We start from the raw sequence: 72089 nt of genomic DNA, 5'->3' as shown, positions 1-72089 counted from the left end.
AGGCCCTGAGGCAGAATTGCTCAGCTAAGTTGATCTTGAATTTCTGTCCCATGGATACAGATATGTTTATTGTTATTTTAACCCATAAACTTTGAGGTAACTAATTACACAGCAATAGATCAGTGATACTGCAAGGATCTTGGGGGAAGGCCATTCCTTTGAATGGATAAACGAATAAATTCACTTATATATTTGATAAATTATGTACTCTGGTCCAGAGCTTTGATGATGGTTTGGACACTTGTCCTGAGTAATCAACTGAAATTAGAGATTATTAGACTGAAACAGTGGTTTGGGAAAATGGCATAGCCTTAAGAGTGGTTTAAAGACAAGTGGTACCTGGGTGGCTCAGTTGGTTAAGCGTCCAAGTCCTGATTTTGGCTCAGGCGATGATCTCACAGTTCATGAGATGGAGCCCTACATCAGGCTCTGCGCTGGCAGTATGGAGCCTGCTTGGGATTTTCTCTCTTTCTCTCTCTCTCAAAATAAATAAACATTAAAAAAAAAAAAAAGAGTGGTTGAAAGACCATAATTCCATTCCACAGGGCAGTAAATCCTGTTCACTTCATACCTCTTCATTTTCCTCTGAACACTGCTTTTTCTTCCAGTTCTTTCCAAGAGACATGGCTCTTCCTCTCTTCCCTATCTTATCCCTTCTTGATCAACCACTAGTCTTCTGTTTCAGAGTCCTGGTTTCCCACCACCTTTTTCCAAATTATTGTATCCCCATGGTTCCAATCTCAATTAGACCCCAATTAGAGGAAGTTTTTAAAAATACACCAAAAGAAATATTAGGATAATGAACTTTTATGTACCCATCATTAAGCATAAACAATTATAAGTTCATGACCATCTGTTTCATCCATCTATATTACTTGTGGCCCTTCCCTAGATTATTTTGAAGCAAATACCAGACATTTCATCTGTAATTGATTTAAGCATATAGCATTATCACACTTAAAATCAACAATTCTTTAATATCTTTAAAGATCCAATCAATATTTACATTTTTTTGACTGTCTTGCAAGTTTTAAAAACAATTTGTTTGTATCAAGATCCAAATAAAGTCATACCATGAATCTGATTTCTACATCTCTTTACATATATAGGTTTCCCTTCCCTCTCTTCTCTCTTTTTTATCTTTCTTTTCTTTTTGTAAAAGAAACCAGATTGTTTATCTTGCAGGTATATCCACAGTCTGGAATTTGTTAATTGCATTTCCATGTATTTGTATTTCTTAAACTGATAGTTAAATATAGAAGCTTGATCAGATTCAGATTTTTGTTTTGTTGTAAAGATCTACTTGAGAGGTGGTGGTGTATATTTCTAACAGAAGGTGCACAACTTGTCTCCAGATAGCCACTGAGGATAATTGCCCAGACTTTAATTAATTAAGAAGCAAAGGAGTAACATTTACATTCTATTTTTCCTTCAAATGTCTAATAGGGTGAAGCAGTGAAAACCATGCTTGTTTGAAGAGGGTATAAAACAAGAATATGAAGCTCATGTGCCTGATTTTTTTTAACGTCTCATTTTGAGAGAGAGTGAGGGAGGTAGGGGCAGTGAGAGAGGGAGGGCAGAGGATCTGAAGTGGGCTCTGCGCTGACAGCAAAGAGCCCGATGCGGGGCTCAAACTCACGAACCGTGAGATCATGACTTGAGCCGAAGTCAGATGCTTAAACTACGAGCCACCCAGGTGCCTGTCATGCACCCAGGTGCTGATTTTAATGCTTATACTTTGAGCACATTTTTTGGCTGCCTCTGTCCACTAAGCTTTAGATGTTAAGCTGTCACTGTACCACTCATACTAATGGTTTATCTTCCTTCAATATGCTCACTCCTTCAACAAGAATGGAAATTAGTTCCATTTTTATCCTTGACCTTGAAATGTCTGATGCTACCCCCATAAATTTGGGTCTGGTTGAATCTCTGCCCCACAACTCAGTAGCTATATTATATTGGGCAGCTATCCCGATCCTGAGTTGCCTCGAGCTAATAAAGTGTGGCTGAGAAGCCTCTTCAGAGACTTTTGTAAGGCCTGAATGGGATAAGCGAATGCAATGATGCTTATCAAATACTTCACACGGTGCCCGGCTCCATAAATGGTCAATATTATCACTGCGCATTAGAAATGAAATGCACTCAAGCGATTAAACCCATTAAATGTATGAGGGCCCAGAATAAAGAATCCCTTTGCTTTACCCTTGAGTGGGCCACTGGGAACATTACCAATGATTCAGAATGTGCTAGTTTTAAATTAAATACCACATCTCTGCAAGAGCTCGCCATATGTGGGGTGTGTGTGTGCTGAAGCTGCCGCATCTAAGTGGGAGGAGCAAGCAGCTCCCTGAAGGAAGGCCATGGAATAACCAGAAGAAGCAGAAGCAGCTGGAATGGGAAAAGGCTGATAAAAGCTGCCTTACCTGGCTTACCTCTGAGAGAGGGCCAGCTCAGAAGCCACAAAGTTCTATTAGTACAAAGTCCGTTCCCTAGAGAATCATCCCTAATTTAACTGTAAAGGTGACATTGATTTTGTGAACATTCGTACTGTGGTAGGTGCTTTGCTGAGATTGTTTTATTTAATCCCCCGCTAACAACCCCATAAGGAAGTACTGAATGTGGTAGAGCCCAGACTGGAACCCAGAGAGTCTGATGTCAGAGACCATTCTTGTCTCAGTGTCTATAAATGTTGATGAGCTACTGTATAAAATGTACCTTCATCTCCCCAAAGCACTTTAATTTTACAACTCTCTGGATGTGGAATGCAGGGATTTCAGGTGTCAGCATATGCTGAATGCTTTTTGAGGCAGGGGAGGTTAAGTGGGACAGGAGAGTGGCTTGCTTTGCAGCTGCCCTGCAGGCCCACTGTGGCTCCCAATTCCCTTCCCTTTCCCCCTGCTCCAGCCAACAACAGAGAAACTATGGTGTTTTGCAAACTCTTGACATATTTCATTTACAAATTTTCCCATTTGACAAAAATAGCAGGGTTTCCATATGGGATAAAATCAGAAAATTAAGATGTTAGCAAGACAATTCAATGTAGGAAAACTTCAGAAAACCGGAGTGTTTTGGGGTGTTCAGTGTGGCAAACTAGTGAAGCGCCCACCCTTCACTAGTCCCTGTTTGAACACATACCAGTGATGATGACAATTGAGTAAAGGGATGTTTGAACTCTTTTCAGTCTGTGGTGATTATGGTGGCTGGTGGCTTAGTACAGTTTAGGAAGAGTCCCGGGAATATTGTGGAGATAAAAACCTTCATGGGCTCTAAAATATTGGGAGCCTCAGGAGAGTGAAACTGCAGGGTTGGGGAGCACACTCTCAAGGTCTGCTGGAGTGCAGCCTTGCCACCCCCCTCCCAGGTATATTCCCACAAAGAGCATGACCTCCAAAGGGTAGGAAATACCCACACTTCTGGGGAAGCCAAAACACGGGTGGATAGGTGATTAAGGACTGAACAGAAGAAGGCAGCACCCCAGCAGGAGGAACACAGAGCAAAGTGAGCCCAGAGTCCCCAGCAAGGAGAGCAAGAGACACCCGGCCAGTTACTCAGACCCCACCCAAAGTTGTGGGACTGACAGCTCCAGAGCCTCTGGGTGGCAGAAAGGAGCTTGAGTCTGTTTGATTTATATACCAGTCAGTTCTCCCGATGTCCCCTTACCTATCTAATAGCATCATGACCATCTCCCCAACCCCAGCAAAACACTGGAAGCTTCTTTTCTGAAAAGAGTTCTAGTCTTTGGCCCAGAAGACACTAGATCTAATTGAAGGTTGAAGTGCCATCTGGTGAAGGTAGCCACCCAGCTCACTGCCCCCACTTCCTTCTGCCACCTGCAGGCAGAAGGCTGGGGGTCAGCCTAGTAGGGACTGAGGGGCCCCAGAAACTGACTCCACCAGTGCGCCAACTGAGGGATCAAATGAGATCATACCACATGGACCAGAATTTCTATCAGCTTCAGTCCCTCAACATAATTCTGGGCAGTTCTTGAGTAGTAGTAGGGAGACCCTCTGCCTGCCTTGTCCCTTGAACACAGCTAGATAAGTTTCAAATCATTATGAACACCCAAGAAGTCAATCTGAATGCTGAGAGGACAAATTGCACAACTAGAGGGAGAAAAAAAAAGGCCACATTGTGGAAGGTAGGAGGTGCAGAGAAAAGATTTGGGGAGAAAAGAATCACGGATGCTGTGGAGGGGAGGGAGACCTCATTAGAGACAGAGGAGAGAGAGGAGAGACAGAGAGAGAGAGGGAAGGAGAGAGGGAGGGAGAGTGAGAGAGCAATGTGCAGGGGATTGTACAAGAAAAACCATTGGCTAGGAAGGAGAGGGGCTGATTATCATGAGTTTTTAATAACCAGTGGAGCTCGAAGACTAAAGTTTTAGAAGTGGAGCCAGAATGGAGCCCAGTGTGTGTAGCGGGGCTCCTATGGAGAAGGAGGGCAGAGGCCCGGGAGTAGAGAGGGTGGGCTGAGGAGCTCTTGGGTCATACTGGGAAAGACAGTTTCCGTTCTTGGAGTGCATTGGGGAGAGGTAACGCTGCCTCTCCAGGGACAAAAGAGCTGGTGGACACAATTACATTCATTAACATAGGAACTGAGACACCTGCTGAGGGCAGTTAACCTGGACACTGGCTTTTTGCTGCACCTTAAATTCCAAGCCCCTGCACGTCGGTGCAACTGCCCTTCTGAGACAAACTGGCACCAGCACCAGCATGGTGAGATCCTACCCAGAGGATCAGTGTGGGTTGGTACCATTCCAGGTCCCTAAAATTTGGAGTTTTGAAACTCAGCTGGTGTACCTGAGATAAAACACAGGTGAACTGTGCTGCCAGGCAGGCAGACACAGACACGGTGAAGGCAAGGCTCTGAGGGATGCCTGGGATACATGACGGGAGATTGTTTGCTCTTCTGTGAGGGCTTCCTGGAAAGTGGTGGACGTGAACTCCCCTCTCCAGGGATGAGGGAGCTGAATGATGCCATAGTTACCTCTACCCACCAGCACAGACCAACTTTAGTGAGCAGCACAGCACCCACAGTGGAGGCTTGAGCCTCTTATAACAAGCCCTCCTCCCCTGCCCCGCACTCTGCAGGTGCTTCTTTACTAGGGAAAGTATGCCTGAAAACCAGAGCAGTGGGCCCCTTCCCAAGAAGACCAGCACAACCCCTCCAACCCCCACACAAGTCTACTGATCATAGAGTGCACTATGTTCTCATATGTGCTCATGGTTCTGCTCTAGTGGAAGTAGGATCTAGCCTCTTTTAATAAGCAGATCAAAGCACGACTAGTGAAAAATTCACCACACATGGGATAAAGCCCAAAAAATCCCCATTGCAGGCAAGAAGAAATTCTACAGAGGACTGACCTGTGGGAAAGAGCAGCCAAAATGCAACACCAGAGTGCACACAGTATATACCAGAACACTTCCTGAAGCAACAGGCCTTGGACAGTATATGACCTCTTCTTCATAAAGCCATTACTCTGAGAAGTAAGAAACACAACAGGCTTTCCTAACACATGGAAGAATACAGAAACCTAGACAAAATGCCAAGATGGAGGAATTTATCCCAAAAGAACAAGTAAAGGTCATGGCCAGGGATCTAATCAAAACAGATATAAGTAATATGCCTGATCCAGAATTTAAAACAACAATCATAAGGATACTATCTGGGCTTGAGTAAAGCACAGAAGATGCCAGAGAGTCCCTTACCACAGGGATAAAAGGACTAAAAACTAGTCGGGCCAAAATAAAAATAAATGATATAACTGAGGCACAAACCTGATGGATGTAATGACCACAAGGAGGGAAGAAGCAGAGGAGCGAATAAGTGATATAGAAGATAAAATTATGGAAAACAGTGAACTTGAAAAGAAGAGGGAAAGAAAAATCTTGGGTCGTGAATTCAGACTTGGGGAACTCAATGACTTCATAAAGTGTAATAACATTCATATCATAAGAGTGCCAGAAGAAGAAGAGAGGGGAAAAGGGGCAGAAGGCTTATTTGAGCAAATTATAGCTGAAAACTTCCCTAATCTGGGGAAGGAAATAGACATCCAAATCCAGGAGGTACAGAGAACTTCCATCAAAATAAAGAAAAACAGGCCAACACCAAGACATGTTGTAGTAAAATTTGCAAAATATAGAGATAAGAGAAAAATCCTAAAAGCAGCAAGGGAAAAGAAATCCCTAATTTACAAGAAAAGACAACTAAGGTTAGCAGTAGAAATCTCCACAAAAACTTGGCAGGCCAGAAAGGAGTGGCATGATATATTCAATGTGCTGAATGAGAAAAATACGCAGCCAAGATTACTCTATCCAGCAAGGCTGTCATTCAGAATAGAAGGAGAGATAGAGTTTCCCAGGCAAACAAAAACTAAAGGAGTTTGTGAACACTAAACCAGCCCTACAAAAAATATTAAAGGGGACTCTTTGAGTAGGAAAGATAGACCAAAAGTGACAAAGACTAGAAAGAAACAGAGAAAATCTCCAGCAACATGCCTTTACAGGTAATACAATGACACTAAATTCATATCTATCAATAATCATTCTGAACATAAATGGACTAAATGCTAATCAAGAGATATAGAGTATCATAATGAATAAAAAAAACAATACTCGGGGTATCTGGGTGGCTTAGTCAGTTAAGCTTCAGACTTCAGCTCAGGTCATGATCTCACGGTTCATGATTTTGAGCCCCACAGTGGGCTCTGTGCTGACAGCTTGGAGCCTGGAGCTTGCTTTGGATACTGTGTCTTCCTCTCTCTCTGCCCCTCACCCACTCTCTCTCTCTTTCTCTCACTCTCTCTCTTTCTCTCTCTCTCTCAAAAATAAACATTATAAATTTTTTTAATGTTAGAAAAAACAATACCCATCTATATACTGCCTTCATGAGACTCATTTCAGACCTAAAGACACCTGAACCATTTATCATGCTAATGGACATCAAAAGACAGCTGGAGTAGCCACACTTAATATTAGACAAACTAGACTTTAAAACAGAGGCTGTAACAAGAGTTGGAGAAGGGCACTATGCCATAATAAGGGGTCTACTCAACAAGATCTAATAATTGTAAATATTTATGCCTCAACTTGGGAATAGCCAAATATATAAATTAATAACAGGCTTAAAGAAACTCATTGATAATAATACAATAATAATAGGGGACTTTAACACTCCACATACATGAATGGACAGATCACCTAAGCAGAAAATCAACAAGTAAACAATGGCTTTGAATGACACACTGGACTAGAATGGACTTAACAGATATATTCAGAACATTTCATCCTAAAGCAGCAGAATACACATTCTTGAGTGCACATTGAACATTCTCCAGAATAGATCACATACTGGGTCACAAATCAGGCCTCAGCAAAAAGACTGGGATCATACTATGCATATTTTAAGACCACAATGCTATGATACAGGAAGTCAACCACAAGAATAAATTTGGAAAGACCACAAATACATGGGGGTTAAAGAACATCCTACTAAATAATGAATGGGTTAACCAGGAAAGTAAGGAAAAAAAAATACAAGGAAGGAAAGAAAAACAAAAACGTGACAGTCCAAAACCTTTGGGATGCAGAAAATGCAGTCATGAGAGAGAAGTATATTGCAATATAGGTCTACTCCAAGGGGAAAGAAAAATCTCAAAAATGGGACCTAACCTTACACCTAAAGGAGCTAGAAAAAGAACAACAAATGAAGCCTAAAGCCAGAAGAAGGGAAATGATAAAAATTAAGGCAGAAGTAAATGATACAGAAACAAATAAACAAAACCCCAGTAGAACAAGTCAATGAAACTAGGAGTTGGTTCTTTGAAAGAATTAATAAAATTGATAAACCCTTGGTCAGACTTATCAAAAATAGAAAGGGCCCAAATAAATAAAATCATAATGAGAATGAATCAATCAATCATTCAACCAACACCAAAGAAATACAAACAGAATATTATAAAAAAATTCTATGGCAAAACATTGGGCAATCTGGAAGAAATGGATAAATTCCTTGAAACATATAAACCACCAAAACTGAAACAGGAAGAAATAGAAAATTTCAACAGACCGGTAACCAGCAAAGAAACTGAATCAGTAATCAAAAATCTCCCGACAACTCTGGGCAGTTTTTTGCAGCACACACCAGGGAACCCTAAAATAGGAAAGGTAAAAACTAAAGCCAACAAATAGGAAAAAGCAATTCAGATAGACTAAACTAAAAAGCCAGCTGAACAGGGCTAGAGAAAAATTCCCAGCCCACTGACCGGACTCACCTATGTTCATGAGCCTGTGGACTGGTGATGCCATCAGGGCATATTTGCACACGGTGAGTCAGGACCTGAGGAACCAGCAGAAGGAGCCAGAGGATGTGTCTTGAAGTGTGGGGTCCCCAGAGCAGTAGCATCGGTGTCGCCCTGGGACTTGTCAGAAAACAAACTCTCAGGCCCCTCCCCAGACCTAGTGAATCAGACACTAGCCCAGCAGTCTGTATCTGAACCGGTCCTCCAAGCGTTTTCTGAGCATGTCGAAGTTTGGGAACCACTCATTCCTTCTGCCACCCTCCGGGGAAATAATTCCTTTTCTTTTCTCTCCTCAAATCCCAACACTGCCGCCTCCTCCATATTCACTAAGCAGATGTTGCCTGGCTTCCTACTTCACCGAGAAAACTGAAGAAATCAGAAGAGAATTTGCACAGCTGCCACCACCCCCCATTCGCCCACCAGCGTCTGTGCTGTCTGTTGACCATAGCGCGGGGTCTGAGCCACTGTCCACAGCTGACCCACACTCAGGCACTGCCTCCCACCTCCTCTGCCTCTTAAAGACATCACTCTAGTGCTGCCTCTTGTCTGTTGTAGGTCTCTTTTTATTGTGTGTGTGTGTGTTTTTTTAACCTGTCCACAGGTTCACACCCATCAATTTACAAACATGCTATTATTTTTTGAACTTAAAAAAAAAAGTTTTAGGGACACCTCGGTGGCTCAGTTGGTTGAGCGTCTGACTCCTATTTTTGGCTCAGGTCATGATCTCAGGATCATGGGAGTGAGCCCCGCATCAGGTTCCATGCTGAGCGTGGAGCCTGCCTAAGATTCTCTTTCTCTCCTTCTGCCCCACTCCCCTGCTTGTGTGGACTTTCTCTCAAAAACATAAAAAAATAAATAAAAAGTTTTTACTTGATCTTCTCTCTCTCATCAACTATGGCTCCATTTCTTTCCTCTCTTTTGCAACAAAACTGCTTTAAAGGATTGCCTATATTCTTGACATATTCACCAATGACCTCTCAGCTACTGAATCTAATGGTCAATTCTTGGTCTTTCTCTTACTTATCAGAAGTATCTGGGTCAGCTATTCACATCCTTCTGCATACATATCCGTTCTCCTCCCCAGCTTCCCGGAAAACATGCTCCCTACCCCAGTGACTGCTTCTCTCCCTCTTTGGCTGGTTCTTTCTCTTCTCCCAACTTCTTAGTGCTGGTGTGGCTCAAAGCTCTGTCTTTGGCTGCTTCTCTCTTCTCTTTATCCTCACTTCTTGGGTGAGCTCATCCAGCCCCATGACTTTCAGTAACATTGATATGTCTCAAAGTGACAGTTCCACCCTAGATTTCTCTCTCAACTCCAGATGTTCCATGTTTGTCATCTCAAACTCAATAGGACTGAGCCCTCATCTTCCTGCCTGACATCCTCCACATTTCAGCTTCTAGCAACTCCCCGCTTCCGGTTGCTTGGGACAAACACTTTGGAGCTATCTTTGTCTAGTCTTTTCTACTCTTCACCTGATTATAGGAATTTTTTTTTATGTTTATTTTTGAAAGAGGGAGAGAGAGCGTGAGTAGGAAAGGAGCACAGAAAGAGGGAGACAGAGGACCCAAAGTGGGCTCTGCACTGACAGCAGGGAGCCCAATGAGGGGCTCAAACTCATGAACCGTGAGATCATGACCTGAGCTGAAGTCGGACGCTCAACAGACTGAGCCACCCAGGCTCTCCTGATGATAGGGAATTCTATTGACCCTTCAAGGTACATTTAGATTCTGACCACTTCTCACCAACCCCACTGCTCTTAACTGTACCAGGGTGAGCTACCACCATCATTTCTTTCCTGGGCTAGTCTTCTGGTTTCCGTGCTATGCTGCATTCTCCCAGAATGATCCCTTTAAAACATAAACCAGATAATGTCCTTCCTTTGCTCAAAACACTCCAATGGCTCTCTACATCAACCAGAATGAGAGCTGAACTCCTAAGAATGCCCTTCCAGGCCTAGCCTTCCTCTGTCCTCTCATTCACTCCATTCCAACCAGGCTTTTCTGCCTCTCCATGAATGTGAGTGGCATGCACCCATGTGAGGGCCTTTGCACCAGTAGGACTTCTGTCTGGGTGCTCTGCCACAGTCATCTGGCCAACTTCCTTACTTTCTTCATATCTTGGCTTAAATGTCACTGTCTCCAGTCTTACTCTGATCATCCTGTTTAAAACAGTAATCTGTCTTCTCTCAGCCACCATCAGTCCCTCTTATTCTGTTTTCTTTTTTCTGTATTATTACCTTCATATGTGAGATGATTTGCCTATTTATGTTCATTGCTTATCTCTCTCTGCTGAACTGCAAACCCTAGAAGGTAAGCATCTTTGTTCACTGTTGGATTCCAGGTGCCTAGAATAGTGTGTGTGGTGTTGAAGAAGCTCTTAATGACTATTTGTGGAATAAATTAACATCCTCAGAGAGATAAGATATTGTGGCCAAGAAATAGGAAGACAATATATATAAAATATACCGTAAGAATGAGACAAACTCATGGACATAAAGAAATGAAAGACTCAATAGAAGAATTGGAAAACAGAGTTGAAATCTCTTGGGAAGTAAGACAACAATACAAAGGGGTATGAAATAGAAAAACAGTTAGGGATCATCATCGGAGGTTTAATACCCAAATAACAGGTATTCAAGAAAAAGACAAGTACATGAGAGGGGGAAAAACATTAAGAAATAACGCAAGAAAAGTTCCTAGAATTGAAAGACATGAGTTTCCAGACCGGAAGGGCCCATCAAGAACCCAGGACTGGCTCATCATGCCAGAGAGGAAAAAAAAACCACAAAAAACAAAAAAACCTGTAACTTGAAAAATTATTACATACAAAACACAAAATTAAGTATAAAGGAACACGGATCACAATGGCTACAAAATTCTCAGACACAACACTGGAAGCTAGAAGACAGTGCAGCCATGCCTTGAAATTTCAGCAGGAAAGTGATTTTTAGTCCAGAATTCTATAAGAATCTGTAATTTTTTTAAACTTTTTTAACGTTTATTTATTTTTGAGACAGAGAGAGACAAAGCATGAATGGGGGAGGGTCAGAGAGATAGGGAGACACAGAATCTGAAACAGGCTCCAGGCTCTGAGCTGTCAGCACAGAGCCTGACGCGGGGCTTGAACTCACAAACTGTGAGATCATGACCTGAGCCGAAGTCGGAAGCTTACCCGACTGAGCCACCCAGGGGCCCCGTAAGAATCTGTAATTTAAGTGTCAGTGCAGAAAAAAGGCAACTTTCAGGCACGTGAGGTCCCAGAACATTTGGCCCAATTGCCAAGAAGGAATGTGGCCCTCCTTCCTGCTACTGGAGAGACTCAGGGCTCTTTGGGCCCTTATCCCCCTGTTAGTTCCCAATAGCTGATAGGGCATTGATAACTTCTCTTATGGCCTCTGTAAAGAAATGGTTTGCAAAGCTGGCCTCATCAGTTCTTGGAACTGTTGGGAGTATTTACATGATTATGGGAGGAAGTGTGATTATGTTACTTGGTACATGTTTTATTCCTGGGCAATACTTGAAAGAGTGGGGTGAGGTCCCTACTGACATGTGACTGGCACTGCTTCTGGTGGATGATCCTAGGAAGGCCACACGAGTCTACCTAGTATAGAACCGGAAGATCTCTGTGGGTCACTAAATAAAGAATAGACCAGAGACATGGAGAACACAACCTCTCTAAACGTTCAGATTTTTCGTAAGTCTGAAATTGTCGCTTCATTCCTTCTTGCTCCTATGGTTCTTCCTCCCCTTGATAGACCTTGGGCAGTGAGGTTTGTGCGCGCGCGCACACACACACACACACACACACGCACACACATTCAGCTGGCTGGAAGCTCCAGATTGCCAGGCACAGCAGTGACACTGAGCTGTCATGAGGCATGGAATTTTGGAACTGGACAGATCTGGGTTTTCATTCTGTTACTTAGGAGGTGAGCCTATGTCCTCACATAACAGCACTGCACCAATACCTTCACTTTCCCCAACAGAGCACATACGTGAGCTAGACACCTTCTTCACTTATTTCATTTTAATCCTCCCACCAACAAAATGAGGCTGTCCTGATTATTGTCCTGGATTTCTGGGAAAACAAAACAAAACAAAACAAACAAAAAAACCCTTGAGCCTCAGGCAAGTTCTCGTTCAAGTTCACAAGTGGTTGAGCTCAGAGCTAAACACAGGCATTCAGATTCTTAATCTCCACTACATATGCCCCTTGATGGCACAGATCAGCCTCATCTTCATGCCAGAGGGTGTCACATTGCAAGGCAGGGTTGCTCATCTACCTGTGGTCCCCTCCTGCCATTTCCTGGAAAATGCACATGGGATTCTTCACCCAGGAGGCTTATCGCCCCCACCCCCCACTGCAGAGGAACTGTCTGACATCTGCTAAGGGAGGGCCTCCCGAGTCTGAGCTCAAGGCTACTCCCTCCCAATAGGTGTTCATCAAGCAGGACTGTGAACCTCATGACGACAGGACCCATGACTGTTTGTCAGTTCATGCTCAGCACTTAGCACAACGCCTGGCACACTGCAGGTGTATAATAAACACGTGCTGAAAGAAGGACTCAAGCCTCCCATCTCCCAAGTGGATAAGGAAATGGGTGCGGTAATATTTGTGAAGCAGACTGGACCTCATTATAGCCCGAGCCATCTGGGATCACTGGTGCTTCTAGCGATCTAACTCTAGGAAGCCAGTCTTGGCAAAATGGGTCCTTGAAGGAGGCTGTAACTTCACGCTGATCAGGAGGCAATGATTCAACACAGCCTTCCAGGCCCATGGTCCAGTTCAACAGCAGGCTGACAGGCATCAGGAGGTGACAGCCATTTCGAAAATTGACATCCGGCTCTCCTTATGACATATGGAAAAATTGAGACTGGAGGTAGCGTCACCTGCTGCGACAGGGTCTTCCTAACTGGATGGGGTGGCTCCTGATTCCAGACACCCCTGCCACGCCAGTCTTCCACAGCATCCCTGCTCCCTACTTGAAGCCCAGCTTGCTAGCACACATTCTTTAATCCAGAACCTGACACCGTTACCTTTTGGGGTCAAAGACCACCTTGAAAGCCTGGTGAAAACTAGCAGCTGCCTCTCCAGATATTCATAGGCGTATGCACAGGAAATGGGCTCCTAGATACCTCAAAACCACCACAGTCCCATCCCCACAACAAGCCTGGTCTCATGCCTGACTTGAGGCCCTTGGAAGGAAGGGCCTCTCCAAGCTGCAGCAAAGAGCCTGGGAGGGCCTAAGGACAGTCCGTAAAAATGTTTAGGGAACCTGGGCTTTAAACCTGGATCACTGCTTTTACAAATTCGGCAAATGAAGTAACAGACGTTAAAAGCAGTACGCAGGAGGCAGGGTCAGAGTCCCCCACACGGCCCAGAAGGCGGTGAGGGAGAAGCAGATGATGAGGACGGACGGAGGAGGCCCGGCTGCTCCATTTCCCAGTCACGTGCTCCTGACCAAGGCCTCTCCCCCCAGGTGTCAATTTCCTCCTTTCTGCCTGGGGCACTTAGGGGAAGGGACGATGAGTGCAAGTCAGAGTGTGACCACTGGTGACAACCATCTGCCCGCCATCCATTCTGTTACCCTGGGCAAGGCTGTCGGCTTTCTCACCTGTGAAACAGTCATAGTAATAGTGCCCCCCTCCTGCAGTGTTGTCGCCATTAAGGACGTGAGTGCAAAGGCCTGTCACACTATGCCAGCCACACAGATGCTGCTCTTACCATCACTGCCCAGGTTTCAGAGGGCCTTGGGATAGGAAAAGAACGCATGTGTAGAGACCTTCAGCAATCATCCCAGTGAATTATTCAGCACATCGTAAGGTGGGCACCCGCCACATTTTTAAGTGAACAATGAAATCTTCAGACTGGTGACCAACGCTCGTAACCGTCACCCTTAAATGCAGAGAAGAGGTGAAAACAAATGAAGATCCCACCAGTCATCATCACAAAACTGTCTTTACTAACAAAACCAAAGAACCCCACACACTTTTTCCAACATCAACTATTTTTTCTTCCAAATTTTAAAATGGTATTGTGCATACACGTAGTTGTTTCAACTCAGACACATTTTGAAGGACACAAAGAAATCAAGAAATCATTGTGAGATGTTTTGAGATCTAAATTCAGACCTACATCTATTAAACTGACTTCTGTGAGTCCTCTGCTCCTTGGCGTGGATGCCATCACTCTTCCACCTTCAGGGACCAAGAGCTGGAACTGTCCTCATGCAGCAGCTACGTGCCAGACGCCAGGAAGCGGGCTGACGTGGAGTCACAGAGCTGCACATCTGTGAACATCTAGTGGGTAAGTAGGAAGGTGTCAACCCAGCTGGGTTAAAAAAGAAAAAACCGTAAATAAAATCTCCGTTTATTCCACAAGTATTTTATCTTTCCCTCAGTACATTAGTCAGAAAGAAGCCTCGTGCTTATTTTTCAGACCTGGTGGGATGCCCAGGTGAGTCACCCTTGCTGTTTCTGGTCTGGAGACACGTGGCCAGAACCAGGACTTCCATGCGCTCCCTCTGGCTGAGACAGGCACAGCCCCTGTGCGGTCCCGCTGGCTTCCCCTGACAGAGCTTACAGCCGAAGCCCTGAGTGCCGCCAAGAACGAGGCAGGCCAGACCTCGTAAGCTCTGTGTATGCGGTTTGGGTGAGGTGGGTGGGAGGGAGGGTTGTTTGGCTGGGCTGTGATACCCGGTGGTGAGCTCTCCTACCAGATAGTCCCCCTCAACTCATTCAGGACAGCATACTGTGCCTGAGAAGTTCCTGAGCAGGCCCAAGAAGTTGGTGAAAACAGAACCATGAGGGTTTATACCCATGGAAGCCATCCACCTAGTTTGAGAGAAAATAGTCATGGGTTAGAAACAAGTATCTGCAATGAAGGGACCCATGAGGCATCATCTAGAAACTGAAGGTCATGTTAGGGTGCCGGCCCCACAAACAAGGCTCAGCAACATTCCAAGAATTGCATATGCATGAAGGAGATTTGTCTTCTACGTGGATATTCATGCTCCTTTATGAAAGGAGTGGACATGAGGGCTGATAAATGATTGGACGGTCCCTTACAGACCAGGGCCAGATGACCAGAGAAACCTGCTTTTAGTCTTTTACAATCCATGCCTCAGCTCACAAGACGAGAAGTATGTAGAAGTCCTAGGCTACTTGTATTGTGATGACAAAAGTCTTCCAAAAACTGAAATCCACATGATAGAATTATTGAGGGTACAGTAATCGAAATGAATGCCCATTTTTTTTTTTTTTTTTAGATAAAACATGTCAGACAAATACCATCATTTTCTTGGTTAGAACATTATGTCTCCCATATGCATAAATGCAGACTAGGCTTTTTATGCTTAATATATTTCATCAAATGTGAGATTTCAATCACCCAAAAGTGTGCAAAAAATGACTACTCCTTCCAAATTTACACTGTGATAAGTTACCGAATTTTGAAATAAGTTTAATTGCAGGGACATGGGAACAGCTAAGTATCTTTCCACTTATCACCATCTGGAATTGTATCCACGGAACTTATAGTAAGTTATAATGCTGATAAAATTGAGGTGCAGTCTGTTTTAATAATATAAACCAAATCTAGAATTGCCAATGCTTAGTCATTGCTGTTTGATTTACAACATGGTCACGAAAAGGCTTCCCTTGAATGTTCTCTGATTATCATGAAGTCCACTCCCCAGGCGTCCGCTGCTTGGGATTGTAAGGAGCCTCTGGAACTTCACGTGGGAGCCGGAAACTGCTGCTGGGAATAGGGAGCCCCAGCTGGCCAGCAATGCATGCCCTCTGGCCTCTTAAAAGCACAAAGGGTGAACACAAAACACAAAGAGGGAGCGTTCAAGCACCTTGCGCAAAGGCTCAACCCCTGCCCCCAACCATTCCAGCAAAACCCCTTTTATTTGGTTGCTTTTCAATTTTTGGAGTGGTCTTTCCTTCATGCTTGTCTGAAAGGTTCTCATGGAAAATGCTGAAGAAGTAGCACTAGGATGTCACCTTAGAGATTCTTTCTGATAGATGAGAGACGCACTACCTGACTATTGCCTGTCAGTACACAAGACACCTCACTTTAAATATTATATACAGAGAAGTGGCCGCTGCCGTATCCTCGTGTACGGTCAGCTCCAGGCTCACGGAAAGAGAAGGGCTTTCTGTTTAGAACAACTTACATTTGCAGACAACAAACACCAGAAACATGCAAATGCTACACAAGGCTGGACGCGAAGAATTCATATTTGACACCAGTGAGGGAAACACTGTTACAAAACGCCAAAGGGATGGTTTCTGTCATTCATGCTCTAACTTGAGGGTCTCTGCAACGAAGGGGGTGCCTGTGAAGGTGTTTGCTTCTCTTTTTTTTTGTTTTGCCTTCTTCAGGATTCACAGTTGGCTCTGTGTCAGGCACTAAGCAATCTGGCTTTTGGTCCAAACAGGTAGGTGTTTTAGCGGTCTCACTGCATCTTTTTATCCCTCTGCGAAGGGGCAAGTTCAAATGCTGGAAACCGTGATGTCTCTGGTACCAGGATGTCGGAGAGAAAGTGAATCGCCCCAGCCATGCCTGCAATGTAAAATGTAGATCCTTTTAGGAAAGGGCATGAGGGTAGAGTCTGAAAGAAAGTGGCCCCTAATCATTTCCTTTACCAGGGGCTGGAGGGATGTCGGAAAAGGTGCTGAGGATTTTACAGATGACTTCATAAAAAAACCGGAAAACAGTTTACCTCAAAAATCCTTATATCAGTACCCAGCAGGCAATGATACCAGTTTTCTTCCCTGCCTTACCTTTCCTAAAAATTGGGTTCTGGGTTTTAATCCTGTATCTTGAAACTTTACGATGAGCGCACAGAACAAATCAAAAAAGTTATGGGTGCTGCCGGTGTGCTATTTTAACCATAAAACTCCCTCTCTCACAGCTTTATTCTTATTTCAAACAAAAGGCTGCATTTCATATCTTCTTTAAGTTTTAAGAATGTTAATTTTTTTAAGTTTTTAATTTTAATTCCAGTGTAGTTAACAGTGTTATATTAGTTTTAGGTGTACAATACAGTGATTCAACAACTCTACACATTTCTGTGTTCATCAAAGTAAAGTGTATTCTTAACCCTTTCACCTACTTCACCCCCCTGCCACGGACTCAGCTCTGCTCTGGTAACCATCTGTTTATTCTCTATAGTTGAAGATTTGTTTCTTGGTTTCTCTCTTTTTCTTTTTGTTTTGTTTCTCAAATTCCACATATGAAATCATACAGTATTTGCCTTTCTCAGACTTATTTTGCTTAGCATAATACTCTCTAGCTCCATCCATGTCATTGAAAAGATTTCATTCTTTTTGATGGCTGAGTAATATCCCTGTGTGTGTGTGTGTGTGTGTGTGTGTGTGTGTGTGTGTGTACTACTTTAAAATGTATGCTACTTGAAAATGAACTTTATTTTCATCAAAATCCACACTCCAAATCATCACTGCAGTCTGCACCAGCATTGGGCTTTCAACTGACCTATGGAGGGTGGGTGAGGAAGCCTGCTAGCTGGCTCCAGTCTCCAGAGCCCTCAGGTCCCTTTTCAATAGAAAAATTCCTCCCTTAATTGGATTATTGTTTGCTTATAGTTCTTCTTTTGATGTAAAATGTACATGCAACGAAACACACAAGTCTTCAGTGGACTCACTCTGAATTTTGACAAATGTGCATACACTCGTGTAAACTAAACTCCTATCAAGAGATGTGGAAATTTCCATTACCACCCTCAGAAGTGCCTGTCCCTACCATCAACCCTGATGTGGACTGGTTTGGCCTGTTTCAGAATGTCCTGTGAATGGAGTCACACAGTACATAGCCTGTTGTGTCTGGCTTCTTGCCTCAATGATTTTGCAATTCATTCATGCTTTGTGTGTGTCATTGGCTGTTTTCCTACATTTTGGTTGTTCCCAGACTTCCCTGTAAGTTTTTGTTTGAAGGAAGGGTTCTAGGAAACCACTGACTTATTAGAACCCTCAGGAGGGGTCCTAGAGTGGCCAGGCTGAGATGACCTTTGTTCTCTTGTTTTGGTGAGGGGGAGCAGCAGATTCACCTAGATGGAACACTTGGGATGGAGAAAGTTCCAGAAGGGGTCATGGATGTCAGCATCCCTTTCAGCCTAGTAGTCTCCACACACGTAGTCACTGTTACTATTTACCACCCATCCAACAAGAATCTATGCAGAGCCTACAGCCAGGCACTTGTGAGACACAGGGGAACAGATGAATCGGAGACCTTCCCAGCCTTTACGGAATTGTACACTCAGACTTCGACCTCCTGGGGTTTTAGCTGCCATTAATAAACTTGAATGAACTCCATTTAGAGTTCAGGTATCAACTCTATTGTATCTGATGCAAATACACTGCCGTTTTATGATGTAAAAGACTAAAATTTTTTTCTGAGAATTATTTTTTTATTTTGACTTCTTTGAATATTAAAAGGATATTATCCTGTGAAAGATAAGAGCAAATGCTCTACTTTCTGCTCATATTCCTTTCTTTCTTTCTTTTTTTTTTTTTTTCTGCTCATATTTCTAATATGTGATTAAAAAATACTACCAATAGCAGAAATAGAACAGGGCATTTCACTACAGACAATTCAGACATAAGAGGATAATAAAGAAGTACTATCACAGCTTTACACACATAAACTTAATGCCCTAGGTAAAGTGGAGCAGTGTCTCAAAAGCACAAACTGCTGAAACTTACCAAATATGAAATTGATAACTTGAACAGCCCTATAAACTACTGAATGAACTGGACTTAGAGTTTAAAAACTCCCCAAACAAAAAATCTTTACGCCATGATTTCATTGGAGAATTCTACCAAACATTTAAGTTAGAATTAACACCAATTCTTCCACGAATTAATACACTGTCTTTTCCAGAAAACAGAAAAGGATATTTCTCAAACCAGTTTATTAGGAATTAACTCTGATACAAAAACCAGACAAAGATGGTGCAAAAAAGGAAAAGTCTAAGCCAATATCTCTCACGAATATAGATGTGAAAATCCTCAACAAAATATTAGCAAATGCAATTCCGCAATATATAAAAAGACCAAGTGAGGTTTATCCCAGAGATGCAAAACTAGCTTAATATTTAATAATCCATGATGTTAACAAGCTAAAGAAGGGAAAAAAAATCACATAATCGTATCAAATGATGCAGAAAAAGCATCTGACAAAATTCAACACCAATTATTTGATTTAAAAAAATATTCAGGGGCGCCTGGGTGGCGCAGTCGGTCAAGCGTCCGACTTCAGCCAGGTCACGATCTCGCGGTCCGTGAGTTCGAGCCCCGCGTCAGGCTCTGGGCTGATGGCTCGGAGCCTGGAGCCTGTTTCCGATTCTGTGTCTCCCTCTCTCTCTGCCCCTCCCCCGTTCATGCTCTGTCTCTCTCTGTCCCAAAAATAAATAAAAAACGTTGAAAAAAAAATTAAAAAAAAAATATTCAGTCATTTATACCTTCTGAAGTTTACTTTGGAATATAAGATGTACCTTTTAGAGCGACAAGTTATTAAAAGTTATCATCAATTTATCCTTTGCCCTTTGATTTCTGTGGCTTAAATGATAAATTATCCAATTCTCACACACACACACACACACACACACACACAATATAAATGTAAAAACTGTAGGAGTCCTCTTCGTAGGATTTCTATTTTGTTTTCCTGAATTATATTCTCTATATTGTGCTTGTAGCAGAATTATTGTATTTGATTTCCTGTCATTGCTCATTCTTCAGAACTTTCTTCTGTACGCTTTTTACCAACTACTTCTAACTGCTCATATTGTCGAGTTACTAATATCAATTATTCATACTTATTTATATATCTAAAATAGTTAAATGTATTTAAATACTAAACATGTTTCCTGTGAGTAGATCAATATTATACGTACACAATATAACAGATGAAATGCAGAGGAGCAAACTTATTATTTCTTCTATTACTGACTAGCAAACATCCCATGTTCTGTCTGCATGTAGTCTTGACAAAAGATCGAGAAATATTTGAAGGACATTCGCATGTACACAAAACAGGTAAGGCAAAGAGACTCATAATTTTCAGCAACAAACTACTTGGTTCAGGTTATTTTATGGTTGTGGAGGTATAATTCAAGTAAGAATAAATGGACTAGAACCAGTGCACAGGGACAGGGGGACCAAATTCGCCCACCCACATATTTAAACCTAGCTTTTTTGCTCGCTCTTACCTTCAAAGAGAGAATAAGGTCTGTCAGGAATGCGGCACCCATGTGCTCCATACTCTAGACACCACTCTGCAAACTAAGAGGAAGCATATTTAAGAGTGGAGATTTCTTTCACTTGGTGAAAAGGCAACAAACAAGACATTGCAATGATTCGCCAGGAATCTAATGAAGAAGATTCCCAGGCAACCAGAGAGGGGTCAATAGGGCACAGACAGGCTAGGGCATGGCTATGCCAGGAGAAGCAGGGGAGATCGTGGAGTTGAGAGAAACAGGTTAAGAAAGGAGAGGAACTTTATTTTTGGATTTTGCGTACGCTTTCCCGAGTGTTCAAATGTTGTTTACATAAAGACTCCTTACTTTGCAAGCTCGGTAGAGATACTTTTTGTCCTGTGTGAGATGGTACAGGGACAGGAAAGAATAGCCGTTCCCAGCCGTCCCATGGCAGATACCATAGCCCTTGCGAAGCAAACCTCGCTGCCAAATCACATCACTACACTCCATGGCTTCTTTCAGGTATTTCTCCTCCTTAAAGACCTGGGCAATGAAAAGTAAAGCAGTGTTAAAAGATGTTTTGAGGGGCGCCTGGGTGGCTCAGTGGGTTAAGCGTTTGACTTTGGCTCAGGTCATGATCTCGCAGTCTGTGGGTTTGAGCCCTGTGTTGGGCTCTGTGCTGATAGCTCCAAGCTTGGAGCCTGCTTTGGATTCTGTCTCCCTCCCTCTCTGCCCCTCCCCCGCTTGTGCTCGCTCTCTCTCTCTCTCTCTCTCTCTCAAAAGTAAACAAACATTAAAAAAATTTAAAAAAAAAAAAGATGTTTTGAATGTAAGTTAGTAAAATAGTTTCCCTTTCTGGTTAGTAAATTACACAACATTAGGAAACCTGAAGTGGCTCCTGGGGTAAAATGAGCACCCCCAGCAACACCATGGTGCAGCACCTCACAATCTACCCATCTCTTCCCCTTGTGCTCCTAGTTCAGGCTTCTGCAAAAATAATTCTAAAATTTAGTTTAAAAAATCAGAATAAAAGATGTCAGAAAAAAAAATGGGGCACCTGGGTGTCTCAGTTGGTTAAGTGCCTGGCTCTTGATCTCAGCTCAGGTCACGGTCTCGTGGTTTGTGGGTTTGAGCCCCGTATCGGGCTCTGTGCAGACCATGTGGAGTTTGCTTAGGATTCTCTCTCTCCCTCTCTCTGCCCCTTCCCCACTCTCTCTGTCTCTCTCTCAAAATAAATAAACTTAAAAAAAAAAAAAGCAACCAGAAACTCTTTGGTAAGATGTTTTGACACACATCGCCCATTCTGTACTGCCTAGAGCAAGGTACACCACCTACAGTGTTGAAACTTACGCTTATGTTGAAGGCACCTGAGGGGCTGAGGATCTACAATGTTCTGCAGTGAAGAATACTCAACATCCTGGGTCAGCCACATTATCAGTAAGACCCTGATGGCCTGGCACTATCAGGGCGGGCGAGATCTGTCATGATCTATCACAGGGAAACCCGCACACAGCTTCCTGCTGGAGCAGACATGCCTGGGTTGCAGAACTTAATGGCACTGATTCCACTTAGTGGTTTATATGGACAGACACAAATGAGCTCAGCAAGGCAAATGCCTGGTAGGAGGAAGCTGTTTTTTTTGCCTCCTCATATTCCCTTTTAAACTGTCTTCTCTTTCTCCTCACATTTCATTAATTTTGTTTCTATAGTCCTTCCCTCGGAATCTGCTGTCTGTAATTTCCACTTGCTTATCACCTCATTCCATTCTACTGCAAATGAGTTTTGGGCAATGAATTAGAGGCAAGGGGGGCATTAGAGCTGATCTTTTTAGGGGTAGCAAATAGGATTCATCTACTTGTCAGTGATTAGTAGTGACCTCAAAAAAAAAAAGGGTGAACTGTGTGAATCAGGGTCTGTAGAGGGTAGGAGGAGGGAAAAGCGAGGGTCATTTGCATGTTACTCACTACTCCTGATCAAGAGTCTGTTCACCAGAGTCAGATGCAAGACTAACCCATGAAAGCCATTTGAGATGTGGGCTCTGGGGTCAGACTGCCTGCATTGGAATCTCAGCTCTGTGTGGCCTTGGACAAATCACTGAACTTCTTAGGTCTGTTTTCTCAACTATAAAAGGATACTATTTCCTCACCTCAGTGGCTTCTTATGCGTATTAATGACACCAAGTCAATCAGATGGGGGGGAAAAGTCTTTTCAATAAACAGTGTAGAAAGAATCAGATTTCCTGATGCTTAACAAACAAAGAACCTCTCTTGGGCTGCCTGGGTGCGTCAGTCGCTTAAGTGTCTGCATTCGGCTCAGGTCATGATCTTGGGATTGTGAGTTCGAGCCCCGCATTGGGCTCTGTGCTGACAGTTCAGAGCCTGGAGCCTGCTTCAGATTCTTTGTCTCCCTCTCTCTCTGCCTCTCCCCGGCTCACACTGTCTCTGTCTCTCTCTCAAAAATAAACACTAAAAAAATTAAAAGCAAAAGCAAAGACCCACTCTTTTTACCTCACATGCACAATTCTAATATACAAAATATACACGTAACATACAAAAGTTAACTGGAGATAGTTCATACTTCTAAATGTAAAATCTAAATCTGTGCAGTTTGTAGGAGAATATTCTCTGTATAATCTGGGGGTAAGTAAAATTTTGTGACAACTGATAAAGGGAAATCTCACTAAAGTGGAGTTGGGAGGTTAGAAGGGAAAGCCTCAGCACTAAAGTCCCTTCCAGGAAGGCTTGTCAATTCCAGACCCCACCAGAAGAGGAAACAGAAAAGAATCATTACAGGCCCCAACAGGGAATAAGGTTCATTGCATCTTCTACAAGAAATCGACTACCCCTGCAACGCAGCCAATGAGAAACTGTCATCACTCTGAACTCTTGCTTTTTCCTAATGGACTTACATTCAAAACAAGTCCTCCCCCTTCCTCCTTCTCCATAACACGGTTCTCTCCTTTGTTGGACTTGCCTGTGGTTTTGCCATAGCCTGCACATGCCAGGATGTAATTCTCTGCTGTTCTTGAATAAGCCCATTTTGCTGGTAAAATAACTGGCTGTTTTATTTTTTAGCTTAACAATTTCTTAAACAAGACACAAAAAGAAATTACCATTAAAAACACTTGATAAAACACAGACTTTATCAGAATCGAAAACTCCCTTCATCAAGAGATACCATAAAGATGATGATTAGCTCAACTATAAAATTATTTCCAAACCATATAACCTGACAAAGACTTGTAACAGAAGATATGGAGAATTCTTACAGCCCAATAATAAAAAGATAAAAGAATAAAGCAACAGGGGAAAAAGAAACGAAGAGATAATTTAACAAAGGAAGATATACAAATGACCCATGAACAGGCAAATCTGCTCATCATTAATCTTCAGGAAGATGCAAATTACAACTACAATGAAATAGCCACCAGAATAAAATCAAAATGACTTAGAATACCAACCGTTGCCAAAGATGAGGAGAACCCTCTTACACTGCTGATGGGACTATAAAAGGCACAACTATTACTCTGTGCAAAGCTTTGGCAGTTTCTTACAAAACTGCAGCTACTTTCTGATCAGCAATTCTACTCCCAGGTATTGGCCCCAAAGACCTGTACAAGTGTTCATAGCAGCTTATTCATTAAAATAAGTGAAACTGGAAAACAATTAATAAACTGTGCTATGTTTATGGAAGTGATTTTTAAACTTAGGAAGGTATCATGATCTTGAGGAAGGAGGAAAGAAAGTAGAGTTTGAAAGAATCTCTCCAGGTGAGTCTGATATGCACCCCTAAGTATTCCATATTTCAAATAATCGACTTACAAAGGAGGCTCTGGAACACAGTTTATATGAAAACATTTTCTGATGCATGGTCAACAGCTGACCATCGAGGAGCATTTCTGCTAGAATTCTACTCTGGGGTTTTCGGTGCCAGCACGTAGGTGCAGGAGCAGGAAAGGCACAGTGGTTTCACACTTGAGCGTGAAATCGAAACATTATGTTGATACCACTTTGGTATGATTTACGTGGTTTTTGTGGGCATCATATTTGTAAATACCTTTCCAAATACAATTTTCATCTGACCAATGTTGGCATTTGTTTATAGTGGCTGAATCCATACAAACTGCTAATACCAGAGGGTCCATATGTGTAGTTAGAAGAAGGTAGAATTTGTTATCATTACCTGTAATTTACTGTCAGATAATCAAGAACTGATTATAACTATTCAGCAAAATAGCTTCCAGCTATAGGGTCCACAAACATAATTTGTTAGAAAGTCATTTGCAATTAATAAAATTCCTAATACAGCATATTGTTAAGACCCTGACATTTTTTTCAAGGATCATCTAAACTACTATAGAATTTTAAATTAACAAATAATACATGTTCATACAAAGTGGAGTACACTCAACTACCCACTGCAACTTGATTAGCATCTATAGGAAGGGAAAACAAATTAAGTGAGCCTCCACTCAATTTATAGTTTTTTTTTAAGTTTATTTATTTATTTTGAGGGGTGGGTAGGGAAGGAGGGGACAGAGAGAGAGAGAGAGAGAGAGAGAGAGAAAAGGTGAGCAGGGCAGGGACAGAAAGAGAGAGGGAAAGAGAGAGAATCTCACTGTCAGCGCTGACACTGATGCTGGGCTTGAACTCAGAAACTATGAGATCATGACCTGAGCCGAAATCAAGAGTTGGACATAGAACCAACTGAACCACCCAGGCGCTCCTATAGTTTTATGTGTGAAGGATATTAATAAATTTTCAAATACTTGAAAGCCTTATGCTTTCATAAGCATTCTTGAAGAACTTCTGAGTTGACATGCCAGCATGAGAAACTGTTGAAAACTTATTACACAAAATGTAAGCACTTCCTAATTCTGAGACCCCTTCAATGAATGCAGATCCTCTTGAGTTAACAAAAACCTAAGAGAAAATGGAGCCTAGAGCTGTGTTTCTCTAGCTTTGCACTTCCAACCCCGCTCCTGCCCACACCACCCTCTGCCTCGGCCAAACAAAAATCTCACCCTCTACTCTCTGACTCTGAAAATATATTCTTACCCCTAATTGTAAAACTATGTTCTAGAAGCCTTTTCAAATTGCCATTGATGCCCTCTTCCCCAAAAGATTCTGGTGTTTCTCGCCCTCCTCATGTTTGACTGGTGATGTAAATGGACAAAATGAAGTTTCAGTGATGAAGAATGGGATCTTAACGGGTTTTGCTCCACACTTTCTAGAAGACAGGAATTTCTGTGTTGGAATAAGCAGGGCAAGGACAGGCGTTCAAATGATATTCTGAGTGAAAGCCGCACAGGCAGCAGGGGGTCTGCGCCACCTGTGGCACAACCAGGAGCAGAGCTCTGCTACGTGTGACCAGCACAGGTGCAAACGGATGGTGGTGACAAAGGATGGTGGTGACGGTCAGCAGGGCTAATAGACATGGACCTCCCCAGGATGATGGCCCCGCTGGAAGCCCTGACGCCTCATTACTGCTTCCCACTGGCTCAGGGGTGGGGGTGGGGGAGACCCTCAGAAGCCAAGACTATGGGCCACCAGGAGTGCCCCCCTCTACAGTTTATCCCCTTTAATGTGAAAGAGAAAAGGGAGTCTGGCAAACAAAAGCTTTCATATTTTAACAAAGTCCTACATCTATTTTGAATATCAGAGTGCCCTTGTTTGTCAACAATATACTTAGATATTATGGTTGGATATTTATAATATTATAAACTTAGCTCTATGTCACTGAAGTTCCAACGATTGCTCTAGAGCTCCAATAAAGGGAGGCAGTGACTTGAACAAAATTCTGTTTTAATTTAAAGGCTGAGGTATTAATAGTTAAGAAGATGAATCATTAAATTCGTCTGATTTCCAAAGTGTATTTCATTGTGCCTTGCTCTTACCAAATATCCTAAACTTTCTATTTTCTTGAATGCTCATACCTGAATTTTATATTATTTGAATATTTTAGCTATTACTATTGTAGGGAGATTAAAAGATTCTGAAAAATTTGCCTAAATTATGAGAGATACATAGTTAGTCACAAGGGGAAAATAAAACTGATTCAGAGACCAGTTCTCTTGTTATTTTCAGGTAGAAATGTGAATTCTGCTTCATTAATTCCATCTACTTCCTCAAAACTAAGGGACTTTGCCAAAACACTAATCAATCTTTGTGATTATTGTCATATACTTTGATATATGAGCAACAACCTCCAACATCAAATATTATAAATAAAAATGTATTTAAAAAATAAAATTATGAAAAAAGCATTGGTTACAATCCAATTAAAAAACGCACAGAGGGCGTAACTGGGTGGCTCAGTCAGTTATGATCTCATGGTTTGTAAGATTGAGTCCTGTGTTGGGCTCTGCTGCTGACAGCACAGAGCCTGCTTGGGATTCCTTCTCTCCCTCTGTCTCTGCCTCTTCCTTGCTTGTGCTCTCTCTCTCAAAATCAACAAATAAACTTATTAAAAAAAGGGCAGAGGATCTGAATAGACATTCTTCCAAAGAAGACATACAGATTACCAACACACAAATGAAAAGATGCTCAACATCACAAATCATCAGGGAAACAGAAATCAAAACCACAACGAGTTATCACCTCACACCAGCGAGAATGGCTAAAATCAAAAAGACAAGAAATAACAAATGTTGGAGAGGATGTAGAGAAGAAAAAACCTTGTACACTACTGATGGGAATGCAAATTGGTTTAGCCACTACGGAAAACAGTATGGTGGTTCCTCAAAAATTTTAAAGTAGAGATACCATATGATCCAATAATTCTACTATTAAATATTTATCCAAAGAAAACAAAAACACTAATTCAAAAAGGTATGTGTACTCTATGTCTATTGCAGCGTTATTTATAATAGCTAAGAGGGTGTGCATGGAGCCTACTTCAAACAAACAAACAAAATCAAACATGAATCTAAGACAAAAGATAAATCCATCTGAAACTTAAAGTTACACAGAAAAAAAAATTAAAAATAAAAAAAAAAAGAGTGATTAGGGGTGCCTGGTTAAGTCGGTTAAGCGTCCGACTCCGGCTCAGGCCATGATCTCGCGGTCCGTGAGTTCGAGCCCCGCATCGGGCTCTGTGCTGACAGCTCAGAGCCTGGAGCCTGTTTCAGATTCTGTGTGTGTGTCTCTCTCTCTCTGCTCCTGCTCATGCTCTGTCTCTGTCTCAAAAATAAATAAAAACATTTAAAAAAATTTATAATAGCTAAGATATGGAAGCAATGTTTGTGTTTATATATACATATAAAATATATATAATGGAATATTACTCAGCCATATAAAAGGATGAAATCATGCCATCTGGGACAACATGGATGGACCAACAAGGTATTGTGCTAAGTGAAATAAGTCAAGACTGAGAAAGGCAAATACCATATGATTTCACTTGTATGTGGACTCCAAACAGAAAAATGAATAAAATAAAGAGCAGAATCAGACCTGCAAATACAGAGAACTGATGGTTGCCCAGGGGGAGGAGGTGGGGCGACGGGCAACATGGGTGAAAGAGATTAGGAGATACGGGCTTCCAGTTGGGGGGTAAGTCACAGGAATAAAAGGCACAGCCTAAGGAATAGAGTCCAAGATACTATTAAAGTGTTGTATGGTGACAGATGGTAGCGCACTTGTGGTGAGCCTGGGAGAACATATAGACTTGTGGAATCACTATGTTGTACACCTGAAACGAATACAACATTGTGTGTCGACTATGTTCAAATAAAAAATTAAAAAAATAATAAAATGTGTTAAGTCTCCTAAAAAACGTGCTTGGAAACATTTTTTCTCTGAGAACATCCATTATTTTTTCCAAGAAAGGACAAAACACTTAAGGGTTATAGAATATAGTAAGCTGTTTGTAATTTCAACTTCTATGTAATAAAATATTAAGAAAACACATTTAAAAAACACCGGAAAACAAAGCAGCAGCACTGTTTGCTTTCAACTTAGAAGATAATTCTTAGTCCAGGAGAGAAATCAAATGTATTCTTAATATTGTGCCCAAATGCATCTGGACAGTACCAGAAGACATCGGTAAAGGTACTGCCTATTTTCAGATAATATTCCATATGTGTAAAACTTTGAACATCACACCCATCCCTTATGAATAATTTTATAACAATTTTAAACTCAAATTTAAAAGCCCCTGAATAAGCATCATCATCCAGCAATAAAGGCTTATTCAAGCAAGAAAATAAAATGATGGGAAGTCAAACAAAAAAGCATTTGGTTATAATAGTGCCTATTGCCTTACTGGATATTCACACTCAGGATAAAAATCATTACTCTGCTGTTGGCTAGATTTTCTTTTACAAGTGAATATAATCGCTGTCAACACACACACACTTGGAGCTCCGACCATAGGAGTGACCAAGTGAAACAGGGAGACTTCATTTTCTAAAAACATTAATTCTAAAAAGCTTTTAGTTTGCAATCAAATGTGCTGGCCAAAATCTAACTGAGAACCTGGTGGAAAAACCGAAGCTCTGAACAGTAAATGCTTGTGGTACACATGGCAGTACTGACCTTGTAAGCCTGCGTAAGCATGTGGATGACGCCCGGGGCACCGTGGCACCAGTGGACCAAGCGATCGGTCTCATTGCTTAACGACGAAGGGTAATTCCCAGATCGGAATCTCTTGTGGCGCACGTAATCAATACTAGGTTTCACCATTTCTGTCAAGGTCTCTTGGTCCACTTTTGCTGCTGGCTTTAAACAAATAAAAACAGAACATTTAATTTCTTTTTCCTTATGTGTTTTTTAAGCCTTTGTACTGTAGCTAGTATAATAAAGCATCGATTACCTGGAATACTGAGGAGCATCTAAAATTAAAATTAATTCAATTATCTGGTTATTTAAGACTTGGATAGACCTTTTGTTTCAAATTTTTTTGATGTTGAAGACAGTCCGAAGGCCATCTGCTGGAGAATTCCCTCTCGCTCAGGGTAGGCCTTCACCTGACTGAATGAGGCCCACCCACACTGCGGAGGGCAAACTGCTTTACTAGAAGAAGTCCATGCATTCGTAGGAGTGCCAACAACACCGACTCCCTCTTGTTCACATTTGCTCAGGGACCTCTCTTGTGGCCGTGTATTCTGGGCCACTTGGAGATTAATATACATTCCTTAGAAATAACTGCTGCGGCAAGGATGGGGGAAGCCTGTTTTGGCCTCCCAGGAGTCTGTCAGAGATAACACAGTCTTTCCCCTTCCTGATGCACAGGTGGGGCCCCGAGATCTCACTAAAGAGTAGCTGCCCATTAGGTGTGTGCAAGCCCTTTGAGGTGTGTGCAAACCCTCTGATCTCACTGCAACACTCTTCTGCATGTCCCCTCCCTCCACAAAATCTACGGACTAAGGTCTGGACTTTGCAGAAAATAATTATGCAGGTGCCATGGATCATCCCCTACTGACACTCCCCCCCACCCACCCCGACCCTCGTCAGTAAGGTACCCTGAAGAAAAGTCTGTGTAAACTCCATGGAGTGGCCTACTTTGTTTTCTGCCTTCTCAGTTGGGGGATACTTTACCATCCCTCCCCTTATGTTCTAACACCATTCAATTTTTTTTAACGTTTATTTATTTTTGAGAGACAGAGAGAGAGAGAGAGAGAGTGAGTGAGTGGGAGAGGGGCAGAGAGAGAGGGAGACACAGAATTTGAGCCAGATGTGGGGCTCGAACTCATAAACGGTGAGATCATGACCCGAACCGAAGTCGATGCTTAACGAACTGAGCCACCCAGGCGCCCCTACACCATTTAAATGTAAATCTCACCCCAAATACCCTCATAGAAACATCCAGAAGAATGTCTGACCACATACCTGGACACTTTGGCCCAGCCAAACTGAAACACAGTATTAACCATCAGAGACAGCTATCTAACATTTTTAGTGGGAACTTTGAAACACCTGTATCTGTAGACCTTTACCTGAGCGGTTTCTCCAAAAACAACCAAAACATCCCACTTCAACCCCCCTCGTGAGGTGAAGGCAGTGATGCCAACGGGTAAGAGAGGCGGTAGTGCGTGATGCTGGTCGTGGGGACAGGGAGGTCTCCCCTCACACCCTGAAGACATCCAGCCAAGCCCCCTGTGTTCAGTTCTATGCTTCACTTCAACTGTCCTCTACACCAGCTTTCTTGAATTGAAAGATCTGGTTCGGTTTCTCCAGAACATTTCCTTTTGTCTCCAGTAGGAGTTAGGGGAGGGCCAGTCACTGTGCAGGGTGATCTTATTGGCAGAAGTCCAACTGCTCTGTATAAAGTTTTCAAAGAAGCCCCCTCGCTGCCCAAACACCATGCCCCACACGCACGCATCTCTCGGTCTTTGATAGCAACGGCACATTAAGTTCCTGAGTGCTGGGTTTTACAGGACAAACCAGCTTGCTTCTTGCTGGCATCCTCTTTTTCAGACACCTATGTGTGATCTTGCTCTGTCCTGCCTGGTCACCTGCCATTCTTTCATCTACTCTCAGTCTACACGTTTGTAGTCTGGGGCTCCAGATGTGTCCTAGTCTCATCAAGAAGTTAGGTTTCTGGTTTATTGTTGTCCTTGCTGTTTTGGGATGATTTTCAAGAGGAGAAATGTGTTTATTCTGCCATCTAGAAAGTGGAGTTTCAGTCATGTTTTAAAAGTTTTTTGTGTGTACTGTTGTGACAGCCTTCCAAATGAAACTGCATGGGAGAACCGTCCACCGCCACACTGACCCACAGCTGCACGGTAGACTGGCACTAAACGCAGGGGTGGTGGGGGAAGAGCCGCGTGTACCTGGCCCTTGTGAGCGAGCTTTGGCACACAGCTGCTTAAGAGATTGCTACAAGAAAACCGACGCTGATTTCCATACAGAATTCTGGGTAAATAATGGTGCCATGTTCTTCACTTTAAAAGCAGACAAGGGGACAATTTTGTGACCTGTGTTTCTCTCAAGGAAACCCTTATTATCTAACAAAATTAACCTAGACACTTCAATCTAAACTAAGTGATGTCTTATTGGTGTGGTTTTCATATGGTTATGATTCCCATAAGGGTGTCACTTAAGAAGAAAAGTTTCAAAAGCTAGTGTCAAAATATTTTTCTGGGGAAACAGAAAACACACACAAATCACCAACTTCCCAGAATAGCAGTGCTATTTTTAAATGAAATGCAATTCTAGTTACTTTGGAAACATGTGTCTGCACTATAAAGAAAATCCACAAATTGGAGTATATGTTTTATTTTTCTAGAATAAACAACGACAACTAGTTACCAGAAAATGGGGGTTTAGCCCTGTTTAAATATGAATTTCCTTTAGTGATAGAGTAAGTTTTTGAAAAAAAATTTTTTAAATTTTGAGAAAGAGAATAGTGTCAGTGGGGGAGGGGCAAAGGGAGAGGGAAACACAGAATCCGAAGCAGGGCTCCAGGCTCCAAGCTGTCAGCATAGAGCCCGACATGGGGCTCGAACTCACAAACTGTGTGATCATGACCTGAGCCAAAGTTGGACGCTTAACCGACTGAGCCACCAGGTGACCCATGGTAGAGTAGGCTTTCAAAAAGGATGTGAAGTAAAATTTTTAAAAAGAAGTATAAAGGTTTTTGGTTAAAAAGATCTAAATTCTAATAACCCACACTCCTTGACTTACCAGCTTTGCGATTTTCAGCATTAACTACTCTTTTATGGGTGTGGCAGATAAAGAAAGGTTTAATTAAAGAAAAAAAAGTAGGCTGTGTCTACAGTGGGGAAGGGAGGTCCAGGCCATGGGGCTGGAAGCAGGTTGAAGCAATATTTGGGGTGGGGTCTCTGCCTGCCTGATGGAAGTGAGTATTTAATTCAGCAGATGTCACGGATGATTGAGAGACCAGATCATCACGACAACAGTAAACTAGTTGAAAATTTAGAACACAACTGACAGCAAGTTGGGGGTATTTGAACATGAGAAAGTCTCTACCCAGTCTGGATGCTGGAGGCTCTTTCTGCTTCCCTCCATTCAAAGGGTTCCTACTACAATGAGCAGAAAGACATAGAAGAAAAATGCAGGCAGCAGGCACCTCACTAACCCAGTACAAAAGTGCATGCAGGACGCACACTCTTGGACTTCACTGCTTGGGGTTCATGAAGCAGAGCATAAATATCCATGATTCAGTGTAGGATCCTTATTTAATTTCAGTCTGCTGGATTTACACTAACATTTCAGGCCCCATTTCCCATCCGATCAAATATTTTATACTGTAGTCACTGTATTGGTATTCCAGAGTATTCCTATTTACCTGCATTAACATGTAGTAGATTCCAGCCATGCCGTGGGCTGCTCCAACGTACTGCTTCCTGTGCCACTGATACAACAGTGGACAGCGGTCAGCCTTCCTTTCTTCCCTTGACAGGGTCTTGCCTGATTCAATAATGGCATTGACTACCTATGGAGATTATGAAGACAGCGTTAAGTACCTTGTTTTTGTCTAATTAACAACATGTCTTTACATAGATTACTTAATCCAAAAATCTGTAAGCAGTGAATAGCACCACTGTTATCTTTACTTTATAAATTAATAAATAGAGGCAGAGAGAAATCAGAAGACAATCTCAGAGTAGAAAAAGACATCAGGGAGTCAAACCAAGAAATTAAAAGTTCTTTGCATGAACAGTTCACTGGAATCTAGAAAAACTTCCTAAAAGAACTTTCCCAGACTGCTTAGTTGCCTTGTAACTGCAATGTTTGCTCCAAAAGACCGGCCCTACATCTTCCAGGAAAGGCTGGAGGAACTGGCCTTATTTATGAACGGCTAATGAAATGCCCGCAGCATGCAGGGTTTTAGTTAAATCCAAAGAATATCATACCTGTAATGACTACATGGCAAAGACACAAACCGTTTCCTCATATCCTCTCTCCCCTCATACTTTTGGTAACAGTGCTCCAAGTTTTCACTGGGCACCTGGGCTCTGAGCTACAGACAGACACGGTCCTCTGAACAAGTTCTGGCAGTGAAGTGTGAGCAGGAGTGAAGCAGACAACCTCTAGATTGTGGCCTTAAAAAACAAGCTGCTTTGCTGCTCAAGTAGCTTGGGTCTTGCAGATAAGGGCATGCCCCTGGGACATAGCAGAACAGGACAGAAGAACCTGGATCCTTAGCCATATTCCCAGGACTGCCTAACCAGTTCAGATACCTCATGACCAGAAATAAACATCCTATCTTTTGAGAGATGCTGTTGTTTGGTTCTAGTAAAAACAGGTGAATTAATAGTGGCCTAAGAGGACAGATTTTTACAAAATGTACCTAGAAAGGAAAAAGAGGAGCTATTCGGTGATTTTATGACATCCCTTAAGAAATTACTGCTACCCAGAAGCAGAGTCCAGCCACTAATGCTGCTCTGTGCTGACAGGCTGGGATGGTAGACAGAGCGCGCACCCACCGTTGCCGGCAGCCCCACTGTACCTCTTTAATAGCTGACTCACACACCGTGCCCGGGCCGATCTCCGTGTTCAGGTAGAGTAAGGCGTACAGATAACCTGCCCGTCCATAGAGCAGCTCATCGGGAAGGTCCGAATCTCGGCACACAATCGTCTTCTGGAGCTGCAGAAGTCTACCCAACAAGAAAAATTCTGTTTTCCCAGACAGTGTCTGAGATACCTCTTCCTGAAACTGTCAATAACCCCATCACTTTAGGAATTACCTGTTACTTTAAATTTAAAACCGAGTTTACAACATACTGAAAAAAAAAAAAAAAAAAAACAAACCCACCCCACCCAAACAACCAAAACTTTTCCACTACACTAATTTCTCTCTCAGATATCAAATTAATAACAAAACACTCTTCGGTTCAAAATATCTACCTTTAGGGACGCCTGGGGGGGCTCAGTCAGTTAAGCGCCCGACTTTGGCCCAGGTCACGATATCACAGTTCCTGAGTTCAAGCCCCGCATCAGGCTCTGTGCTAACCCTGCAGACCATGCTTGGGACTCTCTCTCCCCCTGTCTCTCTGCCCCTCTCCTGCTCTCTCTCAGAATAAATAAAATTAAAAAAAAAAATCTACCTTTATATCTAGTCTAAACGATATAAGAGATGATATTCAATTTTGAAATCCAGAATGATTTAAAATTTAAAAGAAAAGAGTACTAAAATGTAGTCAATGCTTGGGAACTAGCTTGAGTCATTCTGTCTTTCAAAAAACATCAACCAACTAGCATGTGCCACACACTCCACCAGACCACGGGCGTGAGCCCTGATTTCTCCCTCTTCAAAAGAGAACATAAACCAGTTATTTTAGGTGCAATAAAAGTTTTACACTAATTGTTCCAAAACAATTGAACCTAAAAATAACTTAGTTATGATAGCGAACCTAAGGCATAGACGCTAATTTTCATGCAATGAAGGCAACCAATTACTTAGGAAAAGATTAAAGTAACATGAAGGAACATGTTTATTGCTCCCCAAATGAAGGCAGACACAGGCTTGGATAGAAAGGAGACATGTGATCTTATCATTATGTTCCAATTAATATATAACCTCTTCACTTCTTGGAAAGGCCTGTTTGCAACAAGAGATGAATTAAAAAATAATTTTTTTTGAATATCTTTCTACAGCAACACCTTGAATTGAGAATTTAGAGAAAATACTTCCAGTTTTAAAAACTCACTTTGTGATGCATTCCTGGGACTCACAATCACTTTTGAGTTTATGATACACCACAGCTCCTACTGCAAGGGGTCCAGCATCTCCACACAGGAAAGTGACCCTGCGGCCATTTAGATTCCGAAGTGTTCTCTTTACATAATCCAGGGATCGGAGCAGGTAGGTCTGGTCACATGTGACCCGGTACAGCTGCAGGTATAAAAGGGCTATGCCTAGAATAATGCCCCACCCCCAAAGAAAAGCATTATTACCTTTCTTTTTCACCTTCAGGATGTTATTTTATGATTACACGAAAAACTACATAAAACCTGTTTCTGAAGGAGCCTCGTCCAACAAATTACACATGATACATCTTTTAAAAACAGAAAGATGGGGTGCTGGGTGGCTCAGTCAGTTGTGTGTCTGACGCAGGATTTCAGCTCAGGCCATCATCTCATGGTTCGTGGGATCGAGCCCCACATTGGGCTCTACGTTGACAGAGTGGAGCCTGCTTGGGAGTCTCTCTCTCTCTCTCTCTCTCTCTCTCTCTCTCTTTCTCTCTCTACCTGCCCCTCTTCCACTTGTGCTTTCTCTATCGTTCTGTCTCTCAAGTTAAAAAAAAAAAAAAAAGGAAAATAAAAACAGAAACAAAAAAAAACTCAGGGAAGAAAAGGCTAAACCAAGTTTAAATCCATTATCCTACTAATTGCTCTGATAGTGATTCAATACCTCCTAGACAAGGTAAAATGTATGACTTCCCACACATTCCCATTTTCTGTACATTCATTTTAAGATCTTATCCCTTCTCCTCTGTATTTTAAGCTAACTTGGATCCTTTTTACTTCTCATATAATCGTTTCCTCCTATCCCATCCTAAATTAAATTATCACTTTCTAAATTTTACACCCTCCTTTCCAATTTTCCTATTTCTCACAATTTTTCAATTTCTTTAGTGACCAACATATCCAAATGACCAACCAACCAGTGATCAACTCACTGTTTATGGACTAGCTATCTGATGCAGAGTAAGGTAACGAACACAGAAGACAGAGTTTATCACGTATGTAACCTTCCTATTTAAAAAAATATTTTTTAATGTTTTTATTTTTGAGAGAGACAGAGGTGAGCGGGGGGAGGGGCAGAGAGAGAAGGGAACACAGAATCCAAAGAAGGCTGCAGGCTCTGCGCTGTCAGCACAGAGCCCCACGCGGGGCTTGAACCCAGGAACCGTGAGATCATGATCTGTGCTGAGGTCAGATGTTCAACCAACTGAGCCACCCAGGTGCCCCAACAACCTTCCTATTTTAGATTAAGGAACAAATCCAGGCACTCAAGTGAACCAGAGAGGGGCCTTTTTCTGGAAACCTATAGAGGATGACCTGTTCGGCTTCTGAAAGCCTGCTATTATTCCTGGACCCCAGTCACTATGACAGCTAAGTAAAAGAAATGAATCTGTATAAATATATACTTACTGAAATATATTGCAGAAAAAGTATTGATAGAAATGATATGATGGTGAAAAGGACACAATAAATATTTATTCATGTTTCAACTGGGATTCTCTAATATTATGTTCTTTGTCTAATATCCACTCTCATTTCTATTATTTTTCATTTTGCTTTAATTTTTTCACTTGAGTATAGCTGGCACACAATGTCACAGCAGTTTCACGTGCACGACACAGCATGGTCATTCAACATCTCTGTATGGTACACTATGCATTTTGCTTTTTACATTTCTCTAAATAGGTAGTTTCTTTTTTCTTTAACTCTCCATTTCAGGGTATCCTACTTCCCTTTCAAATTCTTAACATCTCTCTCTCTACATATATTTGAAAAGAACTTTTCTCATTACTCATTTCTTTAAAGCTTTTAAGTCGAACAGCTATAAAAGTACCATATTTGTAAGCCTAGAAAAAATAGCCTTCCATATGAATTGCTTATAAACTCCTAGAGTTAAGGTTTTTTTGTATTCAAAAAATTGACATTATAAACATAGAAAGCAAGTTAAAAGTTACAAATTTCAAACATAATCACTATAGAAGGTTTACAAATAAGTACTTCATGATTGACTGAGAAATCCATAAAAATAGAATGATGATGTGGTCAGCTTGTGACTCTAAAAACCTATAGTTATGTGTATTCAATGCTTAAATATTTTATTTATTTATTTATTTATTTAGTTAGTTAGTTAGTTAGTTAGTTAGTTATGAGCAAGAACAAGCAAGCAGGGGAACGTGGCAGATGGAGAGAGGGAGAGAGTGAGAGAGGGAGGGAGGGAGGGAGAAGGAGAGGGAGAATCTTAAGCAGGCTCCATGCTCAGCACAGAGCCCGACACAGGGCTCAATCTCACAACCCTGAGATCATGACCTGAGCCAAAATCAAGAGTTGGCCACTCAGTTGACTGACACACCAAGGCACTCCACTGCTTAAACATTTTAAAGTAAATGACAGGCAAACTATTTTTTTTTTAAAGACATCCTAACTTTCTGCCCTTGAAAACTTCAGTATAAACATCTAAAATATATAAACCTATTTTATAAGCCAAAGTAGCATTATAACTATCAAATTAATAATTAGTAAGGGAGACTGAGCTGTGGTTATTTTTTTGGTAAATATTTATGTCAGTTTTGGTACCAGTATTATCCTTGCTTCATAAAATAACAGGAAGTATTCCTTATTTTCCTATCTTTTGAAACATTTAAAAGGAGCAAAGGGGAAATGGGTTAAATGGGTGATGGGTATTAAGGAAGGCATCTCATGTTGGGATGAGCACTGGGTGTTATATGTAAGTGATGAACCACTAAATTCTACTCTTAAAACCAATATTATACTATATGTTAACTAACTAGAATTTAACTAAAATTTTGAACTAAACAACAAAAACTACTTCAAAACATATGTTTAAAACAAGAAAGATGTGATACACACACACACATATACATATGTACACACAATGGGACATTAGCCTAAAAAGAATGAAATCATGCCATTTGCAATGAAATAGATGGAGCTAGAATGTATTATGCTAAGCAAAGTAAGTCAGTCAGAGAAAGATTAAATACTGTATGATTTCCCTCATATGTGGGATTTAAGAAATAATACAGATGAACATAGGGAAAAGGGAAAAAAAAAGAGAGAGTAAAGGAAACCATAAGAGACTCTTAACTATAGAGAATAAACTGAGGGTTGATGGGCGGGGGGGCGGGGGGGGGGGTTAGGTAGGGTAAATGGGTGATGGGCATTAAGGAGAGCATTTGTGATAAGCACTGGGTGTTATATGTAAGTGATGAATCACTAAATTATACTTCTGAAACCATTATTACACTATATGTTAACTAAGTAAAATTTAAATAAAACTTTGAAATAAAAGAAAAAGGTGTTTTAGGGAAAATCTGTGCTAAGAGTAACTATGTTGTTTTTCCTTTCAAAATATCCTTCTTTGAATTTACTTCAAGTTAGCCAAAATTATCTAAATTTATATTAAGATAAATTTCTTTGGCTGTATAAGTTGAACTAACTCCATTTCTTCCTGGGTTTAAAAGTTTGAAAAATTTAATTGTAATGTCATTTATGTAAATGTTGTATTCATAATAGACAAATATAAATAAAGCATCACAGAAATAAATAAAAAAATAAACACAAAAAAAGATTAGGAACTTGTTCGATTGTGTATTGCAAAAGCAGGTATTGTATCGGTTCTCAGTATTCTAACATGTATACTTATGTCTATGCTGTTCATTGACTAAACTATAAAAGTTTAGCAAAGGCTATAAATCAGTATGAAAATTATTATTGGCACTAATCATACTGTATAGTCTAATCCCTCAGAAGAAGGTCTTTATTTCCTTATACTCCCTAAGTAGTTATCATAATGTTCTGGCTACACGGTAAAATAATAAGAATATAAAGATTAGTTAAGGCAAGCTAACTTTGAAATTAAGTTTTTGGATGCAAAGTGTATTACTGGTTGCTTATTCAATTATTATCACTAAATTCAAAAGCAAAATCTTTATGTGTCCAAATGAGTCAAATGGGTACAAGCAATAGGTTAAATAGTTTAGGTACAATGGAGAAATCACATACCACAACTTGTCACAAAGATCAAAGTGTAAAGGCAAATAAACAACTGAACCTACAGCAAGTTATCTCTTATTATACATTTTCATAGATACCCATATATTAGGTCAAACAAATAATGCTATAAAAATATGACATACTACATATCAAAGTTCAAATTTCAGGCAGAAAAGATTTCTTTAGAAATAAAATTCCAAAGTATCTCATCACTGAAGAAGTTCAAGATTTTGTTTAAAGGGTATAAAACTTTACCACTTTAAAAGAAGAAAAATTTTAAATTTAAGTGTTACAATTGTAATCCCCAAACAGAACATCAATTAACTATACCCTATATTCTCACCTGTCCAACCAGTATAAGCAGAGCAATCATGTGGATCAGCTGTCTTGAGCCCCTCTTCCATTTGCTGTAGAAGATCTTTGATTTTGGTCTGGATTCGCCTTGTGAAATTATGAATGATCTGAGAACCAAAAAGAAGACATAAATTTAAATTGCATAAGAGTAGGGTAATATTGTAATAAATACTTCAGTAGTCTAACTTGTCAGAACATGAGACAGTAATCATATTACTTGGCCCATTTCAATGTTTCATTGGTTATAGGGTCTCTACTTTGATTTTATAAGGAAAATTGGTAAATGAGATAATGCCCTATATGGACTATAAGTCATTGGTAAAATTATAAAAAATAAGTTATAGAAACCAAAGGAAAAACTATTTCTTAAAAAAGACGGATTTGGGGCACCTGGGGGACTCGGTTGAGCATCCAACTCTTGATTTTGGCTCAGGTCATGATCCCGGAGTCGTGGGATTAAGTCCTGCATCCAGTCCATACTGAACATGGAGCCTATTTAAGATTCTCTCTCTCTCTCTCTCTCTCTCTCTCTCTCTCTACCCCTCTCCCCTGCTTGCGCTCTCTCTCTAAAATAAAAATTTTTAAAAAGATGGATTAGACTAAACAAAAAAAGATGGATTCGACTAAATGTTAACTTCTACAAGTTAAAGAATATAAGAAAAAGATGATTCAAAAATTAATGACCAGGGGGAAATAACTGTAATAGAAAACAATATAATAAAAAAAGACTACAATAATACAGAAATAGATATAAAATTATTGATGTACTTTTTAAAAAGAAAAAATCAAAAATATTCAATCACTTAGAAATTATCGAAAAGAAAATAAATACAAGTACCATGGTTTGCCTTATCAGATTAACAAATAATAACACTGAAAAATATGAAGTCCCCATGCTGCTAGGAGCTACAGAAACAAGTATCCTTTTTCACTGCTGGTAGTCTTTCTCAAGAGAAACAGCAATATTCTTCTTTTTTTTCAAATTTTTTTTAACATTTTTGAGAGAGCAAGCACGAGTGGGGGAGGGGAGAGAGAGAGGGAGACACAGAATCTGAAGCAGGCTGCAGGCTCTGAGCTGTTCACACAGAGCCCGACATGGGGCCTGAACCCATGGACTAAGAGATCATGACAGAGATCAGGACCGAGCCGAAGTCTGATGCCCAATGGGCTGAGCCACCCGGGAGCCCCAGAAATATTCTTAAATAGGTAGCTGATAGTGTTCAGATTTTTATGTCTCTGATGATTTTTGAAAAATCTACTGCTACACAAATTGCTGAGGTATATTAAGATACGTGATTATGGTCATGAGGTTTTCTATTTATTCCTTTATTTATTTATTGCTTTCATGTATTTTGTAGTTCTGTTGTTAGACATAGACAAATTTATGACTGTATGTCCTCCTGACAGAGTGACTTGTTATCCTAATGAAATGTCCCTCTCTGGGACTATAGAGAAAATGTTTTTGTGTTATTGCACAGTTAGGGCTTTCAGGGCAAATTTTACTGAAATTTGGGGTTCTGAACCAAAAGTAAACTTTAGGAATTAAGTTACAATTGAATACATTGTGAGGACTCCAGACAGGTTTACTTAATCCCAGAGGTATGTGTTTACATTTCTGGGGGCTGTATGTATTTCTGAGTAGTAAAACTGAAGACCAGTGGGCTTATCTTTTCATTGAGAGATTTATTTACACCCCCCCCCCCACAAAGACTTAGATATTTGCAATGAAACTCTCAGAAGAAGGGAAGAAGTTTCCTCTATTCCATTTGTAAAAAGCAGAGAAAAATTATTTCTTTTTTAAATATTTGCCTACAATACATAGACTGTGTGTGGAGGACATCTGACCTGGCTTCATTGTGTTGTCCCATAGGCAAGACCTGAGACATGTGGAACCACTCACTGGCTATAGTCTGTCTGATAAATAATAAATCTCTGATCCAGAAACCTCTTGTGTACATTGAGGAAAAAATTAATTGATAAATAGTAAAAATCTAAATGAGGGTGAGATAGGCATCACTGCAGCATTGGGCATACCTTATTTTTGTCCTGCAATAATAAAAATAAATCCACAAACATAAGCGCTTCTGTGTGAGTTGTAGAACCCAGCGCCTTGCACCACGGGACCCACGGTGGGTTTAGCTCACCGGTCTACCAGATATCAGTACTGGCTGTAGAACCTACATGAGACTGTGAATTGGTTCCCACCCCTCTCAGATGTGATCTGGGAGTGCATGCAGAACAGTGAGTTAAGCAATCACTTTCAGATCATAAAGCCTTTGGGGGAAGTCCTGATTTCCAGAGGAAAAGTTCCAACATCCACTAGAGGAAAAAAAACAAGTTTGTAGGCACTAGATTGGGTAAGACACCCCTTCTCGAAGGTGGTATAGCACAGGGCTAAATAGATTGCCTGTATTTTCTCCCACAGGGAAAAGGGAGAGCCTGGGCATGAATGAATGCCCAGTTTTCAAATTTGTGCAGGACTCTGCTGAAGAGACTCATTTTTCTCTCAGCATCCAGAGCATCACTTAGAGAGCTCCATGAATGGGGAGAAGAGGCAAATCAGGGCTGTAGTATATAAGATTCTCAGACAGCATAAAAGGGATATAGTTCCTGCTGATGTATGTGTTCCAGATTCCATCAGGTTCATGAAAAATCAAGGAAACATGACATACCCAAAAGATCACAATCATCTTCCAAAAACCAAACCCAAACAAAGACATGAAAATGTATGATTTACCCGATAAAGAATTCAAAAAAGCTGTTTTAATGAAACTCAATGAGTACAAGAAAATACAGAAAGAAAATTTAAGGAAATCAGGAAAAGAACACATGACCAAAATGAGAAATTTAACAAAGAGATAGAAATCACAGAAAAGAATCAATGATAAACTCTGGAGTTGAAGAATTTAATGGAATAGAATCACAACAGAGAGAATCAAAAGCAGAGTAGACCAAACAGAAGATAGAATGAGTTAGAGGACAGGCACTTTGAAACACCCAGTCTGAAGACAAAAAAGAAAAACAAATTAGAGAGTGAAGAAAGCCTATGTGATCTATAGGACACTTATAAAACAAAACAAAACAAAAACAAATTTCTGAATCAGTTCCACAAAGAGAAGAGATGAGGGAACAGAAAGCTTAAAGAAATGATGGCAGAGAACTTCCAGATTCTGGGAAAAGATTTAAACATAATAAATAGATCACCCCATTATTTTCATTCAAAATGTCCTTGTCTAAGACACATCACAATAGAAACATCAAAAATCAAACTGTAGAGTGCTGACAACACTGACTCCATCTTTGGCCCTCCATCTTGTTCATATTCACTTGATGACCTCTCTTGGGGGCTACATATCTAGACCCCTTGAAGATTAATATGCATACCTTAGAAAAGACCACCAAGGCCAGGATGGGGAGAGGCTTGCTTTGGCCTCCCATGAATCTGTTAGAGATAACATAGTCTTGCCCCTTCCTGGTGGCACAGGGGGTGCCATAATATCTAATTAAAGATTATCTGCAAATTAGATACATGCAAACCCCTTTGAGATGCATGTAAACCCTTCAATCTCACTACAATGCCCTCTTGTGTGTCCTTTCATTCTATAAAATCTGTGGATTAATGTCTTGACTTTGCACAGAATAACTACAAAGCAACTGGATCATCTACTGCCTGATCCCCCCATCAGTAAGTTCCCCTGAATAAAACACTGTGTAAACCAAAAGAAGTTGCCTTCTTTGTTTCTCAGTCTCAAAGTGCCTTCTCCATTTGGAGGATACTTTATTGTCCCTCTCCCACCTTCTAACACAACAACAAAAAAAGAGAGAAACCTAAAGGTAGCAAGAGTAGAGATTATATATAACCTACAAAGGAACTTCAATGGGGGTATCAGTGAATTTCTCAGCAGAAATTGTACAGGCTAAGACTAGGATGATATATTCAAAGTGCCAAAAGAAAAAATAACTGCAAACCAAAACCAAAAAAACAAACAAACAACCCCACCCCCCCCCCAAAAAAAAACTTTCTGGCAAAATTATCCTTCAAGAATGAAGGAAAATAAAGACTTTCCCAAACAAACAAAAGCTGAGGGAATTCATCACCACTAGACCTGCCTAATGAGAAGGGCTGAAAGGAGTTCATCCAGCTGGAATGAAGGGAAGCTAACTAGTAACATGAAAATATAGGGCTGCCTGGGTGGCTCAGTCGGTTAAGTGTCCAATTCTTGATTTTGGCTCAGGTCATGACCTCACAGTTTGTGATTCGGGCCCCACGTTAGACTCTGCACTGACCTCATGGAGCCTGCTTTGGATTCTCTGTCTCCCTCTCTCTCTGCTCCTCCCCCACTTGCTCTCTCTCACAATTAAATATTTAAAAACCAAAACTAAAAAAAAATACGAAAATATAAAACACACTGATAAAGGCAGACATGCAGTCAAATTCAGAAAACTCTAATACTATAATATGATAGTGTGTTACCCATTTTACTATAAAGGTCAGAACAAGAGTAGCAAAAATAAGTATTACTATTAAAATTTGCTAATGAATATACAATATAAAAAGAGACAAATCATCACTAAAAAGCATAAAAGGAGGAGAGTAAAAGGGTGGCGATTTCATGTGAGATTGAGGTTAAGCTGTTATCAGTGTAAAAGAGACTATTAGATCTATAAGATGTTTTATGTAAGTCTCATAGTAACCACAAAACAAAGACGTAGGAATCAGAGCATACAACAGTGACAAATCACAAACCGACAAAGGAATGCAGCAAGAGAGGCAAAAAGGAAAAAGGCAACTACAAAACAGGCAGAAAGCTATTAAAAAGATGGTGCCGGTAAGTCCTTATGTGTCAATAATTACTGTACATGTAAGTGGACTGAACTTTTTAAACCAAAAGGCAAAGAGTATCTTGATGGGTAAAAAAAGAAAAACCAAACAACAAGACCAAACCTGAAAGAGACTCACTTCAGCATTAAGGACACACATAGGCTCAAAGTGAAGGGATGGAAAAAGATATTCCATGCAAGTGGAAACCAAAGGACAAGGGTGGCTATATCAGAAAAAAATAAGAAAAGAACAGACTAAGTAAAAAACAGTAACATGAAACAAAGGTCATTGTATAAAGATAAAGGGACCAGTTCTTCAAGGAGACATAAAAATTGAAAATATATACACACTCAACATGAGAGCACCTAATACATTAAGCAAATATAATCAGATCCGCAGGGAGAAGTAAACAATACAAGAAAAAAGTGGAGTTTAATATACACTTTTTAAGAATGAATAGATCATCCCAACAGAAAATCAACAAGCAAACATTGGATTTAGACAATATGTTAAACCAAATGGACCTGACATATAGAAGACATTCCATTAGACAATAACCAAATACACATTCTTCTCAAGTGCACACATATCATTCTTCAACGATAGATCATATCTTCATACAATCACAAACAAGTGTTACCAAATCTAGAAGACTGAAATCATACCAATTATCTTTACTGGCAAAGTTATAAAAGTGGAAATCAATAAGAAGAAACTGGAAAATCTACATATATGTGAAAATTAAACAATGTACCCCTCAATAATCAAAGGGTCAAAGAAGAAATCGAAAGGACATTAAAAAAGTAACTTGAAACAAATGAAAATGGAAACACACATACTTAAATTATGGGATGCTGCAAAAGCAATTCTAAAAGGGAGGTTTATATGGATAATATTTATATAGATAATTTCTATATTAAGAAAAAAGTGATTTTTTAGAAAGTTTATTTAATTATGTTGAGAAAGAGCATGAGCAGGGTAGGAGAAGAGAGAGAGAGAGGATCCAAGCAGACTCCGCGATGTCAGTGTGGAGCCCAGTGGGGTGTTTGAACTCACCAACTGTGAGAGCCACGACCTGAGCCTAAATCAAGAGTCAAGTACTTTACCGACTGAGCCACCCAGGCATCCCAGGCAAAATTAAGATCTTAAATAAATAACCTAACTCTACATCTCAAGAACCAGAAAAAGAATAAACCAAGCCCAACATTAGCAGAAGGAGAAAAATAATAAATATCAAAGCAAAAGTACATGAAATAGAGACCAGAGGAAAAGTAGAAAAAAATTAACAAAACTAAGACCTCGTATTGCAGAAAGAAGAAACAATCGACAAACCTTTAGCCAGTCTGAAAAAAAAGCAAGACCCAAATAAATAAAAACATAATGAGGGGCACCTGGGTGGTTCAGTCGGTTAAGCATCCAACTCTTGATTTTGGCTCAGGTCATGATCTCACAGTTCCTGGGTTCAAGCCATGCATTGGCATTTGTGCCGAGAGTGCAGAGCCTGCTTGGGATTCTCTCTCTCTCTCTGCCCCTCTCTCACACACGTGTGTGCTCCCTCTCTCTCTCTCTCTCTCTCTCTCAAAATAAGTAAACTTAAAAAAAAATAAAATAAAAACAGGAATGAAAGATGAGACATTACAAGTGATACCAAAGAATGTAAAGAATCATGGGAGACTTCTATGAACAGTTATATGCCAACAGAATTGATAACCTAGAAGCAACGGATAAATTCCTAGAAACATACAGCTAAGGCCAAATCAGAAAGAAATGGGAAATATGAACAGAGCAATACAGGGGCAAGGAGATTCAATGTGCAATCAAAAGCCTTCCCAAGAAGAATTCCTCAAATGAGATGATGAATTCTACCAAACACTTCAAGCAAAATTAACCATTCTTTTTTTTTTTTCAAAATCTTCTAAAATTAAAGAGGAGGGAATACTCCAAATGCATTGTACAAGACCAACACTGCCAAAGCCAGATAAGGAACACTGTAAGAAAACTACACATCAATATCCCTGATGAACATGGATGCAAAACTTTTCAGTAAAATATTAGCAAACTGAATTCAAAAACACATTAAAAGGACACTATACCAGGATCAGGTGAGCTTTATTCCTGGGATGCAAGGATGATTCATCAATAAATGTGATACACCACATTAATAGAACAAAAGATAAAAAACTATATGATTCCCTCAACAGATTTAAAAAAATACAATTGACCCTTCCTTGATTTCATGATTAAACTTTCAAAAAATTGGAAATAGAAGGAACACACCTTAACATAATAAAGGTGTATACAACAAGGCTATAGCTAACATGACACTTAAAGATGAAAGGTTGAAAGCTTTTCCTCTAAGATCAGGACCAAGACAAGGGTGCACACTCTAACCACTCTTAATCAAGATAGTACTGGAAGTCCTAGCTAGGGCAGTTAGGGCAAGATAAAGAATTAAAAGGCATCCAAATCAGAAAGGAGAAAGTAAAACTGTCTACATTTCCAGACGACATCATCTTATATACAGAAAATCCTAAAAACACAGCCAAAAAATTGAGGGAAGTAATCAACAAATTCGGTAAAGTTGCAGGATATAAAACCAACGTACAGAAATCAACTATGCTTATATATACTAACAAAATAGCTTAAAAAGAAGCAAAGAAAACAATTCTATCACAATAGCACCAAATACAATAAAATACTTAGGAATAAATTTTGCCAAGGAGGTGGACTATAAGACTATGAGACTATATGACTCTGAAATGAAAGAAACTGAAGACAAACAAATGCAAAGAAATCCTGTGTTCATGAACCAGAAGAATTAATATGTTACTGCTGTTAATGAATATGCCAACAACAATGGCTGATTCTCCATCTAACTGTCTGAAGACCTTGTGACTACAAGTTATTAGCTTGAACTTCCTGAGACTTGTGCTTTGGCTTTTACTGTGAATCAAAGGGATACAGAATAATTTGCATGACAATAAAAAGACTGGAGAAGCACCTGTTTGATACCCGGTACGGCACTACCCATAAGATGGTACCCAGTCCATGTCTATTTCCCATACTCTTCTTCCCTACCATCAGAATTCTGATTATATTCAGGGCAGCGATGCATCCAGCCCCAGAAGAGCTACTTGCTTTTCCAGGCTGCCTTAGGACCAGGGGCAGACATATGACACAGTTCTGACCAATGAGGCATAAGTACAAGTCTTCTAGGACCTCTTAGAAGGTTCTTCTCTTTCCTGATGAAAGAGAAGGATACAGCTGGCACTCCCTTCTTTTTTTTCCCTTTTCCCTGCTATAAAATTAGACATGCAGTCTGGAGCTGTAGCAGCCATCTTCTACTAAACACAAAGAAGATGAGAGAAACACCAAAATGATCTCATAAATCCAGGCCCTGATCTTGTCAAAATAAGTCAACACCAATAGTTGTGTACTTCCAGACTTGCTATATGGGAAAAATAAGCTGATTAAGATACTTCCAAAATTGAGACTTCTGTTTATTGTAGCTGAATGCAGGCCGAACTCATATTTATATACAGTCTTGGCTCTGCTATAATAACCTTATCCCAAAGTATATGCTTTATTCCTCATAAATGCCACTGGAATGTAGCTCTAAGACTTATGATTATTTAATCCCTACTAATACTTGCCAAAATTTCACTGTAAAAATTTGTCTGCCTCTGCTTTGAGGTGGCTTTTCTAGTTCTTTATTTTCTCTCCCTCATAAAAGAAACTTCTAATTTGTTTATATGAGAACCACACTCTTATAAACAAAGAAGAAAATTTATTATGCCAGAATTCTGTTTGCATGTGATAAAGATTACCATACCAGGAGAATTTCTAACTGGCTCATCTCAGTTAATAGCAGTATTATATAAAGATAATTAACAACTACTGAGCACTTATAACATGACTGGCACTAAGTGCTTTACATGATATTTCAATTACTCTTCACATCACCAAATGCTTTTCTGATTTTAGGTGAGAAAACTGAGGCTTACCCAAAGTCACAAGACTCTTGGGGCTCTGACTCTACGGTCTAATTTCAAAGTTCCTGGGCTTCCCCATGCTGTGTAATTATTGTGAAATCTTTGATTCTATATTTACAGTTTACCATTAGATTTTCAAAAGACCTAACAGCCTTCACTCAAACACACCATATAAATACAATACATATCGGCCACATAATACAGAAAAAGCAGGAGTAATTGAAGAATTTTGGAGGTTTTACCTCTGATCAGAGACTGCTTTTTAGTAATTGCATTGCAATTGCATTGCAATCAGAAGAAAATGTTCTTTTCCTACATAATACGCAATGTTCCCCAACAAGGATGCTCCAAAATGTTATAAAGCAAAACTATATTGGAAGAGGTATTAATCACTGGCTATAACAGAACTTGTCAGGTGTCACTGCACCCGTGTGCAATGCATGTTATAATGAGATTTATTTTTCTTCTTCACAATATTTTTCATGGTAATAAATCTTGGAATTAGGATAAGAGAGCTCTATTCAGAGAAAGAAAAGAATAAGACAGGTAAACATAAAGACACTGTGTGGTATTTCAGCATGCAAATTACCCCAGATACAGGCTTGATAAAAGTTTAAGGAAATTAAACTCCTTTTTAGGCATGATATTTTTTACATTACCTCACAAGAATTAAGGGGAATAATTCCTGTTCTATTATGTCATTCCCTAAAACATGAACATATGCACATATTCTGCACCTCTCTGTCTCTACTCTAGATTTTACACAACCTGTGGGTTCAGTTCAGAAAGTTCATAAGCTATGTTCTGTGTTGAATTTGGGGGAAAAAAAGTAGATATAAATTTTACAAATATTATAGGTGATTAGAATGGATTAACATTAAAAAAAAAAAAAACCTCTTACTGAAGATAAAGGCCCAGATTTTCTTGAATCTTGGTATAAAGCATAACTGATGTGTTAACTAAACATATGATAAAATACCCAACATTGTGTCTCTTTCTGTAATTGTCAGATACCTATAAAACATTTGAGGGAGCAGTTAAAATGGAGTAGTAAGGGTCCCTGGGTTTGTCTGGTCCCTTGAACACAGCTAGATCAACATCAAACCATTCTGAACACCTAGGAATTCAATCTGAGGATTAACAGACCAATCTGCATAATTTGAGGGAGAGAACATGGCAGGTACATGATGTGGAGAGGTAAATTGGGGGACAGAAGAGCCAAGGTGCCACAGAAGGGAAGGAGCTGCTGTCATAAAGAAGAGAAAGACAGAGGGGGAGAGAGAGCAGCACATTGGGTTGGTGCAAGAAAGCACACCCCCTGAAAGCAGCTAGAAAGAGTGAAAACACACAGGGGATTGCACGAGAAAACTGTTCCCCAGAACTATGGATAGGGGAAAAAGGAGAGAGTTTCAGTCCTGCCAGCATTTTATACACAGCGGAGCGCAGAGTCTGAAGTTTCAGAGGTCAGCCCCTGGTGGTGCTCCGTCGAGGAATGAGGGCAGAGCCCTTGGAGCGAACAGCGTGGTCTAAGGATTCCCAGGGTCGCCAGGAAGAAGTGATTCACCTATTCGGAGTGCAGTTGGTACAGGTGACCCAGCCCTTCCATGGGCAACAGACGTGGTGGGCACCATCAAGCCACCACACTCAACTCTATAGGAATAGAGAGAGGCCAGCTGAAGGCAACAAACACTGGCACCAACTGTGTGTTGTGATTTCCCATAAACTCTGAGCTGCTGCCACTGTGTGGTGGTGCAACCCTTTCTTGAGAACAATCTGGCCCTGGCCAGGGCAAGATGCTCCCCCCAGAAGATCAGTGTGCATTCCTACCTCGGGGGGTCTCTGAAGTGTGGGGTTTTGAAACACAGCTGTGCCTGATATAAAACTCCGGAGAGAGGCGCCACATGGTAGGCAGATAGCTCACAGAGACGGAGAGGCAGGGAGCTGATGGAAGTAAGGGACACAGGGGAGTAATTGGTCACGTGCCTGTGACAGCAAGAACTTCCCACTCTGGAGACTACACAGTGGGTTGAAACCATTTTCACCATTGGCCCACCGACACTGATCAACCCCAGGGAGCTAAACAGCACCATCAAGTGGAGAATGGAACCATTCCACCAAGCACTGCCCCCTGTGCCTTCAAAACACACCTCCACTAGGGCAAGTTGGTCTGAGAATCAGAGCAGCAGATTCTCCCAGAGAATCTCTCCTCTCCCAGAGATCAGCACGAATCCCTTCCATGTGCTTAGTCTACCGATAATAGACTGCTGCAAAGTTTCAGCTCTAGGAGAAACTGGATCTAGCTTCATTTGGATCTTTTCCTTTGTTCGTTTTTTTTGGTTGTTGCCTCCGTTTTTGTTTTTGTTGTTTTTCTTTTGTTTCTTGGATTCAGAAAGAGCAAGATTTCTTACTTAATTTTCTTTCTATATTATTTTATTGCTTTTTATTTTTATATCATAATTGTTAAATTTTTCTATTTTCTATCAAGCTTCTCTTAATTAACAAGCAGACAAAAACACACCTAGGATCTAGCTTCCTTTATTTGATTTTTTTCAACTTTTTAATTTTTATTTCATTCTATTATTAATACTATTATTCTTGTTTTTTCTTCTTCTAAAATGACAAGACAGAGGAATTCTCCTCAAAAGAAAGAACAGAAGAAATGGTGGTGAGGGATTTCATAAATAAGACATCTGAACTAGAATTTAAAACAACAATTATAAGGATACTAGCTGGGCATGAAAAAAAGCATAGAAGACACCAGGGAATCCCTTTCTGCACAGATAAAAGAACTAAAATCTAGTCAGGGCAGAATTAACAATGCTATAAATGAGATGTAAACCCAAATGGAGTCCATAAAAATAAGAATGCACAAGGCAGAGGAGCAAATTAGTGACAGAGAAGATAAAATGATGGAAAGCAATGAAGCTGAAGAGAAGAGAGAAACAAAGGTCAGGAATCATGAAGACAGACTTAGGGAACTCGGCAATTATTAAAATGTATTAATATTCATATCATTAAAGCCCCAAAGTATGAAGAAAGAGAAAAAAGGGCAGAATGTTTATGTGAGCAAATTATAGCTGAAAATGGGGAAAGACACAGACATCAAAATCCCAGAAGCACAGAGAACTCCCGTTAAATTATACAAAAATTGGCCATAACGAAGACATATCATAATTAAATTCACAAAATGCAAAAAGAATCATGAAAGCAGCAAAGGGAACCCAAAAGTTCCCCATTGCAAGAACCCATTGTTAACCCATAAGGGAAAACAATCAGGTTCCCAGCAGGTCTGTCCACAGAAACTTGGCAAGCCAGCAAGGAGTGGCAACATATATTCAAAGTGCTGAATGGGAAAAATATGCAGCAAAGAATACTCTATCCAGCAATGTTGTCATTCAAAACAGAAGGAGACGTAAAGAGTTCCCCCCGCCTCCCCCCAACACACATACACAAAAACTAAGAGTTTCTGACCACTAAGCCAGCGCTGCAAGAAATTTTAAGTGGGACTCTTAAGTAGAGGAAAAAACAAAAGCAAAAACAAAAAAACAAAACCAGAAGTAACAAAAGCGAGAAAGGACCAGAGAGCAGCACCACCAGAGACACCAACTCTACAGGTAACAAAATACAATGGCACTAAACTTCTATCTTTCAATAATCACTCTGAAGGTAAATGGACTAAATGCTCCAATCAAAAGACATTGGGTATCAGAAAGGATAAAAAAAAAAAAAAAAAAAAAAAAGATCCATCTATATATTGCCTACAAGAGACTCATTTTAGACCAAAATATACCTACAGATGGAAAATGAAGGGATGAAGAACCATCTATCATGCTAATGGAAACCAAAAGAAAGCTGGGGTGGCAATGCTTACATCAGACAAACTAGATTTTATTTTATTTTTAATTTTTTTTAACGTTTATTCATTTTTGAGAGACAGACTGTGAGTGGGCGAGGGGCAGAGAGAGAGGGAGACACAGAATCCAAAGCAGGCTACAGGCAGGCTCTGAGCGTTCAGCACAGAGACCAACATGGGGCTTGAACCCACAAACCATGAGATTATGACCTGAGCCAAAGTTGGCTGCTTAAGCTACTGAGTCACCCAGGCGCCCCCAGACAAACTAGATTTTAAAACAAACACTGAAATAAGAGATGAAGAAGGGCATTATATCATAATTAAGGGGTCTATTCAAAGGGAAGAACTAAAAATTGTAAGCATTTATGACCCAACTTGGAAGCACCCAAATATATATATCAATTAATCCCAAACAAAAAGAAATTCATTGATAACAATACCATAATAGTAGGACACTTCAATACCCCACTTATAGTGATGGAAAGGTCATCTGAGCAGAACAACAAGGAAACAATGGCTTTAAATGACACAGTAGACCAGATGGACTTAACACATATATTCAGAACATTTCATCTTAAAGCAGAATACACATCATCTTGAGTGCACATGGAACATTCTCCACAACTGATCACATACTGGGTCACAAATCAGGCATCAACAAGTACAAAAAGATTCAGATCATAATAAGCATATTTTCAGACCACAATGCTATGAAACTTGAAGTCAACCACAGGAAAAATTTTGGAAATCCTCAAATACATGGAGGTTAAAGCGCTACCTACTAAAGAATGAATGGGCTATGCAGGAAATTAAAGAAGAAATTAAAAAATACATGAAGGAAAGGAAATGAAAACACGACAGTCCAAAACCTTTGGGATGCAGCAAAGGCAGTCCTAAGGGGAAAGTACATTGCAATTCGGGCCTATCTCAAGAAGCAAGATACATCCCAAATAAGCAACCTAACCTTAAAGCTAAAGGATCTAGAAAAGGAGCAGCAAGTAAAGACTAAAGCCAGCAGAAGTGGGGAAATAATAAAGAATACAGAATTAAATGATAAAGAAACAACAACAACAAAATGCTAGAACAGACCATAGAATCTAGACCTGGTTCTTTGAAAGAATTAAAAAAAATCTATAAACCCCCAGCCAGACTTATTAAAAAAAAAAAAAAAAAAAAAAAAAAAAAAGAGCGAGAGAAAGGACCCAAATAGATAAAATTACAAATGAAAGAAGAGAGATCACAACTAATACCAGAGAAATGCAAACACTTAGAGAATACTATGAAAATTATATGTCAAAAAACTGGGAAATCTGGAAGAAATGGACAAATTCCTAGAAATTCCCTAACTCCCAAAACTCAAACAGGAAGAAAAAGAAAATTTGAACAGACCCATAACCAGTATAGAAATTAAATCAATAACCAAAAATCTCCCAAAAAACAAGACTCTTGGTCCAGATGGGTTCCCAGGGGGGGGATTCCACCAGGCATTTAAAGAAGAGTTAATGCCTATACTTCTCAAACTGTTCCAAAGAATAGAAATGGAAGGAAAACTTCTAAACTCATTCTACGAAGCCAGCATTATCACCTTAATTCCAAAACCAGACAAAGACCCCACTAAAATGGAGAAATACAGGCCAATATCCATGATAAACCTAGATGCAAAAATTCTCAACAAGATACTAGAAAACAGAATTCAACAGTACTTTAAAGGAATTCTTCACCATAATCAAGTGAGATTTATTCCTGGGCTGCATGGCTGGTTCAGTATTCACAAATCAATCAAGGTGATACACCACTTTAATAAAAGAAATGATAAGAACCATATGAACCTCTCAATAGATGCAAATAAAGTATTTGACAAAATACAGCATCCTTTCTTGATAAAAACCCTCAAGAAAGTAGGGACAGAAGTAACGTACCTCAACATCATAAAAGCCATATATGAAAGGTCCACAGCTAATGTCATCTTCAATGGGGAATAAGTGAGAGCTTTCCCCTAAGGTGAGGAACACAATAGAGATGTCCACTCTCAGCACTGTGATTCAACACACTACTGGAAATCCTAGCCTCAGCAATGAGACAATAAAAAAGAAATAAAAGGCATACAAATCAGCAAGGAAAAGTCAAACTTTCACCATTCACAGACAACATGGAAAACCCCCAAAACTCCACCAAGGACTTCAGCAAAGTCGCAGGATATAAAATCAACGTACAAAAATTGGTTGCATTTCTACACACCAATAATGAAGCAGCAGAAAGAGTAATCAAGGAATCAATCCCATTCACAATTGTACCAAAAACATAAGATACCTAGGAATAAAAGTAACCAAAGAGGTAAACGATCTACACACTGAAAACTACAGAAAGCTTATGAAGCAAACTGAAGAGGACACAAAGAAATGGAAAAACATTCCATGCTCATGTTTTAGAAGAACAAACATTGTTAAAATGTCCATACTACCCAAAGCAATCGACACACTCAATGCAATCACCATCAAAATAACACCAGCATCCTTCACGGTGCTACAAAAACAATCCTAAAATTTGTATGGAACCAGAAAAGACCCCAAATTAACAAAGTAATTTTGAAAAAGAAAACCAAAACTCAAAGCTTCACAATGCAAGACTTCAAGGTATATTACAAAGCTGTAATCATCAAGATATATGATACTGACACAAAAACAGACACATAGATCAATGGAACACAACAGAGTTCGATGAATGGACCCACAAATGTATGTCCAACTAATCTTCAACAAGTTGGATGCAGGAAAGAGCATCCAATGGAAAAAAGGCAGACTTCAACAATGGTGCTGTGAAAACTAGACGGCAATATGCAGAAGAATGAAACTGGACCACTTTCTTACACCATACCCAAAAATAAATTCAAAATGGATGAAAGACCTAAATGTGAGACAGGAAGCCATCAAAGTCCTAGAGGAGAACACAGGCAGCAACCTCTTTGACTTTGGCCAGAGCAACTTCTTACTAGACACATCCCCAAAGGCAAGGGAAATCAAAGCAAACATGAACTATTGGGGCCTCATCAAGATAAAAACCTTCTGCACAGCAAAGGAAACAAACAATAAAACTAAAAGGCAACTGATGGAATTGGAGAAGATATTTGCAAATGACAATTCTGATAAAGGATAATATCCAAAATCTATAAAGAACTTATCAAACTCAACACACAAAAACCAAATAACCCGGTGAAGAAATGGGCAAAAGATATGAATAGACACTTTTCCAAAGAAGACATCCAGATGGCCAACAAACACATGAAAAGATACTCAACATCACTCATCATCCAGGAAATACAAATCAAAACCATGATCAGATACCACCTCACACCTGTCAGAATGGCTAAAATAATAACTCAAGAAACAACAGATGTTGGTAAGGATGCAGAGAAAGAGGAACCTTTTTGCACTGTTGGTGGGAATGCAAACTGGTGTAGCCACTCTAGGAAACATTATAGAGATCCCATAAGAAAATAGAAATCCCCCTACAATCCAGCAATTGCACTATTAGGTATTTACCAAAGGACACAAAAATACAGATTCAAAGAGGCAGATGCACCCTAATGTTCATAGCAGCATTATCAACAATAGCCAAACTATGGAGAGAGCCCTAATGTCCATCGACTGATGAACGGATAAGGAAGATGTGGTATACACAATGGAACATTACTCAGCCATCAAAAAGAATGAAGTCTTGCCACTTGTAATGATGTGGATGGAGCTGGAATGTATTATGCTAAGTGAAGTAAGTCAATAAGAGAAAGATCAATACCATGATTTTACTCACATGTGGTATGTCAGAAACGAACCAGATGCACATATGGGAAGGGGGAACAAAAGAGAAGAGAGGGAAATAAACCACAAAAGACTCTTAACTATAGAGAACAAACTATGGGTTGACGGAGGGAGGTGGGTAGAAGATGGGGGGGTTGATGGGGGATGGGTACTCAGGAGGGCACTTGTGATGAGCACTGCGTGCGTGATGAGAATTCTACTCCTAAAACCAATATTGCAATGCATGTTAACTAAAATTTAAATAAAAATTAAAGTTGAGAAAAAGAAGCAGAAACACGATCTGGATTATTAGCAAATGTTGAGCTTAGTATTATTCACTTATTCTTTTGAAAAATAAATAATCATTGTTTTCCGTGTGCCAGGCACTGTTACTGGGCCAAAAGGTGAATAAGACTGGGTTCCTACTCTCCAGAGCTCTTGGTCTAATGAGACAGACATAAAGATAATTATGATGCTACATAATAAATGTCTGTGTGTGTGTGTGTGTGTGTGTGTGTGTGTGTGTGTGTGTATGTGTGTGTGTGTGTGTGGAGAGACAGAGACAAAGAGAGAGAGAGAGAGAGAGAGAGAGAGAGAGAGAGGAAGAGAGATTTCATACATGGTTACAGCCTGGAGCTTCTAGGAAAATGATACATCTTAGAAAACCATCTTCAACTCACCTTTCAGGAATTCACTGTGGCTATTCTTAAATCCTTGCTTCTGAAGGTGGGCAAGTGTATAGCCAGAGTGTTCAGAAGGGTGAAGAGGAGATGGAAAGGCATTAACAACCCCTGTGAGACTGGAGGAGACCTTTCTTTGGTTAGGGGGTATCATCAGTGGGGCACTTTGTAGGGTAGAAGTCCACGAAAGCTTGTTCCTCCAATGGAAAACAACAACAAAAACCACTGCTGAGCCTCCTTTGCATAGCTGTGTGCAGAAAGTTCCCTAAGCTCCATTAAAAGAATGTACGTCCTCTAAGTCCGTTAGTACCCTTTCATCAGTCATTGTCACTGTCATCGACATAACCCTACAGGTAAGATATAATTATTACTCCTATTTTGCAGATGACAAATATGAGGCACAGGGAGAGAGGTAAAGTAATTTGCCAAAAGTGATACAAACAATAAGTGGTAGAATTAGAACCTGAACCCAGGTAGCCAGCTCTAGATTCCAAACTTTTAACCAATATGCTAAGGACTTTTATGGTAGGCAAAACAGCCCCAAAGACATCTATGCCCCAATCCCTGGAACCTGAAACAAGTCAAAGACTTTAGGGAGAGTATTCAGGTAGAGCCAGTCTAATCACACAAACCTCTAAAAGCAAGAACTTTTGGGGCGCCTGGGTGGCTCAGTCGGTTAAGCGGACGACTTCGGCTCAGGTCGTGATCTCGTGGTCCGTGAGTTCGAGCCCCGCGTCAGGCTCTGTGCTGACCGCTCAGAGCCTGGAGCCTGTTTCAGATTCTGTGTCTCCCTCTCTCTCTGACCCTCCCCCGTTCATGCTCTGTCTCTGTCTCAAAAATAAATAAACGTTTAAAAGCAAGAACTTTCTCTGTGTAGAGTCGGAAGGATGTGAGAGAAGGTGAAGAAGACAGGGGAGACCTGACATGTGAGAGGTGACAAGGGGCCACAAGGAGAGCATGAGAAAGAATCAGGCAGCATCAAGGAGCAAAGAGCAGCCCCTGGAAGGCAAGAGCAGGGAAATAGGGACCAGAGTGCTACCCCCACAAGTTCTTCATTTGGGCTCACAGCCTGAACGAGACCAGAAGCATTGCATCCCCAGAGCTGCCGGAAAGGGAGGTGGCCGTGCTGACACCTTGATTTTGGCCTCGTGAAACTTGAAGCAGGTAACCAGCTGAGCCACACTGTTCCCAGTTCTGCCTCACAACTGTGAGCAAATAAATAGGTGGTGTTTTAAGCTGCTAAACTTGCAATAATTTATGGCAGCAATAGAGAAATAACACAACTTACTTAGTTAACCCTTTGAACGGCTTGGGTGTGGCCAAGTAACAAAGATTCCTATGAAAAATGAAATAAAGCTTCACAGAGAAGGTAGCATCTACCATGAGTCTTCTAGAAGGATGAGTTTGCCATGTGAAAAGTACAGGGGAAGGCACTCTATGCTGCAGTACAAAGAGGAAACAAAAAAGATGTTTAGGTGAAAGACACGGTATTTTCCGAAAAAAACAAGTAGTCCTGTATGAAAAGTAAGGAATATGCAATAATTTTCTTTCTAAAATATTTGTTTTTTCTATATTTTTTTAAAAAAGTTTATTTATTTTGAGAGCAAGAGAAGGCAAGTGAGGGAGGGGCGGAGAGAAAGGGAGAGAGAGAGAATCCCAAGCAGTCTCCACACTGTCAGCACAGAGCCCAATGTGGGGCTTGAACCCAGGAGCCCCGAGATCATGACCTGAGCTGAAGTCAGACACTCAACTGCCTGAGGCACCCACGCGGCCCTTTTCTGTACTTTCTGATGAAAGTTGTGTTTGAGGAAATAACAGAAATCTGTAAAGAAATCATGATCTTTAAATAGAAAAGTGAAATGTAAATAGGTGTTTAAATGGGGCACTTGGGTGGCTCAGTTGGTAAAATGTCTTGATTTCACATCAGATCATGATCCCAGGGTCCTGGGATTGAGTTCCGGATTGAACTCTTGGAATCTGCTTGAGATTCTCTTCTCTCTCTGCCTCTCCCCGGCTCTGCATGCTCTCTCTCTCTAAAACAAACAAACAAATAAACAAACACCATGCACATATAAAGGAATCCTAAAAACATAAGGTAAGCTTTCAAGTTATGCATGAACCAAACTGCTGAATATGAATAAGGCTTTAAATACAGCAGGAGTGGGGTGCCTGGCAGTTGGCTAAGCATCCGACTTTTTTTATTAAATTTTTTTTTTAATGTTTGTTTATTTTTGAGAGAGAGAGAGCACAAGCGGGGGACGGGTAGAGAGAGAGGGTGGGAAAGAGGTTCCAAAGTGGGCTCTGTGCTGAGAACAGGAACCATGAGATCATGACCTGAGCAGAAGTCAGATGCCTAACTGACTGAGCCACCCAGGTGCCCCAAGTTCATATTTTAAAAAATTCAACAAAACTGTAGAGCAGTGCTCCTCCCAAGCAAAAGGCATACTAATGCTCTAGCCTGGGGACCTGTTACATGCAGTTTCTGGATCACTGGATGGCAACCTGAATGATAGATATCAAGAGACTGACCTAGCCATCCAACTATATTATCTTCAGTTTGCTTCTTTATACCAGGGAGAAGATTATCAACTAAGATGGAAATCAGAAGAGTCTTATGTTCTAGATTTAGAGCTGTGTCTTTGGAATGTTTAGTAAATTCTTCCACAGTGGCTCCAAAATATTTTTCTTTCCCTCTCGGTACATAGTTTCATTTTAGCTTAGGGGAGGTCTCAAAAAAAAAAAAAGTTTCAGGTTCTGAATATCAGCTTCCATTTGGCCAACTGCTGACCATGGAGCTACTTAAAAAAAAAAAAAAAATCCTTTCAGATATCTTGTCAGGTTTCAGTCGGATTCTGAAAGTAAATATTTCTGATTGTATTGAGAAACCCCTTGGATGCAAGAAGCATCCCAAATTGGGTGCAAAGGACACTAACCTCCCAAGATCTGGAGCCACTCCCAAAGATAGCCCAAGGAAGAACTCAGACAACTTCTCTGAAAGCCAGCAACACGTGGTGGGACCCCAGCCACAAATGGAGTTCAGCACACATTTCTGTGCAGCCGTATTTTTGGAGCACCCCGCCTGACAGCTGAACCGCCTACACACACAAGGACATGTGTGCTCCAGGCAGGCAGATACCCAAGCCAAGTTCTCAGGACACAAAAAGAGAAAAATAAGAAGGCAATAGCTGTCCCTTGGAGAGAAAGGATCAATAACCAGTGGGTACCTGAAAGCCAATTCATGACTCACATTCAGGGATATAATTTTGACAAATGTTTTTTCCTGCCAACTTGAATTGGGAAAGGAAGGGACAACATAAAATTGACCTTCCTCTCCGGACCCGGAACCACAGGTAGAGATCTGGGAGAGCTGACTAGTAAGAATCTCACGCTTTGCCAGCTTCTGACGGTTTTCTCAGGATCTGTAGGCTCTGGAGAGGATATCCTAGTGGGTCTCATCCTAGTCCTCAAACTTTGGAGGAGAAATAATTTTCCCTGTACCCTCTAAGGCATGTGCTTGGCTGACACCCTTTTTCTCTATGGCAACTTATAAATGGATAAGCTTATCTAGGATGGTTAAAAGTTCTCGATTGTGGCCACTGTAATTCAAGATTGTTTTTGATAAGGTTAAGGTTTTAAGCCTGAGCCTTAAAACAAAATTTTACTCACCTGAACTCTCACGTGGGACCCAGTTCAGTTTTAAGTCAGACCCCACCCAACCCCAGACCCAGTCTGGTTGTTGAATTGGATTGAGTCTGGAAAAAGAAATGTTTAAGTAAAGTCAGAAGCTTCATAATGCAAAAGCTGCAGAGCTAGGATCCAAGGAGGGACTCAGCGGCGACCTCCAGAGGCAATGAGAAAGCGGCCACAGGGGCTCAACAGGTACTTTTGCCTGGTTGGTCGTTCACTGCACCTGGGACCCATGGATGGGGGGGAGGGACCTTTAGGTCCCTCTTCTGACACCAGAACTCATAAAAAGATAAACTGAGGCATATTAAAAATTTATTTAAGGACAAATCAGTTTGAATTGGACAGCACCAAACCGGAAGTGGTTAGGAGCTCTCTGCTGACAGGAGCCAGGGGAGAGACAGAAGCAAAGGACGGAAATTATTCGACTGGCTGTAGCTTAAGCCGTTTGCTGTCTGTGATTGGTTATCCTTAGCGTTTTGATTTTGTAACTGTGGGGTATTTATTGACTTAGATCTTGGTTTGCTTATGTAGACCACCAGGGCATGAGAGCCACCCCAGTGTGTAATGGCCTCCTTGTTTAATTAATTTAACAGCACAGATTTGACAGATTAAGGAGAGAGCTGCATGCACAGGGACTTACAAGAAACTACGTTAAGAGACTGGCGAGGGGTAAAATATGACTAGAGAGGAGGGAGCCTGAAAAACCCTGGGTGGTAATGAGGCTGAAGAGGTAGACTGGAGCCAATTCTGAAGGATTTGACAGATCCTAAGAATTTGAAAGCTTTCTCAGCAGAGAAAAAAGGAAGATAAAGAACACTCTTACATGGTATCTATAATTTGGCATAATCTTGAGCTGTTGGAAATGCTTTATAATTCTTTATACAATTTTCTGTTTTTGTTTTAAAGTGTATGCTTTTTTACTTCCGAAATTTGTTTAACCTCATAGCGTATTAGGGAAAAATAAGGAAATCAGCACTTCTCAATTGTCCAGAGAAATACAATGCTTTTTTCTTGATTCTAAATGGACTAAAGTGGGGGTTAGGGAGGGAGTATACTCTAGAGCTTTTCTCCTCAAAGTGGGATCTGTGAACCCGAACATCTGCATTCCCTAGAAGCTTGTTAAAAATGCAGATTCTACCCTCTACCTAGTGAACCAGAAGAAGCAAACTGAAGATAATATAGCTGGATGGCTAGGTCAGCCTCTTGATATCATTCAGGTTGCAATCCAATTCTTTGGGGAATTAAAAACGACTGTACTTCTCTTACAAAATAAGGCTTTACAGAAAAGCAATGTAGCTCTCGAACCCATTCAAAGTCCATCTATCCTTTTTACCAATCCCAGAACTCACCTTATTCATCTCAAAAGTCTTGCAGATACAGTAAAAGATCTGGACTTAGGAAACATATGCCCTTTGCAGACATTTATATCCTTTCTCTGTGCCTGTGAGATGTAAATGTTCTACAAGATCTTTAGGAACCCCGAACCATAAGATCTGTTTTGCCTTTCTGTATTTTTATGTATGTCTATACATGTATGTTAACGATGGGGTGTTTTTTTTTTTTTAAGCTACAAATGGTACAGCCAAAACTAATTTGAAAAGAGCTATATTTAATTGGCGTAATGAAAAGTAAGTGCTTACATAAAGTAAGTATACTCTCAGAAACACAGAAATGAATCCAAATGGTTTTCAAGTTCACATGATCTATGATAGTCTTCGGTGAACAGAAGCCAGTTAAACTTTGTTGGTTTAATTAAAATAGGCATGTCTTAAGGGTTACTGAAACCAGTTAAAAGCATAAAGTTGAACAAAAATCAAAATGGCTGCACTCATGCTTCAGTAAAGCTCGATTTTAAAGTAACCTTTTTCGTCTCTTCTGCAAAGCTCCCTTCCTCCATTCTTAAGGACTTTTGTTTCCGGAACCTGGTACCACCCAAAAGGCAAGAGGTAGGAGGCTGGCAGCACCCAATTCCAGTCAAAACCTGCTAGATCCTGTATTTTCCTATAAACCTCCCCCACCCCAGCCCTTTTCTGTGGGGGGCTTGCAGTTTTTAAAGGCCTTAGCCTGTTGCAGCCTCATTTGCCCAGCAATGTAACAAACTATTTTCCTTCTTTATTCTCCAATTCTGTCTTCGTGTTATATATTACGGCTCCACAGCACAGAGGTCAGTTCTCGACATTCTCAGCATTAAATATAATGCAGACATAAAGCTTTTATTCTATCTGGGTGCACTAGTCATAAGGTCATGTTATCTCTTATAAAATTTGTCAGCCAGAAAAACAACTTCATATGAAGGCTACCTATTTAATGTCTCATGAAATTCTCATGAATAAGTTACACATAATTATTAACAACAGGTAAATTAAAGTCTCTGATGTGGTTTGGAGTGTTGGGATTCGGAGCTGACAGCTAAGAAAGAATTCTTAGATGCCTTCAGTACAAAAAGGTGGTTTTACTGAAGCACAGGGACAGGACCCTTGGGCAGAAAGAGCTGCACTGTGCTTGTGAGGGGTGACTGATTATATGCTTGGGAGTTGGGGGAGGTAAAGCAAGTTTCCAAAAGGACTTTCACCTGCTAAAGAAGAATCACAGGATCCTGGAGGCCTAGCTATTGTCAAGCTAAAGTTGTTTTTCTCTCTACCTAGCATTAAGACAGGTGGAGTTCCTGGAAGAATGTCAGACTCTGCCTTTCTCAAGTATCTGTCAATGGGCTGCAGGTTATCTGGAAATTTAATTTTATCTACAGTTCCTTTGCCTTTAGTTTCCCACATCATGTCTAGATCATTTCTAAATAAGATAAAATTCTGAGGCACTGATTACTGAACATACGTTCAGCTACTTTTGGCTTCTTATTAAAGGACCTAAAGCTATTTAAGTTCATTGGTAAACAGGTGTGCCACACTGAAAAATTTACTGTAAGGATGAATATACTTCTAGAAATCGTGAAATTCATAGAATAGCCAATTCACAGAATGCCTGTGGAACAGGCAATCCGTAATTGTTTACTTCTTAGTTTTTACTAGAAATTAAGGTTTCCAAGGATTAAGAATTCTAGTCAATACATGTCCTTAAAACTAATAGAAATAACAAGGTTAAAAGGAAACAACAGCGTATTAAAAGTGGGCTAAGAAAAAACACAATGTATTTCTTTGGATAAGGAAAAATATGAAGAACATGTCTTTTGTTAAAGAAAAAAAAAGTGCAACTGTGTCCTCAAGTAAAAGGACTGGTTGTTCCAGAATAAGAGATAAAAGCTGAGTGGACAGAAAGTTGTGAAAAAGTATTCTTGGTTTTCTGTGTGGGCAAGCTGGCTAAGGCTGGCAAGACTTTTCAGTTTTGAAGCATGAGTCTTAATATCAAAAGTGGTGCCTATCCAAGGGAACGTGGCTAACAAAACAAAACGCACAGCCCTCCCTCCCGGAAGCAGCGCAGCTTCGTAACACAGAAAGCGCCCACGAGACAGTCGCCTCCGATCTCTGCGCCCTCCCAGGTTGAGACTCTCGCGCGGGCGCGGACCGGTGACGTCACACGGGGGCGGGGAGGGGCGGATGGACTCTACCATCGGCGGGATTCCCCCCCTACCTGGCGCGGCCCAAGGCCCGGGCGAGGCCAGCTGCCGACTCACCTTTCCATCGTTGTGAAAAGGGAGGCCGAGCTCGTCGGTGGTGGGCTGGGGGCGAGCGCAGCCTGTGTCCTCGGCCGCTCCGGCGGCGAACACCGCCGAGGCCGCGGCCTCGTAGTCCGGGAAGGGGTTGGTGAACGCCCGCTCCTCCATCTCCGCTTCCCCGCCCAGATGGAACTTCAGTCTCTTTGACATGGTCTCGCCCATCTCCGCCGCGCGCCCGGTGCCCCACCACTGGGGCCGCGCGGCACGGCGTGCGGGCGGGGACAAACCTCCTGGCGAGGCGCTTCGCTTCGAGCCGCGCTCTGGGAGCCGGGAGTGCTCGCGCCGCCGCCTCTCCCCGGGACCTTGCGCGGCGGAAGGCGAGGGCTTTCTTTACGAAGGCCGCCAGCTGCGAGCACCGGCGGGGCTTCGGGGCGGGCTGGAGCCTCTCCGAGGGGCCTGCCTCGGAGCGGGTGGCTGGCACATCTGGCGGCAGCCGGTGTGCTCCACGTGGTGCCCCCGCCCCGCCTGGACGCCGACCGGGCCGCCGAGCCCCGGCGGCGCGGGCTCCGGTGAAAGTTGCCCGGCGGGGAGCACTAAAGCCGGGCCCTCCGCTGCGCCAGGCGGCCGAGTCCGCTCACGTCTGACCGCGCGGTCCCTTCGCCGCCGCCGTCCGCTCCCAGCCCGCGGCCCGCACAGCCGGTCCGAGGAGACGCTCGCGGCAGAGGCCGGAGCCCCCGGGCTCTCTGGAAGCGCTCCCGGGATCGCCGCTCCGGCTCCTCTTCTGCGGCCGAGCCCGTCTCACGATTTTCTAGAGAAAGCCGAACGGCCGCGCGGGGTACTTTCCCGCAGGAAAAACCTGTAGAGAATAATTCGCTGTCATTCAAGGTGTTTGCGGGTTGCAGAACAGGGAAGGCGCGTCCCTGGACGCGCCATCATCAATCTGCATTTTCACCAGCCGAGCGGTGCCTCTGGTGTTTTCGGCCCCTGGTGCGCCAGCCAGCCTCGCGAGCAGCAGCAGCTCTTTGATATTAAGGGGGAAAAAATTGTTCCAAAGAAAAGAATTTCAAAACAGCCTAAAACACTGCAAGGATAGTGTCTCCCAGGGGCAGGGGGGGAAACAGTCCCTCCTATTCATCACAGTTGGGAGGGGGGTGTCTGGAGGAGGAGCCACAGGCCTTTTTTTTTTTTTTTTTTTTTTTCCTTTTCACGTTTTATTTCAGTCCCACTGTTTTGAATAAACATATCTTTGGTAACAAGAAGTAATGTGGAAGAATACTTAATCATCTAAATATTTAATTGGCCCGAAAGATTCCTCCAATATTAATTGCCCAGGAACAGAATATAATAAAAGGACACAAGCGAATATATGTTGCCATTTATATAATCCAAATATGATTAAAAACAGTCTGTTGGTTCTCATTGTTCTTGTTACTTTCATTATTTGGGACCATATAGATCTAATAATTTCTCCTTGAAGAAAATATCTTATTTCAGTCCCCCTCCCCCCCCCCCCCCCCCCCCCCCCGCATTTAAACATTGATTGAATGCCAGATGATGCTAGGTGATGACAGATATTAAAAAGATACTTTCTGCCCTTCCAGCTCCAAGTTAGTGGGTGAGAAAGGTAAGAATTTTTTTTTTCTTTTCTGGAACCAAGCAGTATGCTTATGCTTTAGTATAACGAAAAGTGACATAGAGGAAAACACAGTACCCTACAGTAAAGGACCAGTCCTCCTGCCTCTGTGGCCTGGCTTTTCACTACTGACTGTACTACTGTCTCCCCCAACTGCACAGGATTGTACATGTGAAACACCCCCTACTGATAGGATGTCCATGGGCGATGACATGTAGGAGGAAATAATTTTAAAGGGATTAGTCAGCATAACTATCCTCAGAGTTCAAGGAAACAACTGGTATGAAAGTATGACTGTACAGCTGCATCCTTTGAAGGACTCTTCCACTTTCTGCTTCGTCTCTGTCCTGGGGTCCCACCCTCAGCAGAAGAAATTTTCTTACTGCTCCCATACTTTCATGCCTTCCCTTGAAGGAAATTTAATCCCCTAACCACTGATGCTCATCCTTCTCCCACCTCAGAGGAGGCTTCACTAGACAAAATAACATCTTCACTAGACAGATGTTCACCAAAGCCTGGGTTGTTTAGACTAGGACATCACAGGCAGGTGTTGCCGAAACAGCCACTGCAGGCTTTGCGCTGTTCATTAAATCTGGTGACCTTGCTGTCTCTCTCCCACCTGCTATGAAGTGAAAGTAGTTTTTCTCCTTCTTAAAAGCTGGTGGGAACCTGTGAACAATTGTTGCCAAGGACACAAATGTATCTGAAGGACCACCAATATTTTCAAAGACTAAAAAATTTACACCCAGTTTAAGGAATTGGCATCTTTTTCTAAACGCTGTCTGACCTGCAACTTTGCTGTAAGTGGAAATTTCATTTACGCTGTTTTGCGGAGAAGTAACAGTTCTTCGAGGCTTTTAAACGCAGAAGGTGTGAGTCTTCCAACTGTAGGAGATAGGTTGCCCTGAGACGGTGAGTGGGGCTACATGATGGAAACTTCTAGATAGTGTGCATGTTGGCCGGGGGGCTGGGGGAGCAGGTGAAGGAGCATCTACTGAATACATGTGAAGGCCTGAGGTTTTGTTTGTTTGTGTTTTGATTTATTAAATACTTGTATTTTTATTTTATTTATTCTTCATGTGCATGTCATATGACAGGCTTTTACACTTGTCCATGTTCCTAAGCCCCTGAGTCCTCCAGTCCCTGCCAGAGCCACCCAGGCCTCCATGATGAAGGCCTTTCCTCTGGGTGGTACAAGAGGAAGTCCCAGTAAGCAGGCCACCAAATTCCCTTCTTCTACCCCGCAAATCCCTCTCGAGATTGCCCTCCACTCTGTCCATCCATCAGGGTCTGGGTTGTTGGCTTGTTGGGGAAGAAACAGGCTAGCCCAGGGGGTACAGAGGAGGGATTTGTTTGTTACCCCCATTCTCGATACAGAAGATGGTTCCTTCCAGCTGCAAGCCATATACAGACACTACATGTGCTTTATACCTCTAATTTAGGATAAATTTGATCCCTTAAGCCGGCAACTGGTTCTCAAAGTATGATCAGGAATCTTGTGGGGCAGCTGTGAGGCCAAAAATGTTCTTTTTTCTCTTTTTTAAAATTTTGAGAGCAATTTAACATGTTAACTTCAACCTACAACTATCTTCTAATGTCATTATTTGAAACATAAAGAAACAGATCCTCACAGAACTAAAATAATTCACAAGCCATGAGGTTTTTCTCCTTTTTAAAAAAAATTTAAACAACTTTGTACCATGATGTAGCAAATAAGGTAAATGTCATGAATAGGAAAGCTGCAGTTTGCAATATAACCCTGGGAGGGTATTAGACCAGGGCAGGTGCATTGCACAGAACTGGTGGTGGCCCCTGTAGCATAAAGAACACAGTCGATAACATAATAACTTTGTATGGCCAGAGATGGTAACTATACTTATCATGGTGAGCACTGCATAACGTATACTATTGTCAAATCACTATGTTGTGCACCTGCAACCAATATAACGTGTGTCAGCTATGCTTAAATAATAAAAACTAAAAAAAAAACAAAACAAAAAAACAAACAAAAAACCCCAAAAACCAATTAGGTAACATCATGAGAAATTGTTTTGCGGTCTCAAAACTATCCATTTAAATGTCTTATCTCTTCATGATTAGAGGTCTCATATTGTCCCCAGTTTCTTCGTTGTGTTTTGGGTGCAATACCTCACAGGATGGGAAATTCGTGGACCACCGACAATGGCAGTACCCATTGGGCTTGTCTTTCTGGATGTGAAGGTGTGCGGTGGCTTTGCTGTGATGATCTTGAACATAAAATCTTTTGTAAACTAGGTAAACCATGGCAGCTGTTTGAGCAGCAACGGGGACTGCTGAAACCCATCCAGCTGGTACTCTGCGAGTCAGACTCATCGCTTGCAAGGTGTGTGACCGGACACTGAGCACCCTGAGCACTTAGGTAGATAGTGGAGTCCAGCAAGAAGAACTCTCTTCTATTATTCGCCTTTTTCACTACCATTTTCTCCTGAGCGTACAATGGGGTTTTCTAGAGGCAACGTGATATAAGACGTCATAGCAGATTTAATAGAGAAGCAAGTATGAGAGTTCAGTTAATCTCTCTCAGTCAGGTGTAAAGAAATTTGTAAAAATGTAAAATGAGGCCACTTCCCTCGTGTATATTATTTTGGTTTTGAAAGTAGTTACCTTTCATAAAAATGTGTTGCCTACATTAACCTATAATATGTCATTTATTATGTTGCCAAACTAACAAAGAATTAAAAATGTTCAGGATTAATTTCTAAATTGGTACCTATTAATAGATATCGTCCATACAAAAATTCTTTGGGATTCTCAATAAATTTTAAGAGTGTAAAGGGATTCTGAGACCAACAATTTTTTTTCAAATTTTTAAATGTTTATTATTTATTTTTGAGAGAAAGAGAGAGAGAGCATGAGTGAGAGAGGGAGACACAGAATCCAAAGCAGGTCCCAGGCTCTGAGCTGCCAGCACAGAGCCTGACATGGGGCTCGAACCCACGAACAGTGAGATCATGGCCCGAGCCAAAGTTAGAGACTTAACCAACTGAGCCACCCAGGCACCCCCTGAGAACTACAGTATAAGAGCTGCTGCCTTCAGCAAGCTGTTCCATTAGGGATATTTCATTTCAGAGATACGGAAAGTTCATAGCAGTCCAACATGTAGATGAATGCTGCAAAGTGTGCCTGGCCGAGAGCATTTACATCACCCGCTAATGTTTCCTATTTCCTGTTGTCTTTTTTTACTAGGCCTCCCTGTGACAGCTCCCATATTTTGACATCATTCATATACTTTCTTGCTTTGTGGGACTCAATTTATGACTGAAAGGTGATGATCAAAGAAAGGCTAGGCATCTCTTCAAACATGCCAAAGGTGAGTTAGAAGATGCCCGAATGTTGTGCCTAGTCATGGATATTTCAAGAGATTTAAGGCTTCTGCTGGAATTCAGAATGTAAGTGGGATGCTATGTTTACACTTTTTATGCTTATCGTTGTAGAATCCAAAAGCATTTTCGATTTTTACCAAGTTTGGGTTCTGTAGGCATTCCCGGGAAGAAAAGATGGCACATTGGAGAGCATCTTTTGCTGTTTTTGTCCCTGTGACAGCTGTCAGCGTGGGGTATCTGTGGCACGGCCCCTGGTGGCCAAGCACAGGGCCACTGTTTTCCTCAGACTTGGTGGGGACTGTTAAAAAGGTTCTTACCAGAGGAGGGCGTGGTCATCCTTGGAAATCTCTGAGTCAAAACAGACAGTTCCATACTCTTCCATACTCCTTTCCTCGGTAGGATCAAAATCGATCATGACTGTTCAAAATATCTAGTTTGGTTTCTAGGCTTAGGAATTAGTGAGGGCTTAACTTGTTCCAGACTAAGGGATAGACAGCAAGGCAAAAAGGAACCCAGAAATTGGTTAGATCACAGGGAAGGTTAGGAAGGAGCAAGAAGCATCGCTGAGGAATCACTGCAGGACTCAGTCTGGGCACCACACCTCACACAGGCTCCTGAGGAACATGAGGTCAAGACCTAAGGTGGAAGGAGGAGCTGAACTTAAAACACTGTGCTTATGGGGGCACCTGGGTGGCTCAGTCGGTTAAGCATCTGACTTCAGCTCAGGTCATGATCTCACTCACTTCATGTGAGTTCGAGCCCCGCGTCGGGCTCTGTGCTGGCAGCTCAGAGCTTGGAGCCTGCTTCAGATTCCGTGTCTCCCTCTTTCTCTGCCCCACCCCTGCTCACACTCTGTCTCTGTCTCTCTCAAAAATAACTACACGTTAAAAAAATTAAAACAACAACAGCAACACCAACACTGTGCTTATGAAAAGCTAGTAACTGGACTTCATATGGGAGATTTAGACCCAAGGTTGTGGTAACATTGCCGTCTCCACCCTAGTCTCTTGTTGAAACCATTCCTCAGCTGTGCTTCTGGAACCTGGCCTTAGGAGAAAGGCCACACTGAGAGCAGCATGCTCAGGGACAAGCTCATCTTGAGCACCCCAGAATATAAGAGACATAGGTATTTACTCAGGAAATTAAAGGTACAGCAGGGATCTCACTGCTGGGGTTCAGATATCTCTGAGAAGGTCTGGGGAATTGTGGGCAGCCCCCAAACCAGGCTATTTACAAGAGTTGTTCTTCTCTTTATGCCCTGGGAGCCTGATATAACCATCTGGCCCAGGAACAAAGCCTCAGTTGTGTGCAGGCATGGTGTGATTCTGAGAACAATGTGGGATTGGAGCTTGTCCTCAGCTCAACCTGCGATGGGTGGTAGGAAAAGAGAAAGGCACACGGAAGGAAAGATGGGTTTTGTGGAGCCTGTGCATTTCCCCCTTCTTACTACAGACCAGGCACAGCCTGTCAGACAGCAGAGATAGTGCAAAATAGAGGCAACACCCAGGGAGCAGAATTATTCATGAACATAGGAGATGTACCATGAAGACTCCCATATGTTCCGGTGGGGATCAATTTGCAGGTAATGAGCCAGTGACCTATTCATGTGACCTTATTCATAAGCTAGGGGGATCTGCCCCACGGTACTCAGAGCAATTGCAGAGATAAGGTCTTTCTGGGAAAAAATACAGTATTTTTTGGAAATGAGTAAACTATAAGATATCTTCTATACTCAGATGGCTGCTCTGCCTCCATCTAGTTGATTATTTCCTGAGCTCTTCTCCATGCAAGAAACAGGCCTCTCCTGATTGCAAGCTGAACTTCATTTAGAACAGTGTCCCCCATCAGCCCCCCACCCCCCACTACCCTTAATTTATGAAGAAAGAGTTGACTGACTAGTTAACTCTCTGACTTCCTAAGCAAATAATGACATGGAAAGATTCCCCTCCTACTCTACGCATTGTACAATTCCATTTATTTGAACTGCCCAGAATAGACTAATCTATAAAGACAGAAAATAGACTAGTGGTTGTGTGGGGTTTAGGAGAATGGAGATTGGGAAGTGATGATTAGGAGGTATGAGGTTTCTTTGTGTGGTGTTGAAAATGTTCTAAAATTGGTTGCGGTGATAGTTGCAAAACTTTGTGATATACTAAATCCCAGCAAATTGTAATTATATGATAAATGAATTGCATCTCAATAAAGCTGTTATACACAAAAAAACAATGGAGAGACTGATAGCCAAGTGCTGGAGAGCAGCTCTGATTCTACTCTCTAAAAATATAGGTGAAAGAAAAGACTGTTCTGACTTGCACTATGTGAGGTAGAGAGACTCAAGACACCTGGGCTCCATGTTGGGACACAGATTTACTATTGGTTATTGTACAGGAAGAGGGCTCTGGGAGTGGGTATTGCATGGCATCATTCAAATGGGCTCTGATATGGCCCCCATGAGACCTGGCAAGGTGACCAGAGGAAGAGAGGGAAAAAGAAAGAGAAAAGACAGAGATAACATAATACCTCTCTAGGCCCTTCCTCAGAATTTTCTAAGTTCCTCTTTTATCCTAGGATTGGGGAAGTCTGGCAGTGCCATCAGGGTAGGGAGCCCCAAGCCCTGAAAAAACACACAAGGGCCTCTTACCATGTCTTTCCTTCAGAGCACTTGCCCCGGCAGGGTACAAACCAGATACGCCAGGAGCTCCAGGAGTAGTATCTCTGGGGTTTTCCTAGGGTCTCCGTGCCTGACCCAGATTCTAAGAGAGTGGCCTGGAGAGTGATCAGGCCACAAGAATGAGGCTGATATATTTGAGGTGATTTATGTAAATAGTGGCCCTGTCATCTTCCCAGGGCTAAGGTATGCCTTCTCCAACCTCAGAAATAAGGTTAGTAGAGGAGGAATGTCATGTGACTCTGTCACAGACAATACATGCAGTTAACTGATCTTCAACAGGGGTGCCAAAAATACACAAGAATACACAATTTCTCTTCCAGAAATGGTGGTGGAAAATGATATCTACGTGCAAAAGAGCAAAATTAGATCCTTGTCACCCACCACACACAAAAATCAACTCAAAATGATCAAAGACTTAAACATAAGACCCCAAACTGTGAAACTCCTAA

At 41.3% G+C, this 72089-nt stretch overlaps 1 protein-coding gene across 1 annotated transcript; it reads right to left on the bottom strand.

Annotated features, from left to right (window-relative positions):
* Positions 1 to 14233: 14233 nt before the first annotated feature.
* On the bottom strand, positions 14234 to 64286 carry LANCL2 (LanC like 2). The gene is made up of 9 exons (XM_042914145.1): positions 63993 to 64286; positions 39529 to 39646; positions 35135 to 35342; positions 33934 to 34081; positions 32770 to 32916; positions 29055 to 29237; positions 20884 to 21060; positions 20530 to 20602; positions 14234 to 16862 (listed from the first exon to the last, which is right to left on the bottom strand). Exons 1-9 carry the CDS (start codon positions 64194 to 64196, stop codon positions 16756 to 16758), a joined length of 1365 nt encoding a protein of 454 aa, XP_042770079.1. The 5' UTR covers positions 64197 to 64286; the 3' UTR covers positions 14234 to 16755.
* Between the last annotated feature and the right edge of the window lie 7803 nt (positions 64287 to 72089).

This window comes from Panthera leo, chromosome A2, assembly GCF_018350215.1.
Source record: "Panthera leo isolate Ple1 chromosome A2, P.leo_Ple1_pat1.1, whole genome shotgun sequence".
NCBI classification, from domain to species: Eukaryota; Metazoa; Chordata; class Mammalia; order Carnivora; family Felidae; genus Panthera; species Panthera leo.
The sequence above is the reverse complement of the archived record's forward strand: the minus strand, read 5'-3'. Positions and strand labels throughout refer to the sequence as shown.

Coding starts and splice junctions, on each gene's coding strand:
- LANCL2 (XM_042914145.1), bottom strand. CDS start 64,196: ATGGGCGAGACCATGTCAAAGAGACTGAAGTTCCATCTGGGCGGGGAA. Junction 29,238..32,769: donor TCTACTACATGTTAATGCAG/GTAAATAGGAAT, acceptor ATTTGTTTAAAG/CCAGCAGCAAAAGTGGACCA. Junction 16,863..20,529: donor ACCTTATTCTCTCTTTGAAG/GTAAGAGCGAGC, acceptor TTTACATTGCAG/GCATGGCTGGGGCGATTCAC.